The sequence below is a fragment of the Cyprinus carpio genome, chromosome B10 (genome assembly GCF_018340385.1).
Source record: "Cyprinus carpio isolate SPL01 chromosome B10, ASM1834038v1, whole genome shotgun sequence".
NCBI lineage: Eukaryota > Metazoa > Chordata > Actinopteri > Cypriniformes > Cyprinidae > Cyprinus > Cyprinus carpio.
In genome coordinates this window covers 6,187,727-6,248,674 of record NC_056606.1, presented here as the reverse complement: position 1 = coordinate 6,248,674, position 60,948 = coordinate 6,187,727, and the positions used below count along the sequence as shown (strand labels likewise).

Sequence of the window (60,948 nt, the reverse complement as noted above, 5' to 3'; positions counted from 1 at the left end):
GTTCCTAATTTTTGCCATTTTTATGTAATGATCTGTTTAAAAAGTACTAGTATCTAAGGAATAAATACTAATATCTAATAAATAAGCACTAGTAGTTAATGAATAAGTACTAGTACTTAATGGAAAAGATACTAGTATCTAAAAACTAAGTACAGTAACATTAAATTAGATACTATTGTGGTTTATAGATTAAATGTTAAAACGGCTTGCCATAGATATGCATATGTGGTGAGCTGTCTGTGGTCTATCACAGGTTCAGAAGCCTAGTATGGTGAAATCTCCAGTGTGCCCCGAGGTAGCAGTCCAGGAGCTCAAGAAAACACTTGATCGGCTGGATTCAGAGATTGCCTTGTTGGAAAAGGAGTAGGTAGTGAATGTGGAAAAAAGAGATACAGTATGCTGTTGTATGTATCATACTGACGATAGTATGGAATATTAGGTTCAGAATTATTTTCCTAGTTTAAGGTTGTTGGGAGATTCTTTAAAAAAAACTTGTTTAAAAACATGCACAGCAGAAAAAATGTACTGTGAAAAATGTGGGAGATGGTAAGTGATTCCATTAGAGTTGTTTTAGAACTCATATGCAACATTTTAAAAGTTTACCCATACATTTAAATTTGCCATTAATTACTCACCCTCATGTTGTTCCAAACCTGCATGATGTTCTTTTTTTCTTTTCTTTTTTGTGGCACACTGAATATGTTCTGAAGACCATCCTTCACTCTTTTTCATTTAGTGAAATTGAACTCAATTAAATGAAATAACGAAAGCAGCACCGTTAACCCCTTGATGCCTACTGAATCATATGGGATACAATCTTCTAAGGCCTCAAAATTATTAACATGGTTAAAATTGTTGTACACATTCTTTTTATAAAGAATAACTTAATAAGTTGTTAGTAATATTTCATGAACACTTACTGGACTGAAGCAACTTAGGTTTACTTGATTATCCATACATCTTTTTTTTTTCTTTTTTTTTTATCGTGTTAAACTGTATCAAATATGATCGATCAGTCTTTTAAGGAACTTTTATTTGTTCATCTCTCAATCATCATTGCATTACATTGCATTATATGTTTTGAAACTACAGAGCTTTTATCATAAAACTAAGCATTTAAATATCATCTTACAAAGACAGTATGTGAGATATAGAGTGCAATATGATATTTATATGCATTTTATGTAAGTAGTCAGTTATACTGTTATAAAGTTCTCATTGATTTACATTACAAGATATCAGAATTTCAGTTCACTTTTTGCCCATTTAAATATCAGCAACTAAAAGTTTGTGCCTCTGAATAAAATTGATGTTTTGTTCCTCCTTGAGAATGAGCAGCATATTCTCATAATATGAGCCATAAATATAGCTCAATTTATTTGTATACATACAAATGATGTTTGAGAGACACACACACACACACACACACATATATATATATATATATTAACTGTTGCATTTCAGAAATTTACATTTTTGTGGCAATTATTTCATATATGAGGCTATTTCTTTAATACAATACATAAAAATGAGTGATTTATTGTCATATTAAACTGAGCTTGTGTTTGTAGAGGATTTGTTGTAAAAGAGCTGGATCAACACATCGACCTGCTGCACGAATACAATGACATCAAAGACAATCGGACAAACTCTGCTGGGCAGATTAGGTAAGACCTGATAGACCTGATAGAACAATGATTAATAGTGAACGCAGTTGTGATTTATGTTGGTCTGATGCTCAACATATTTTACATTTCATACTGCGTTAACGGTTTATCTCCTCTCCATAAACACTTGTGGCCTACACACATCTCCCATCCCACTCATATAAGTGGGTTACAGCCTCTATAAGCTTGGCATTTCTGTCTAGTGTCAGGATTATGATAATGGCATCCTCTGGTATTATCGCTGCATTCTGTAATATAATGGACCCTTTCAGACTCCCAGCATGCTGAGTTTCTTGCCTGCTTCAGTCTTGCTGTGACTTCAGCTGGTCTGAGGGCCAGAGGGGGTCTGTTGCACGTCGTTGTCCCCCCCATGTGATCATTGACAAAGACAACTGTCTCTCTGTGTCTCTGTCAGCCAGCCTGCGTGGAGTGATCACACGAGACTTGTACAGTAACTTTGGCCTCGAGTTGGACGACTGATTGAGCTTCGTGAGAGGAGATGGAGTAACTGGAAGGCATCTTAATACTGTTAGTGTTATATCTTTGTATTTCTAGCAAATACACCAGGTTGTTTTCTTCATGCTGGTGTGGTGGATGAGAGAAATTGAGACATTTCAGTGAAATTAACATGCTTAAAGGAATAGTTCAGATAAAAATTATAATTTGCTGAAAATTAACTCACCCTCAGGACATCCAAGATGTAGATGAGTTTGTTTCTTCATTGGAAAAGATTTGGAGAAATGTAGCATCACATCACTTGTTCACCAGTGGATCCTCTGCAGTGAATGGGTGCCGTCAGAATGAGAGTCCAAACAGCTGATAGAAACATCACAATAATCCACAAGTGATTCACACCACTCCATCAGTTAATGTCTTGTGAAATTAAAAGCTGTATGTTTGTAAGAACCAAAATCGTCAGTGAGAGGTTTTTATCTTTGATTTGAACTTATATTGATTTCTCCAGTGAAAAAGTAATCTCTTCTGAATCACGAAAGAAATCTGCACAGATCAAGAACTGTTTACTTGCAAAAAACAGTTCTAAACAAATATGCTGCTGGTTTTTGATGTGAGAGGACAACAGAGGATGGACTTTTTCACTGGAGGAAGTGTTATTATGGATTATAGACCTATATTTTGGCCAGAAGCAAAGAATTAAAGTTAAAACATCTTATATATTTTTTTCATACAAACACACAGCTTTTCACTTCACAAGATGTTAATTGATGGACTGGAGTGGTGTGGATTATTGTGATGTTTTTATCAGCTGTTTGGACTCTCATTCTGACGGCACCCATTCACTGCAGAGGATCCATTGATGAGTAAGTGATGTAATGCTAAATTTTTGTAATGCTAAAGTCTGTTCCCATGAAGAAACAAACTCATCTATATCTTGGATAGCTTGAGGGTGAGTACATTTTAACCAATTTTTGGGGTGAACTATTCCTAAATCTGAGTCCATGATAGATCTAAACCTTCAAAGAAATGGAAAGGCTTCTGTCAACATTGTGAGAAGAAATGCCTCAGAGTTTATCTCAGCTCCTGCACTGAACACATTTTTCCTCACATTGTGTTTGTGCCAAAACAAGGTGTGTGGTTTTTTTGTTCTTCTTCATGAGAGATTGTGTATGAAAATCTGTCTACGCCCATAAACTTGTCATCCAAATCTGGTGAATTACAGGAATAGTTCACCTGAAAATTACATTTCTGTCAACGAATACTCACCTTCATGTTGTTTCAATTGATTTAACTGCATTATTGTTGGTTTCCAATTTCAGTTTGTTACTCTACATGGTAACACTTTAGAATAAGGCTCCATTAGTTAATGTTAGTTAACTACTTTAGTTAGCATGAACTAAGCAAGAACAATCCTTCTACAGCATTTATTAATATTAGTTAATGTTAATTTCAACATTTACTAATGTATTATTCAAATCAAAAGTTGTGCTTGTTATACATAAAACAAACAAATGTATTTATTTCCAAGTTTATTTGCAATATTTGTGTGATTGCACAAATGTACATTTGTTATAAAAACTGATCCAAATACTTGCTGTGACAGTAAGTTAAGATTTTTGGATAACATAGATAAAACCATCTGCTACACTGACAGCAAATTTGAAGACTTGCTGTGACACCTCGTTAAACTGACAGTTGTAAAATGTTATCAAACATGATATCCGAAGCGAAGTGGATTTACGAAATCAAAGCAAGAAATGTCTATTTTGCTTCTATTACCACATGCAAATTTTAATTGGACATGCCAAATATATATATATATATATATATATATATATATATATATATATATATATATAATTAGTTTCAGATCATATATACAGTGGTTGGAAAAAGTGTTGGCCCCCTTCCTGATTTTTTATTTTTTTGCATGTTTGTCACACTTTAATGTTTCAGATCATCAAACTAATTTAAATATTAGTCAAAGATAACACAAGTAAACACAACATGCAGTTTTTAAATGAAGGTTTTTATTATTAAGGGAAAACAAAATCCAAAACTACATTGCCCCGTGTGAAGAAGTGTTTGCCCCCCGTTAAAACTGTGGTTTATCACACCTGAGTTCAATTTCTCTAGCCACACCCAGACCTGATTACTGCCACACCTGTTCACAATCAAGAAGTCTCTTAAATAGGACCTGCCTGACAAAGGATCCTCAATAGGTGGCGGTAATGCACATATTTGTCTGCGATCCGCCGTTAAAAAGCAAGAAGAAGAAGAAGAAGAAGAAGAAGAAGAAGAAGAAGAAGAAGAAGAAGAAGAAGAAGAAGAAGAAGAAGAAGAAGAAGAAGGATGATCCTCAAAAGCTAGACATCATGCCGAAATCCAAAGAAATTCAGAAACAAATGAGAAAGAAAGTAATTGAGATCTATCAGTCTGGAAAAGGTTATAAAGAACATAAAGGCTCGTCTCAGTTTTGCAAGAAAACATCTTGATGATCCCCAAGACTTTTGGGAAAATACTCTGTGGACTGAAGAGACAAAAGTTGAACTTTTGGAAGGTGTGTGTCCCATTAAGTCTGGTGTAAAAGTAACACCGCACTTCAGAAACAGAACATCATACCAACAGTAAGATATGGTGGTGGTAGTGTGATGGTCTGGGGCTGTTTTGCTGCTTCAGGACCTGAAGACTTGCTGTGATAAATGGAACCATGAATTCTGCTGTTTACCAAAAAATCATCAATGTGGCTGAATTACAACAATTCTGCATAGATGAGTGGACCAACATTCCTCCACAGCGCTGTAACAGACTCAGTGCAAGTTATCGCAAACGCTTGATTGCAGTCGTTGCTGCTAAGGGTGGCCCAACCAGTTAGCTTCAGGGGGCAAACACTTCTTCACACAGGGCCATGTAGTTTTGGATTTTGTTTGTTTTCCCTTAATAATAAAAACCTTCATTTAAAAACTGCATGTTGTGTTTACTTGTGTTATCTTTGACTAATATTTAAATTTGTTTGATGATCTGAAACATCAAAATGTGACAAACATGCAAAAAAAAAAAAAAAAAAATCAGAAAGGGGGCCAACAATTCTTCAGGACCCACTGTATATATATTATATATATATATATACTATATATATATATATATATATGAATGAAGTAGAAAATAGTGTGATTTGTTATGAAAGAGCATGAACCGATTCGTTGAAAAGTAATTTGTTAGGCAAACCATGTCAACAAAATGTTCTCCGCAAGCCATTTTATAAGGGATTGAAAATAAGAGGCATTTGTGACGTCAGTCAAAAAAGTTGTTTAAGCGGCACAGCTGGTAATTTACATTTAGATGAAATATTATTAGGATTGATATGTTTTTATGCACAGTAATTGGTGCTGGTTGTGCAAAATAAAATCATAAACTCATATTAACAAAGAAAATATGGTCAAACTGATTTTGCAACTTTAATAATCCAGACTTTTTTTCCAAAGAGAAAGTAGATATGTACAATGATAAGAACGGTGTTATAACGTTTCCGGGAGACGGATTCGTGCATTTAAAAATAAAAATAAATCATCCTTGACTCCATATCATTTCAGGGCATTAATTTAAATTAAAAAGACCTCTCTCTTAACACGTTTGAATTGCCATATACGTTATATGTTTTTGCCTTTACAATGGTCAGCAGATGGGCAGATATCTGACAACAGCCCTCCTTCTCCTCCTCCATCGCGCCTCATGGTCGCGCGGAGCTGCTTCGCCACTACCGGGTGGAAACTGCCCTGATGATTCGCTCGCTGGGCCACATTTCCTCGACAGGACTTTAAGCCCCGCCTTTCCCGAGGCAGAGCTCCGAGAGCGAGAACGCAATTGGTTGAAAGAGCTGTCAATCAATGCACACACACAGCACCGGCGAATAGAGCGGAGGCGGGCGCGAGTAAGAAAATTATAAGGTCATTGGAATTACCAGCGCTACAAGCCATCGTTACAATGAAGCGATAACAGATAAGAATGAAAAAATGAAATAACCCGGATCAAAGTCTACCAAAGACGCCGCGGTTCTTAAGTAAAAGTCAGGCGTGTGGCCGCTACACAGCGGCGCGCGTGAATCCGCGCAGGTAGACGGCGGAGGTTTCGCTTAAGCCGATCAAGGTGGGATCGTACGGGACAGGTTCCCCTTCTGCCGTAAAACACACGTTATTGTGACCACGGACATCGAAACCGAGGTATTTCCCGGAGCACAGACACCTACATTTCAAATATTTTAACCATTGTCCATTTCCGGAGTCTCCTGTATCATTAATCGTCATGATCGGCATGCCAGTTAAAGATGCGTTTGTCGATTTTTACAGTAGCATCAGCATACAGTGTGTCTCGCTCATGTTGGCTAATGGATGCGGTACATATGGGACAGTTTAATTGGGGGGGGGGGGATATGATGCCAGATATCCGCACTGGGCTTTTCGATATAAAACACGGAGGGCAAATAACGCAGCGCAACCGAGCCTGATTATATAACGTTACAGTTTACGCTTGATCGTGTAAACACATGATATAATGTCATGCGTGAATTCCTTATTCTGTATCTTGTGATTTTAACAGTAGACTGAGCCTCAGTGTGCTGCAGTGCTGTAAGGATGTCCGATTCGTGAACGACTCGCTCTTTTGAATCGGATCTTTTCAACCGAGTCAATGAACGGACTGAGCGGTGCGCTGACGAATCGGTTCGAACGGTTCCGGAATCAACAACTGACCGACTCATTGAACTCACAATCGCCTTTTGAACATTTTTGACTTACAATCAGTACGTTTACACATACAGTTGAGCCTAAAACTGAAGACATTTCATAGCAGAAATACTACAGATAAGAGTATCTGATATATTTTGCCACTTAAACAACACAGCTTTATCAACACACATTCTTTATAGACAGTTATTTATTACATATTAAAATATTTTTAACTTGGAGATGAAAATCTTAGTATTGGTTACTGTAAATGCAAATTATATTTGTGTTCTAAGCACCGCGAGGTGGCGTAATGGCGTGAAAGAATCTTTGAATCGGTGTTTTGAATCCGTTCTTTGAAATGAACTACACAGTCAAGCTCGCTTAGATTTCCGGGCTCTGCGGTAACCCTCGCCTGATGATGATGATGATGATGATGATGATAGCTGTTCTGCATTGCTTTAATATCCATCCGCACCCACAGCACGTCTATCATTACGTTTGAAGGACTGAACAGACATTCTCTCCAGCATCCCTCACTCAGGATCAGGATCAGGATAGACAGCCGCACATCGTAGGATTTCCCTGCTGCGGCGGAAACGTGCGACGATGATGACGATCTGTAACCATCATTTCTGTCAGTCATAAGACTGAGAATGTGTGAAATGGCGTATAATCTATAGGTGCATCAGACCGGGGCTAGTTGTCACACTGCATAATAATTCAGAATAAATCAATATTCATTATATGTGACGCTGGACCACAAAACCAGTCATAAGGGTAAATTTTTTTAAATTGATATTTATACATCATCTGAAAGCTGAATAAAAAAGCTTTTCATTGTTGTATGGTTTGTTAGTATCTAAATATATACAAAATCTGGATTCTGAGGGTGCCAAAAAATCTAAATATTGAGAAAATTGGCTTTAAAGTTGTTCAAATGAAGTTCTTAGCCATGCATATTATTAATCAAAAATTAAGGTTTGATATAGTTACGGTAGGAAATGTACAAAATATCTTAATGGAACATGATCTTTACTTAATCTTCTAATGAGTTTTGGTATAAAAGAAAAATCTATCATTTTTACTTGCACAATATATTTTTTGGCTATTGCTACAAATATACCCCAGAGACTTAACACTGGTTTTGTGGTCCAGGGTCACATATAGTTTAAACTCATTCCGGAATGTATGAAAATGTTCTGAGATGTTCTGAGATGTTCTGTGATGTTTAAAACAAAAACAAAAAAAAAAACACACATCTGACTTATAATCAATCTACTTAAAAAAAATATAATAACTAATAAAAAAACCCTTACAGACAGCCACCCCCTCCCTACATATAGACGCGTGCTCCGGGATCATGTGATACTTCTCTGTTGGAAAGGATAGTTCAGATCAAATAGCTCTGTTGCCTTCCGTCACTGACACTCAACCCACCCTAGTTACTTTACAGCTGTTTTTAGTGCCAAAGAAACCTAGAAACGCTTCAGTGCGTTTTAATGTAAAGGAGCATTTTAATAATTAACATTTTCAGTTCTTGTCAGTGTTTGATCATCTGTATCCATCTACAGAGATACAAAAACACATTCACAGTCAATCAGGGTTATCCTCCGTTCGTATATCTAACGATAACCTTCATACGTATATAATATATAAAAAATGAAAAAATTAAAAGCAGCATTAAACTAAATATTCCAATTTTTAAAAAAAATAAAACAAACACATTTTGGAAGTTCCAGCGTCTGAGTGACTTTTCTTCCAGATGATAAAAGCCATCTGGACTGCTGTACCTTTAACATACATTCACAAGGTCAGAGATCTGTGTTCTTCAACAGCTGTCTTGATATGATTAAGAGACTTGTCTTGTGTTCATCTCGGAGTTTTGCATATCAGCCCTTGTGATTAGCAGGTTTATAATGATTATATTATAACTTTTATCAATGAACAACATCTTTTTTATATCACACAGGCCAACTGAAATGTAAATGCAATAGTCCAGTGTGAATGATGGTGTTGTTTGTGTGTGTTAGGATGTTGCGGTTGGCGTGCTCCACGGCTCTTCTCTTCACGCTCAGGCTGTTCGTCGGCCTGTCCTGGTTCCAGGTTCTGCCGTCCATTTTTATTTTCTTCCTGGGTTCTGGTGGATGGAAGTCCTTACATGTGTTTTCAAAGACCATATACCGCGATTTGCAGTAAGTTTAAATGCTACAATATCCCTTTTAGTCTTTTTATACTTTATAGTGTATATATATGCACAGTATATACTTTTTATGTACTTCTCTACATTCTCTAGAAGTCATCAAAACCTTTAAAAAATACAGAAACACAATATGAGAATAAGGAACACCGTAGTTCTGCAGGGAGCTGTATATATCATTTCTGTTCGCCTTCAGCGTTCTTAAGTGCTTTTATAATACATTCGTAAGACAGACGTAAATGTCGTTATGTATTGAAGCTTTGGAAACAAAACCAACGTTTCAAAAACATAAATATCTAAAAGTGAAGAGAGTAATGTTATGCATTTTGCTAATAATATTAATGCAGTCCAGCGGGGGAGCAATCGAACTCGGGTTCGGACCAGGCACGCGAACCAAGTGTGAAAGCACCCTTAGATTTTTTGGGGAATTTAATTCTACTTTAAAATGGACACTTGGGTTTCCTTTACTATCGAGTCCAACTCATTTATTATAAAACTGTAAAGAAATTTGTATGTAGGTACTTCATATTTTTGTCTACTTTACATCAAAACACACAAAAAAAATTTAATAACTGATGTAACAACTTTCCACAGCTATAGAAAGCTATAGAAATGGCAAATTAAGTAAATGCATTAAAGTAAAATATTAAATATTTAGTAGTTTTTTTTAAATATATGCAATATGTAATTTTGCTCAGTAATGTATTAATTGACAGTCCTCGTGCACTGATAAAGAAGTGATCTGATTTATGTCTATAGATGTGGTTTTGTGAATAAAGAGCACGTAATACATTAACCTGGGCTCTTTCAGTCAGGCTGAACAGTTCCTCAGCGAACACACCCGCATATTTCTGTATTACGAGCTGAGTGTCTGTTGAAATGGGTTTCTGGGCTGTTCCTGGCAGGTGCAGCTCGTTTCTGGTTTTGAAATGTGAATTGAGTAATCTGAAGCATGATTGCTAAGCGTCTTAAGACTTCTCTGTTTGCTGTTGCAAAGCAAAAAGGCAAAACCTCAGCTAGCAATCAGAGTTTTGTCACTGGTGGAGATTCAGTGTCCAGGTCCTGGAGGTGTGGGTTTATCGTATCAGCCGCACAGATGACTCCGTAAGAGCCTGGATTGGAGGACGGAGGCTTTTAGGGTAGCTGTTAATGGATGTAAGGACGCAGGGGTCAGGGATCAGTGCTTTTAGCAGAGTGACAGTGTTTGTGTTTGCTCAAACACCATATTAACTACTTCCTGCCACTTACATTACCATTCAACAGGTGATTATACACAATAACCTTACACCACCGTCAAAAGTTTGAAATAATCAAGATTCCTTTACTTTTTTTTTTACTTTTTTTTTTAAAGGAGTCTCCTTTGCTAACCAGTCTGCATTTATTTGATTAAAATACATTAAAAACTGTAATAATGTAAAATATTATTACATAAAAATATGTAATTTAATAATGTAAAAATTTGAATATATAATGCAATTTATGATTCAAAGCTGAGTTGTCAGCATCATTACTCCAGTCTTCAGTGTCACACAGTCCTTCAGAAGACATTCTAATATGCTGATTTGCAGCTCAAGAAACATTTCTGATTATTATCAGTGCATAAAATTGGAAACCATCATACTTGCCGCAAGATTGTAAGAATGTAAGATGAGTTTTATTCAGCAAGGACACAACAAATTGATTAATAATTGATGTGATATTGATTTCTGTTTTAAATAAATGCTGTTTTTTTTACTTTCTATTCATCAGAGAATCCTGAAAAAGCTTCCACAAAAATATTAAGTTTTAGTTTTCAACATTAATTATTATATGAACCATTATTAATAATTGAGCACTAATAATAATAACTGATGATTGATCAAATCAGCATATTTGAATGATTTCTGAAGGATCATGTGACTGGAATAATGGTGCTGAAAATTAAAATAAATTACATTTTACAACATATTCAAATGGAAAACTGTTATTTTAAATAGTAATAATATTTCACAATATTCCCAATATAGCAGCATTGGTGAGCCGAACAGACTTCTTTCAAAAACATTGTAAAAACATCAGAATTATTCCAAACATTTGACCGGTAGAGTATTTATTTGAAATGAAAAGATGTTTTAAAGATTTTGCCCGGAATAAACCATCATAATCATAATGTTGAATCATAATGTGTTCTTTTGCAGTGCAGCCAGTGTGTTGCTGAGGGTGAAACTCAATGTCAAAAAGCACCTCCGTGAGCGCAACACCGTTCCCAAACTTTTTGCCAAGTCTGTCAAGAAATACGGTGACAAGACTGCTCTGATTTTTGAAGGAACGGGTGAGAAATGGAGCTTCAAGGAGCTTGACGAGTACTCCAACCGCGTGGCTAACCTTCTGCTTCAGAGGGGCTTCAAGGAAGGCGACGTGATCGCTCTGTTCATAGAAAACCGCTCTCAGTACGTGGGGCTCTGGCTGGGCATGGCAAAGATCGGAGTGGAGGCAGCTCTCATCAACTTCAACCTGAGACTGGAGGCCCTGGTGCACTGTGTCAACATCTCCAGCGCCAAAGCCGTGGTGTTCGGCAGTGAGCTGACAGATGGTGAGAAGAGATGTGACAGTCATCAGTGATGAGGAAGCTACTATGAAACTGTGGCTTCCCGAGCACAGTCATACCATGCTTTTGAAGAAGTATTTATCTATGCTACAAGTTACTAACGGACCTTACCTAACTATTTTTAGGCTCTTTACAGGGGAGTATATTTTTTAGATGTTTAACTTTCAGTTCAATGGACTTACACAAACAAATTCACTAAAATCAAACTTCCCTTATGAAAATTAACCACGGCTTTAGTACAAATAAAACCAAAAATCCATGGTTACCATAGTTAAATTAACCATAGCTTAACCATGGTATTTGTAGTAAAACTGTGGTTATACCAATGGAAATTAATACGCCAAAAAAACATGGTAACTACATTTTTACTATAATAAAACTATGGTTAATTTTCATAAGGGTTGGTCTGCATTGCTAATTGTTGGGAAAATTAAGTTATTTCTTCAATATATTCCCTGAAAAATGAATGTGTAAAATATCTGGAAATGAATCTTTTTTAAACCATCCAAGTAAACTGATTCACTAAAATGAATCAAACCTCTCAGTGCTACCTCAAGTAACATTTTGTCATTCTGCATTGCTGTTTGTTGGGAAAATTAAGTAATTTCTTTTTTTTTGAACCATCCAAACAAACTGAATCACTGAAATGAATCAAAATACCTGAGCAACATTTTAGAATTGTGCAAGTAACAATGTAGCAATTTCTCATTCTTCATTGCTATTTGTTTTGAAAATTACGTAATATCCAGAATGTAGTTTTTCACAAAATATTTCCTCAAAAATTTATTTTTAGTTTTCTGCACTTGGAAGGAATGGAAGAATCAGTCAAAGTAAACTGATTCTGTAAAATAAATCAAACATCTCATTGCAACCTCAACATTTTGTAATTCTGCATCACTACTTTTTTAAGTAATTTCTCAAAAATAATTCCAAAATTATTTCCTGAAAATGAAGATGTAAAATGTCTGCACTGGGAATGAATTTGACTCCTTTTTTTGAACTATCCAAACAAACTGATTCACTAAAATAAATCAAAATACAATATCTGCGCAACATTTTAAAAATGCGCAAGTAATGTAGCAATTTGGCATTCTACATTGCTATTTGTTGGGAAAATTAAGTAATATCTAGAAAATATTATTTCCTCAAAAATTTAATTTGCATTTTCTGTATTCTTTTCTCTCTTTCTTTCTTTTTTACCATCCAAGTAAACTGCTTCATTAAAATGAATCAGGCTACCCAACTCTACAGCTTTGCTTGTTGGGAATAGTAGATTGTTTTTTAAGAAAAAATAAATAAAACAAAACTAGTTATGTTAGTATCAATCATAATCAATTTGCAAAAATCATGTAAAAGAAGGGAAATTTCTGGATCCGTGAAATACATTTTTTTTTTCAGGATTCAGGAATATATTTTAAGTAAAATGTAATAATATATATATATATATATATATATATATATATATATATATATATATATATATATATATATATATATATATTTTTTTTTTTTTTTTTTTTTTTTTTTTAGTGCAATGGTGCACCTTGCACCATAAAACCAGAATGTGTGATAGGAGGGTAAATAGTGTGAGTTTTCATTTCATGTTAATTTTAGACAAGGCTTTATATTTTTTAAACTGTTGGCTCAATATAGTATCGGTTAAGGCAGCAGTTCAGAAGTGTTGCAATGACACACTACAGAAAGCAAATAAGGAAGTGGCACTTGGACAAAGATGAGAGTGTGTACTCTAGAGAAAGGAATGAATGAGTAGCGCAGAGTTCAGATTTATTATGGGCAGAGGTGACTGTGTGTAACTCTTAGCGAAATAACCTCACTGCACCAAAGAGGATTCATAGCAGAGGTCACGAACGACAGCGAAATCCTAATGAAATCGAGTTCGCTAGTCGTCTCTTAAGTAATTGGAAACTGACTCATAAAGCATGCCATGTTGAGTCAGCTTCGTTTCTTATTGATTTCACATTTCCGGCCGTTTGTTTGTCCTGTGCTTTCTCTGAGGAGTCTTCTAGACTCATTTTGTCACATTATTTGTCTCTGTGATGATTACTTCATCTATTTCTCCCGCTCTTTCACTGTCTCAGCAATGTGTGAGGTGCACAGCTCTATGGGAAAGACTGTTGAGCTCCTCTGCTCTGGAGAATGGGACCCCAAACGGGTTCCTGAAGGGACGGAGCATCTCGAGCCGCTGCTGGAGGCGACCTCTACAAACCAGCCCAGCCAACCAGATCGCAGCTTCACAGGCAAGACAGTCAGACACGGAGTTATTTGACCATTTAAAGCCGAAATACAAATACAAAAAAAATTTAAATATAAAATTATATGTCACTATGAACTCATTCTAGTCATTTTATGTGATGAAATATTATATTACAACTATCCGGTTTTTTTTAAAGCTTTCTTTTTTTTTTCTTTATGCTGAATGTCTATTATTATTATTATGACATTTTTAAAAAGATATTCAAACCTTTTTCAAGGAATTTTGAAAATCTGGCATTGAACTGAGCCTGAATATTTCCTGTAAGGGTTATTATAGTTAACTAAAACCAAAACCATAAAAAAAGCAGAGGGCAGTATTTCTCATTTTCATTTAGTTTGTCCAAAACCAAAATTTAAATGAAAATTAATACAAATTCTAGAGAAATATTTTTAAAACTAAAAAAGTTACTAAAACTTACATACAACTTAAAATGAAAGGAAAATCTAAAAATAAAGTTTTTTTTATTATTAATCATAGACAGAGAGAGGCAGTAAGGCAACAATAAAATATTAATAAAAACTATAATGGTAGCTCAATGATACTAAAATTTTTTACTTAAAAAAGGAAGTTAAAAATCACATTAAAGGGATACTCCACCCCAAAATGAAAATGTTGTCATTAATCACTTACCCCCATGTCGTTCCAAACCCGTAAAAGTTTTGTTCGTTATTTTGGATGAAAACCGGGAGGCTTGTGACTGTCCCATAGACTGCCAAATAAATAACACTGTCAGGGTCCAGAAAAGTATGAAAAACATCGTCAGAATACTCCATCTGCCATCAGTGATTCAACCGTAAGGTTATGAAGCGACAGGAACACTTTTTGTAAGCGAAGAAAACAAAAATAACGACTTTATTCAACAATTCCTTTGTCAACGGTCTCCTCTGTGTCTCTCCACATCACTCAAACTGCCTATTTTCATTTTGGGGTGGAGTATCCCTTTAACAATTAGATTCTTGATAGTTTTTCTTCTTCTTTGCCTCCAGATCGCCTCTTTTACATTTACACGTCGGGAACCACTGGAATGCCCAAAGCTGCTATAGTTGTACACAGTCGGTAAGTGTGTGACAATGTTCATTTCTCCATTTCTCACAGTCTCTCCTTCCCTGCTTTCTCCTTCAGTTTTGTCTCTCGATGAATCAAGCTCCCTGTTTTTCACCCCGTCTTTCCTGCGTTCCTCCCTCAGGTATTACCGCATGGCCGCCCTGGTGTACTATGGTTTCAGAATGAAGTCTGAGGATGTGCTTTATGACTGTTTACCACTTTACCACTCAGCAGGTACATCACTGAACACAGGCTTCTCTACACCTTCTTCATATGTGCATTTCCTGTCACAGAGTTTGGTTTAGGCTACTTCCTGTGTGACAGTTTTGTGGTTTGTTTCGATGGATGTCTACATAAGGTCCTTTGCTCTTGTCCAGTGCTCTTTTAAGACAAACAGCTTAGTTTGTTTTATGTTTTCTTATTTAAGGATATGTTGTCGTGTGTGAGTGTTTAATCTGAAAGTAATCGATAGGTTTGTTCTGAGGTCAGAGTTGTTCTCTCTGGCAGGTAACATCGTGGGAGTTGGCCAGTGTCTGATCCATGGAATGACTGTAGTGATCAGGAAGAAGTTCAGCGCATCAAAGTTCTGGGATGACTGTATCAAATACAACTGCACAGTGAGTTATGGATTTTATGTTATTATAGAATATATGGAATATATTCAGTTTGCCTATATAGTTCTTCAGTTTGAAGAATATGCACAATTGTTTTTTACATTGATAACAATCAGAAATGTTTCTTGAGCAGCAAATCAGCATATTAGAAGGATTTCTGAAGGATCATGTGACACTGAAGACTGATGCTGAAAATTCAGCTTTAGCATCATAGGAGTAAATTACATTTTAAAATATTCAAATAGAAATATTAAATTGTAATATTTAACAATATTACTGTTTTACTGAATTTGTGTCAAGTAAATGTGGGGGAAGTCGTGGCCTAGTGGTTAGAGAGTTTGACTCCTAACCCTAAGGTTGTGGGTTTGGGTTTGTGGCCGGCAATACCACGACTGAGGTGCCCTTGAGCAAGGCACCGAACCCCAAACTGCTCCCCGGGCGCCGCAGCATAAATGGGTGTGTGTGTTCACTGCTGTGTGTGTGCACTTTGGATGGGTTAAATGCAGAGCACCAATTCTGAGTATGGGTCACCATACTTGGCTGTATGTCACGTCACTGTCACTTTAAATGCTTAGTAAGTCTTAGAAAGCATAAGAGCACTTTTTTCAAAAACATTTAAAAATCATATCAACTTGAAACTTGAACAATAATGTGTATGATTGTGTATATTTATTTAAAATGACATCTATATATATGTATATGTGTGTGATATATAGCACATGTCAAAAGTTTGGAATATATATATATATATATATAGCACAGGTCAAAAGTTTGGAAACATTACTATTTTTAATGTTTTTGAAAGAAGTCTTCTTCTGCTCATCAAGCCTGCATTTATTTGATCAAAAATACAGAAAAAAACAGTAATATTGTGAAATATTATTACAACTTAAAATAATAGTTTTCTATTTGAATATACTTTAAAAAAAATAAATTTATTCCTGCGATGCAAAGCTGAATTTTCAGCATCATTACTCCAGCCTTCAGTGTCACATGTAACATCCAGTCTATCACATGATCATTTAGAAATCATTCTAATATTCTGATTTATTATGATGAGTGTTGGAAACAGTTCTGCTGTCTAATATTTGATGAATAAAAGGTTAAAAAGAACTGCATTTATTCAAAATAAAAAAAATCTAATAATATATATTCTAATATTATATTTTCTTTTACTATCACTTTTTATCAATTTAACACATCCTTGCTGAATAAAAGTATTCATTTTATTTAAAAAAAAAATTACTGACCCCAAATTACTGACCAGTAGTGTATATTGTTATTACAAAATATTTATATTTTAAAAACATAGCTTCTTTTTTTTTTTTTTTACTTTTTATTCATCAAAGTATCCTAAAAAAGTCTCACATGTTCTGAAAAAATATTAAGCAGCAGAACTGTTTCCAACTTGATAATGAATCATCATATTAGAATGATTTCTAAAGGATCATGTGATAATGATCCTAAAAATTCAGCTTTGCATCACAGAAATAAATGATAATTTAAAAGTATAATACATTTAAAAACAATTATTTTTTAAATTGTAATAATATATCACAATATTACTGTTTTTTTCTGAGCAGAAGAAACTTCTTTCAAAAACATTAAAAGAGCAGAAGAAACTTCTTTCAAAAACATTAAAAATAGTAATGTTTCAAAACTATATACATGTACACAATATAAATAAATAAACAAAAATATGTATGTATGTATGTATGTAAACAAATAACTGACTCAGACAGTTCAAAAGAACAGATTCACTGAAATGAACAGAACTCTATCTATCTATTTTTGTCACTGAGTTTTGCTCATACTCATGAGTCATAACATAAGTTGTTGACTTGAAATCCACCTTTTGACATGGTCTTTCAAGGCTAAATAGAGCAGATCATTAAAATCGTTGCAATTTGGCATAATTTTTTTTTATGGCAAACAAAACCATAGTCAATATATTGTGCGTTCAGTAAATATCCCCAGGACTTTCAGGCCTCTGCTTTGATGTTATAGTTGTGCGATTGCAAATTATGTTATTAATATAAATGTTCTGCATGGAAAGGGAGTTTTGAAAACTGATATTTGATTTTTTTGTCTCAGATCGTGCAGTACATTGGGGAGATCTGCCGCTATCTGCTGAATCAGCCGAAGAAGGACACAGAGCACCAACACAAGGTCCGCATGGCCCTCGGTAACGGCCTCCGTCAGTCCATCTGGGAGGAATTCACCACCCGCTTCAACGTCCCACAGATCGCAGAGTTCTACGGCGCCACCGAGTGCAACTGTAGCCTGGGCAACTTCGATAACAAGGTCTGCCCTGACAAAAGCACACTTAAGATGGAGTGTCTGTAAACAGCCTTTATGAGTTACACAGTTGTAAACCTCTACAATAGTGGATAATGCATATGGAAAAAGGATACATAAGCTGCAATCTGATTGTGTGTTACCATAAATTTTATGAGGCCATCTACAAGATGTTCAGTAATCAAGCACAGGTGGTTAATGGCCTGTTTAAGGTGCTGATGGAAATGCTGTGACTGGTTTAATTTGCTCAGTAGTATTCAGTTTTGAGTGGAGGAGTGGTTGTAACATGTTGTTTTGACTGCAGACGGGTGCCTGTGGATTCAATAGCCGGATCCTGCCATTCTTTTACCCCATCCGCTTAGTCAAGGTGAACGAGGAGACCATGGAGCTCATCAGAGGACCTGATGGAGTCTGTATCCCGTGTGGTCCAGGTACAGTACTCCCTCACACTCATGCCAAGCACTAAGGCTTGAATTGATGAATAACTCATATAAGGGGTGGGCAGTATACCGGTAGACATGATTAGCCAGTAGAAATCACGGTTACAGGCTCATTGTTGTGCTACGTGGTCATGAAAACACAAGTTTTTAAGCATTGCGGTTTTAAAAACAAAGGATTTTTATCCAAATGAAAACAAATCATCACCAAAAGACAAATAACTATCCCATACATACACACTCATTAAAGACCGTTTTCAAAACTCATAACTACACATTTAATTTGTAAAATGCCCAACTGAGTTATTTTTGCCACTTTATAGGCCTTAAATGGTTAACTACACATTGTATGTGTCAAAATGCCCGTCTTTGCAAGTATCCTCGTAAATGCAGTAATTTAGGTCTTTAGTGAAAGCAAACCGCTGAGAAAGAAAACAGGTGTAACAGTACATTGCCAGCTCTTAAAGTGACAGCAGTCTAATGTTCCTGCTGTCTGTCATTCATATTAATCAAACAGCAAAAAAGAAAATCTCTCAATGCTCTTGACTAGATCACTTTTGTAACTTTAATAAGAAGAAATATAGATTTAATTTACACAGTGAAGAATGTGCAGTGTTTTATACATTTGATTACTTTACACAATGTATGCATTTCTTATTTATTCTACTGTACTTTTTTGTCCTATTGCTTGCGGTTAGTTACTTATTCTTATTTAATCGCTGACTGCTTACTTGTCTTTTTTTTCTTTTTAATTTAGGCTAGTATCATTAAGATCTTATTTAAAGCAAAAATAGCTATATTGTGATCTATATCGTTACCATGAAATAAAATTAAACATATTGTGATATAAGGTTTTTGTTGAATTGGCCAAATCATATTAAAGAACAAATGAATAAATAATAATGAATTATAAAACAACAACAATCCAATAAAGCCTAAACAACATAAATACAATACATACAGTATACTCTTGTATAGCAAAACTCAACTGCCTGATTATGTAATTGAAAAATTATTGATTATATCATCAACAAATTTCAAATCTCAACTGCTTAACTTCTTATATCTTTGGAAAATGTTAATTACAGTATCGCTCAGCTCTAACATGCTAAATGCGACTATAAGGCATGAAGATATTAAGATAAACATTAACATAAAGATTTTTTGTAAATCTGCTTTGAAACAATGTGTATTGTGAAAAGTGCTATATAAATAAATTTGAAGAATTTTTACAGGCAAGAATATAGATAATTAGTGGTAGACCAATAGAGATTTTTCGTTGGCGAATGCTGATTTCTTAGAGAGCAAGCATGCAGATACTAAGACAATATATGACATTATTTTAAAATAAATGATAATACTTGCTGCAATGAAATTTTTAAATGACTTTGCTTGAAATAGTTTGGAAATTAATACCTTGAACTTGATAACAAATAAACCTGTAAAGTAAACAGACTTCTGCAACTTCTTAATCTAAACAAAACTGTCATAAAAATATAACAAACAAAACAAATATGTAAGTCACTGGGAAACCTGTTTTCTCAAATCATACAATTTTTCCATACAGTACATATAATTTATTAAACAGAACTGTGAAATAAAAACAGTAAACTAATGAATTAGAGCTCCTGTACTTAAAGTCTGCATGAAATCAAAATTGACTATTTACTTTATTAGTGCACATTTCTAGTCTTGATGTGAACAATTAATCCGTGCAAGTTAAAGTCTTCTCAAGATGACGTCAGTTTGACGGCTTGGGCAGAATATCCTTAAACACACCCCTCCAACCGTTAAGTTGCTATGAGTGAGAGACAGAGAAGAGGAGCGGAGAAATAAAACCGTGCCCTCTATTTAATATTCTGCTTCAGCTGGAAATACGTCACTACACTGAAATAAAGTCAGCAGCAAATTCCGGTTCACGCAGACTTTAAGCATTCAGGCACTGACTTTCTTAGTGCTTTCATAATAAAAGTCCTGTTTCTGCCAAACAAAAAATCTCATCAGGCAATGCAAATAACTAAAAATTATATATTGGCCTTAATTATTTAAATCTGTTGATCACTGCAGAAAGTGCAAAAATCTTATTTAAAATCCACTTCCTTATTTGGTTTCTCAGGAGAACCTGGTCAGTTGGTTGGCCGAATCATTCAAAACGACCCTCTCAGACGATTTGACGGCTACGTCAATCAATCAGCCACTAATAAAAAGGTTGCTCACGATGTCTTCAAAAAAGGAGATAGTGCCTATCTCTCAGGTATCGTACTTTAAAATGCTCTACACAAGCGCACACTTACTTGCATGCGCTCAGCTGGATAACAGCAGTGGTTGGCTTCTCCTCTCTCAGGGGATGTGCTGGTGATGGACGACTACGGCTACATGTATTTCAAAGACCGCACGGGAGACACGTTCCGCTGGAAAGGAGAGAACGTGTCCACCACTGAGGTGGAGGGAACTCTGAGCCGCCTGCTGGACATGAAAGATGTGGTGGTGAACTTACTAACAATTAACAAGCAAAAAAACACCAGTATTATGAAGTCACAATACCAAGTTAATGTATTAATTTTCCCACCAATCACATTTTGTCCCGTATAAGAAAATCTCATCAGGGACTATATTTTCGTTTTGTCAATAACGAGAATTAACTCTCTTATAATAAATGGTGACCGTCCGTCTCTATATTTATTCTCCCACCAATCACATTTTGTCCCGTATAAGAAAATCTCATCAGGGACTATATTTTCAAGTGGAAGGAAAATAAACCTCAGCAGTGGTTTTGTGCTGAATTTTGATGATTATCTTGCTTATTACATTTGCTAATTGACAAACAAAAATTGAACAACAACTAAGTTGAAAATGTGACAGTAAAGAGTATGCAGAGTTTGTTTTTTTTGGTGGTAAACTGTTCCTTTAAGTGTTCTGACTGTCATGACGTAGTATCATGAATCGTCGGGTGCCCAGCCAGTGTGTGGAGAGGAGAATAATTAGTTTAATCAAAGCTGACTGCAGCAGCTCCTGAAGGATTCTGGGAATGCACAGCCAAACAAATTCCTCCCTTGGCCTGGCCCTCGTTTTGCTTACACTAGATCTTTAAAGGAATGGCAGCAGAGTGCTGAATATAGCTCGGTACATTTGAGACTGCTGGCTGAAAAATACACTCTCACCTTCAGAACAATGTGATCAGCAGATCTGGAACATATAGATATGTGTGAACCTCATTCGCTGATAACCATCAAAATGTTTTAAGGGTCTACATGCAAATCGATAAACCTACAACACAAGAAAACTGTTTATGTGAGATTTTGAAATCATTAGGGTTTTCTATAGCCTTGACGTAAGCATAAACAGACATCAAAGAACTCAAAGAGAAAAAGAACTGCAGAGGATTTTACTCAGATGGCTGCTATAGCGCCTCTTGTGGCAATACTGAGAATGCAATGAAGCGGCAAGGCAAAACACAACTCCTTTTATAATAATAAAAACCTTTTCTTTGGAGTAACAGTGCAGTAATGTAAAACATCACTGTTTCTCTTCCTGTATGCAGTAGTTCATAGATCTCTGTCCTTGGAGAAGTGACATATGACCTGGCAAGGCACCGATCTCCTTAGTTTATTTTAATTCATGGTGACTCAGTAGTGTCTCTTTATGCTTATAGGTTTGGATTATGCCATCTATCTCTGTTGTGTGATGCATGTGGATGTTTTTCCGCAGGTGCTGAAGGCAAGGCAGGGATGGCAGCCATAGCAGACCCGGACCACACCACTGACCTTGGCGCGACCCGGACCACACCACTGTTTTAAGTTTACCGGGACAAAATCGATAAACGCTACAACTCAAGAAACTGTTTTCTTGACGATTTAGGCATAGCAGATGAACCGGACCACACCACTGACCTGGCCAAGTTTAGCCGGGACCTGGAGAAGGCCCTGCCGCCCTATGCCCGGCCTGTCTTTCTGCGCTTCTTACCAGAAGTGAACAAAACGGGTGAGTTATCGCATGCTAAACTTAGACGGGCAAAGTCACAGTAACACCCCCATCCTATTTTAGAACGGAGCCCAAAACATCAACGTCAAAAAAAAATCCCTGAATGAATTATTTTTATATTCACCCTTGAACTACAGATAATTGAGCCAAAACGTGTGCAGTAAACCAATGCATAGAATAAAATATAAATTTGCTGTTTTGTTTTTGTTTTTTTCAGGGACTTTCAAATTCCAGAAGACAGACATGCGACGGGAGGGATTCGATCCCAGCGTCGTCTCTGACAAACTCTACTTCCTGGACTGCACTAAGGGACAGTATGTGGAGCTGAATGTAGAGCTCCATCGCAGCATCGTCTCAGGAAAGCAGAAATTATGAGACTACTGCCAATCTCCACCCGTTCCCTCACCACCCCACCTTCAGCAGCCCTCAAACCCCGCCCCCTCATCACTCCGCCCTTCATTACCTCAGCAAACACAGTGAGGGGCCGCAGGAACCCATTCTGGTTGTGTATTCAAATCCCCGTCGATTCATTCTCACAGACCACCTCTCTTACGACCGAGACGGGACTGAGGTGGCATTCTTCTTGAAAACAAAAAAAATACACAAAAAAATGAAGCAATTTAGCAAACAAGAATACAAAAAACAAACAGCAAGGAAAGGCACAAGGACCAAACACAGGTCTGTCAAATGGTAACGCTTTCCCTTTGCCTCAGCTGCACAATGCTCGCCTGCCTACAGGATTCGGGACTGACTGACGGGTCTGACGAGTGACTGCCCTCATGAATGCACCCTCAAGCCCTGACCAAAACCACGAGGATCGACATGCAATACAAACACAGCACTGGCTGTGCACTTGCCAGCTGCCATGCTGTTTATTTAACATGCACCAAATATATTTAAGTTGTAGAATAGCTCATCATCTATATACAAGTCATGCTGCGTTGAAGACGTCCATTATTGCACTGCTACTGTGTCCATTGTACCTCTCCAGACGTTTAGTGTGCAGCGTCAGCATGGAAGCAGATTTTAACGATCAGCCCGGTGCGACATTGTGCAGACTGGGCTTCATGGGTTTGCTTTGTTTTGCTAGACGTGAAGACCATTAAGTTCCCAGCAAGGAATCTCTACAGGACACTATAGCGGAGTCTGCATGGAGGCGAATGAAAGTAGTGTAATTCTCTGGTGCTAAAGCACGGACATCCTATCTGTCTGCAGAGTGGCGCCAGACCTTAAAGCGAAGAGAGCGGAAGCAGAGGAGAAGCAAGGGAAAGCGATATAGGCTATTTGTCATCAGAGATCTAGTTTTTCTTTCAGCAGCATGAATGATTGACGCAAACAGAGCACTGTGCCTTACTGTCAGGTCACCAGATAGTGTTATTGCCCTCGTCCTGCATCATTACACTAACTGACCCTAGACGTCTCTTCTATGTCTCTAAGACAGCTAGCTTATTTTCTAGACCTTGCTTGTACTCCCTTCCCATCATGCAAAGTGTCCAGCACTACATCTATGGGCATCCTTTCCGTTCCATGTGTATTTTGCTCGATCTCCTTTTGCGAACCTTCCTGTTCTTCCTCGTCCACTGACAGCTGATTATTTATTTATATATCGTAGCAAGTATTGAAGTGTATGTGACGGGACGATTTTGTGTGACAGCACTTGAATTTCTCCAAGTCACTGTTTTGGCCACTATATATTAATGTAGAGCACAGATGTGGAAAAATACAACTCTTTTGACCTTATTTGGGTGAATCCCTTCAGAAACATGTCTGGGTCATGCATAAACACATTTATAGCCTAGAAAATAATGAAGCCAATATTTTGTATTCTTATTACCGTAATGACAAAAAAAAATCTAATTCTCATTACCGTAATGACAAAAAAAAATCTAATTTACATTATCGTAATAAGAAAAATTTAATTCTCTGTACCATAATGAAAAAAAAACTCATTTTCGTTACCATAATGATAATAAAAGCCTCATTCTCATTACAATAATGGCAATAAAATCCTAATTTTCACTACTGTAATAACAAATTTAATTTGTATTACTATAATGACAATAAAATCTCATTTTCATTACCATAATGATAAAAAATCAAGTTCACATTACTGTAATGATGATAAAATCCTCTTTCTCATTACCGTAACAACAACAAAAAAATCATTGTTCTAATCACCGTAATGGGAAAAAATCTATAAAATAACGAAAAAAAAAAATCTCATCCTCATTAACAAAAAAAAAAAAAAAAATTATCTGCAGTAATGAGGAAAAAAAACACTTTTTATTCATTAGAATTAGCATAAATTAAATTCAGTAAAACAATAAAATAAGGAATTAATTTATTCATTCAAAATGTATACATTGTTCTTTTTTTTCATTTGGGATGAAGTGAGATTTACTCAAATAGCTGTACATGTGATTTAGACTTCAACTGATACTTAAAGGGATAGTTCACCCAAAAATGAAAATTCTGTCATTAATTACTCACCCTCATGTCGTTCCAAACCCATAAGACCTTCGTTCATCTTCGAAACACAAATTAAGGTATTTTTGATGGAATCTGCGAGCTCTCTGACCTTCCCATAGACAGCAAATGGTAATTTAATCATGTGACATCAGGGGGTTCAATCGTAATTTTACGAAGCTCCAGAAACGTAAGGAAAAAAAAAAAGACTTGGTAAAATTTGGAAGTCCATGTAACATCAACATATGGGGATTCGTTTACAATCGTAAACAACGTAGAAAACGATCCATGTGCTACACAGAACTGCATACTTTTTGTACTCTCCAAAAAAAAAGGGAGGAGGCGAATTGTTTGAAAAAAAAGTCTTGACTTTTTTTTTCTTTGCACAGGCATCAGAGAGCTCTCAGAATGCATCAAAAATATCTTCATTTTAGTTATGTCCTTAGTTTCTGGACCTTGATCGTGTTAATCACATTGCTGTCTATAGGGGGCATCAGAGAGCTCTCAGAATGCATCAAAAATATCTTCATTTTAGTTCCGAAGATGAACGAAGGTCTTACGGTTTAAGAACAACATAATTTATACTAATTAATGACATAACCATCATATATTAGTGAAAAACACCCATAAAGCCAAGGGTGCAGTAGTGATGTCATTGGTTAGTCAGCCAATCAGATGCAGTTGTCTCCAACAAAACCTGTTCCTGTTTTTATTTTATTGTTTGCCCTTTCCTTTATCACTTGCATTTTTTTTCTTACTTTGTAAAAGAATGATATGTAAGGTTGAGCTTTATTTCTCCGTTAAACTTGTTTGTTTGTTTGGTTCTTTGGTTTTGTTCTGGGTGTGTGAAAGAGAGGGAAAGCACATCTTATGCGCTGAGTTATATGTTAGACACAATATGACGTCTGAAATCTGCTCTACAAATATTTCTTTCTCTCGTGATAGTGTGTGTTAGAGTTTGTGTCCAATGACAGCAAGAATCCTCACCGCGAGGCTTTTGCTGAGGCCTCTCTTGATTAACTCTCCCAGTTCAAGACATAGTTCAACCCAAAATGAATCCCCTCATGTCTTTCCAAACCTGAATGCTGATCAGTTTAGTGGAACATAACAACTATCAGATTCTGAAATGGACAAAAAAAAAAACATCCAAGGGACTTTTTTCAAGTCCTCAGAAGCCATATGACACTTTTATGTGAGAAGAAGAACAGAATTTATTGTTTGTATTCCTGTTACTGCAGCTTTTAAATGTCCTTCTCTATTTCACATATTTAAAAAAGCAGTGTCACATTGACAACAGACCTGGTGTAATAAAAGCATTTCAAAAGGCGAGGAAGATCATCAGTAAATTTCAAATTGAAAACTTAAATTTCAGTCTGTTTTATGGTGATTTTTTTTTTAGTTTTTTCCTTTTTAGAATTTTTATGAAGATTCTTCTCTGTTCCAAAAAAATAAAATAAAATAAAAATCACACAGGTTTGGAAAAACATAAAAGTAAGTAATGATGACAAAGGTTTCATTTTTGGCTTAAACAATATTTTTAAAGTCACACACTTTGCAGACACACACAAACAACCTTCAGTTTCAGTAATGTGTTTTGACAGAGATTTCTGCGTTTTAATTTAATGTCTTTCTTCATATATTGTAAAGGCGTTAGCGATGTGAAATGCAAAACCAGTGCTGTGAACAATTTTTGTATTTATTTATTTTTTCCACTGTATCATAAAAAACTGTCCGTTATCTGTTTTAGTCCCAACTTCAAAGTTTCAAAGGATCGGTGTGTGTGCAAGTGTGTGTCTGGTTTGTTATTTTAATTTCTCTTTCTAAATGATGTGACACTCCCGTTAGCAGCGTTGTTGTTCTCATGTCTGTCCACTAGATGGCGCTCATTCAGGAGATGAACGTTCCCTCCTCATGCATAGAGCTGCCATCCAAAATTGTGTTAATGTTTTCACCTATAATTATTTTATGAGGGATATCTAATGTTTTATATTTAGCTAATTATTTACTGTGGATTTTTTTTTCTTTTGCTTTGTCAATATAGCTTTAAAGCTACAAAGGACAATTTTCAAGTAACATAACTTGTGTTTTTTATCTTGTTTTATTGAGCACCAAAGCCAATGTATTTTGTTAGTTAAGGAGGAAAACTGACTTTTTTTTTTTTCCTCAGTTTTGTCTATAAATTGTACCGGTTTGTCACCCTTCTGAAAAGACTGATCATAAATGCACTTTTATTTTGTCTATTTCTGTTCAGTACTCAGGAACAACATGCAGACGCAGATGAGAGAAGGGAAACGTGTGTGTGTGTGTGTGTGTGTGTGTGTGTGTGTGTGTGTGTGTGTGTGTGTGTGTGTTGATGTAGAGGTGTGTGAGGTGTGCTGCGTCACACTGAAGTCCTCTTGTCTTAAAGACTGGCTGTAAATCATGCTTTTTCGAAACAATGGCATCCAAGAATCAATATTAATAAAAAATATATATTAATTCTCTGTAGTTGCTCCTTTACTTTATTGTGTCTAAAATATGGAAACATTTATGTTTTTCTGGGATGGAAGTTGTAATATTTGTAAGTTTCAAACATGGTACCTTCAATGAATGGTCTCTCTGTTAGTTGTGTGTTCTTGTGGCATGTGATTGGCTGGATTGGTGAGGGGGAGGAGCTAATGTGGCTGGCAGACCCTGAACAGTCCACAATCCCTGGCTGAGTCCCTACAACGTCACCATGAAGAACATCGCCTTGGAGAGCATCTTTTTGTTGATGCTTCTGACTGACATCCACGCCAGCGTCCAACCGCAGAAAAACTTTGACCTTCAAAGGGTGAGAACTTGTGCTTTAGCTGATGTTTTAAACACTGAAGCTTCATGAAATGATTTCAGGTGCCTTTTTTTCTGTAGGACTGTACAGTAGCATTTTCCGTTACGCTGGTTTTGGACTAGCAGCAATTTCCAAACAGCAGTTTGAAAAGTAGGTCTTCTTTGTTGAATTCAGGCTGGTGTTGTGTGATATTTAAACAGCTGAATAATGTTTGTTTAGGGATGGTTTTCTTGCCTAGGGCTGAAATACTGACATGTTGATTGGGGTAATGCTCTACAGGGCTGTTTGAGGGGACAGCGATTGCATTAACGGTAGAGACAGTGCAGACAAAAACAGCTCAGGGCAAAGGTCACCGCTCAGTGTTGCAACAAGGACCGAGTGATTTCTGCCAAGTTCTCAAGGCATCTTCATGGGATTTTATAAAAAAAAAAAAAAAAGATTTTTTTTTTTTTTTTTAATGGAAGACACAAAATATCAGTTCTGTTATCTGATACTGATTGGACATTAGAATCAGGCTAAATATTTTTGGCTGGATTCTCTGTTGTTTTTCCAAGACGTCCTTGTCTAATTATGTTTATTTTGTTAAGATGGGATATTTGTGTGCTGTGAGCTGGATGTGTTTGTTCAGTTTGCAGGGAGGTGGTATCGGGTCGCTCTGGCCTATGATTCTCCAGGTTTTGTGCGGTACAGAAGCAGACTCACCATCTCTATGGGCACAGTGGAGCCGAAGGAGAACGGGAACGTCAACATGACCATGTGGAGTGTAAGGTGAAGGACACCCTTTTTCATCTATGATTGTCTTCAGAGGAAAAATATTTGTCTACAATACAGTAAAACTTCATATAATATCATATAATACTATTGCACAAGCTCTTTTACATACAACAAGTGGAGAATTGTATATATAATTAGAACAACAGCATTTTGAACTCTCTGTTAATACTGAGAAACATTTCAGAAAATTATTTTGTTTTGATTTAATTCATATGCATGTATATATTTTGGAAAAATATGTTATGTTTGTATATTAAATATATTATATATTATATTATATTATATTATATTATATTATATTATATTATATTATATTATATTATATTATATTATATTATATTATATTATATTATATTATATTATATTCACACAAAGTGTGATGATTCTTGTCCATTGTTTTCCGTTAACATAGTTAAGAATAGTTTCTAAAATAGCTTGATTATGATATTGTATTATATTATATTTAGTGCTGTCAAACGATTAATCGCATCTAAAAAGTTTTTGTTTACATAATATATGAGTGTGTACTGTGTATATGTATTATGTCTATATAAATACACACACATGCATGTATATATTTTGGAAAAATATGTTATGTTTGTATATTAAATATATTTATATTTAATATAAATTATATGAATATAAATATATACATGTACATATTTTCAAAATATATACTGTATGTGGGTATATTTATATAGACATAATTAATATACACAGTACACATTACACATTATTATGTAAACAAAAACTTTTATTTTAGATGCGATTAATCATGATTAATCGTTTGACAGCAGTAATATATGACGTTATATTCACTCGTCTCCTGTGTCCTGTGATCATATGCAGTTCTTCTGGCTGTTATTCTAAGGTCTACATTTATAAGAAGACTTCTGTGCCCGGCGTCTTCACCTACTACAGCACTCGTGAGTCAACATATAAGACCTACTGTATATGACTGATCAGAGTCTGAGAAAATGATACTACCATTACGTTTTTTATTGTAATTTAAAGGTCACAGAAGGGTGAAGGATGTTACTGTGGTGGATACGAACTACACAGAGTACGCCCTGGTCCTCAAACACAAGAAGTTTAACAAGGATTTCACACAAGTGGCCCTTTATGGTGAGTCTGCAATAAACAACCGTTATCAACTCAAGCTTTTTGGAAGGGCGTTCTTGTTCCTCTGACTTTGTAAATTGTTCTCAGTGCCTGTAATTTTCCTGTAGGTCGTACTAAGAAGTTGAGGGCGGATGTGATGGAGAAGTTCAGAGCGTATGCCACAGCTCAAGGATTCCCTAAAGACTCCATACTGACTCCACCAGCTGCTGGTAAACCTCTCAAATCACTTACACACAACGTCATCTGGACAATAAAGGGGCATTTCACCCCAAAATGAAAACGTGTCATCACTGACCTGTATGAGTTTCTCTCTTCTGTTGAACATAAAAGAAGATATTTTGCAGAACGTTGGTAACCAAACAGTTGACGGTAGCCATTGACTTCAATAGTGTGAAAAAAAAAATACTATGGGGATTAATATCAATTGGTGCTGTCAGCTACTCGATTACTCACATTCTTTACATGATCTTCTTTTGTGTTCAGTAGAAGAAAAAGAAACTCATGCATAGGGCTGTAAATATCAATTAACACCAAAACAAAAGTATTTTATTTAATATTTATATGTACACTTAAAAAAAAAATAAAACATATACATGTATATTTAAGAAATATATGTAATATATTATTATATTTATATGTACATGTAAATATACACTCACACATATACATGTATATTTAAGAAATATATGTAATATATTAATATACAATATGAATCAAATGTTTTGGAAGCGATTAATTGCGATTAATCGATTTTACAGCCCTACTCATGCAGGTCTGTAACAACACGAGGGTGAGTACATGATGACAGATATTTCATTTTTGGCTGAACCTCAAACTGAATGAATGTGTGAAAGGCTCTTTAGGGTTTGAATGATAAAGCAATGCTGTTCAAATTGACGAGAGTTATGTTGTTGTCAAATACGAATGACTCATGTTTATAGATGAAGTGATTGTTGGTTACTCTGATAGGACATCATCATTTGATATGTTTGGTTTGATATCTAACTCAATCAGTGCATCCGAAATCACTAAATTATGGCCTCATGGGATAATAAAGTGTCCATCGAATGCACACTTCAGAATCCAGGCAGAAGTAGGAAGTCATCTCGATACTTTTAATCTGATTACTTTTTACTGTTTTTCAAATTCTCTGAATTCAGACATACTGCTCTGTTGAAGTATTGTTTTCAGCATTCTTGTATAGAACAGGGAAGTATTCCATTCGGATGCAGTCAATGACATTCAGTCATATTTTTAAGTGTGGCTGAAGTACTTTTTTTTTTAAGATTATACATGGTTGGACACAAATAACTGCTTAAGAATTAACTTTTATTCACACTCAATTTTAAATGTGTATTTATTGTCTAAAATAGATGTATTGTCTGCAAAATTCTCACAAAATTTCTCATTTTTGTTTAGACTTTTTAGAAAACTGTCCTCCATCAGGAAGTTAGGTAAGCGAGAGCTTCATATCTAGTTTGTCAATCCCTATTCATACAGTTTGACAGCTTGTTTTTGTCTCTCTTTCTGTTTAGAGCTGGAGGAAACACATCATTAATGTGCCAAAATGATGTATGTTTGTGACAGTTTGTAATATTGTAACTTGATGTCATTGTCGTTTGCTGTGCTTAGTTGTTATATTTATAATAAAACACTGAATCTAGGTATTTATCATCATCACATCTCTGATGAGCTTTGCTGGCAAAAATAAAACTTTTTATCTGTTCATATTGCGTGTGTTATTTGGCATGAGAAATGAAAGTTAATGTGCAATTGAGTATACAGTAAACATCTCTTCTCTTGACTCACAGATTGTGTTAACAGGAAAAATATGAACTGGTTATTGTGAGTTTATGAATGAAAAATCAGGCTCGCTGGATGCCTTTTTTTGTGACAGATGTTTGGTAATTGTACATAAAAATCTAATTCTAAGGGTGTGGTATTTGTTGCAGAGCAAATCTGTTTTGTTTTTGTTTTATAAACTCAAAACATTTATTATATAATGTCACTCAGCAAAAAAAAAACTGAAGATGAAACTCTTCTTTCCTTACATGCTGAAAATATTATTGGAATATTTCATAGAATCATGCTAATATTGATGTTGCATAATGTTGTATTTGTCAGAGTTTCAGCCAAAGCAAACAAGAACACAAGGCACAAATAGTTTGGAGTCAACAGGCAGATAAGCAGACCTTTGTTCTGTTTGTTTTGCTGGACTGGTTTTGGGGGGTGTTGCACACATGAACAGCAGGTCGATGTCCTGTGGACGGAGAGACAGTCCTGGTTCTTCACAACTTCATTTGGATCACAGACAGTCAGAATGAAGCGTGTTGTTGTGATTCTGCTGCCGCTCCTGGGCCTGTTGCATGCTGGGCCGCTGCCCGATGAGCCCGTCCTCCAGCCCCAGGAGAACTTTGATGTGAACAGGGTAAGTTATGCCTTTTGGATGTTTAAGAAACTGATTGTGAATAGACTAGTTGTCACACTTATTACACTTGTAGAATGTTTCTATATAGTCAGTTTCCATATAGACACAAACATCTCAAAAATGCCATGAATGCAAAAAATTTTTTTTTAATTAATAATAATAATAATAAACTATACATTATTTCCACTGTTATTGCCAAGGAAAAAGAAGGCATAGTTAATTTATCACTTATTGATCTTTTGTGACAACATGCCCCAGTGGTCAAACTAAATGTGGGATGTTGTCACAATGGGAACCTGTTTAAATACATTAAATACATTGAAAATTTTAAGGTAAAAAGACAATATATATATATATATATATATATATATATATATATATATATATATATATATATATATATATATATATGCGTTTAAAGCATTTTACAGGCTATTTATTTGCATTTTGTCAATATGTTATATTTTAATAAAAATAAACTATAGTTAAACTTTTTTTTTTTTACTTTTTTAACATGAAATAAAAATTGTATAAATATTAATAATATAACAAATTAAGTCAATAATAAATACTTAAATCAATTCATGAAATAGCAAGAAATAGGTGAAGAAAAATCACCTCTATTTAAAAGGGTTTAATAGGCTATTTATAGTTTTTTTTTTTATCTTTTTTGGTGTTTTTTATATTGTAATTAATCTAAAATGTTTTATGAGAAAGTAAGCTATATAAAACAAAAATTACATACAATATATACAACGTGAAATAAACTAAAAATTCATAAAAGTAAAATTAAGTATTAATTGTATAATAATAACTTAATAACAATTATAACTTCTGTAATTATAGCATTATGCAAATTATTCAACTGTTATATATAGGCCTTAATAGAGAGAGAGAGAGAGAGAGAGAGAGCCCCTAAAATAAATAAATAAAAAAAATAATAATAATAAATTGTAATGTTAGTTTGTAGGTCTTCCCTAGTGAATTTGATTTGTACACATTTCAGTAGACATTTGCATTAAAAAAAATTCACTGGCTGTTATACAAAAATAATTTTGCAATGCAGTGCATTATTGCCATGAACATTATTATAATCTGGCCAGTGATGTGATGCTTCTAACGCGTCCACATCCACCTGCATCTGAACCTCTCATTGACTTATTTCTCCCAATCTGACCTCGTCGGGAATTCATGGGCAAATGGTATGATATTGCGGTTGCGTCCACGTGCCCGTGGATGAAGCGTCACAAGACAGACGCAGCCATCGGCTCTATGGAGCTGCAGTCCAGCGGCTCGAGCCAGACCATCAGCATGACCCGGATCAGCCGCAGGTACAGCACACAGTTACATCACAACACCTCAAAACAGAGCCCGTGTGACAGGCCTCGTGTGTTTCTTCTGCAGACACGGCAGCTGTAAGTCCATCAGTGGAGAATATCAGCTGAGCAAAACCCCCGGAAGATTTCATTACCACAGCACCAGTGAGTTCAGTGCCACAGCTGTCGAGCACAGAGCGACCTGGTGTCATTTCACTGCTGTTATGTGTCTTTCCTCATGTAGAGTGGAATGCTGATGTGGACATCTACGTGCTTCACACAAACTACGACGAGTACGCTCTGGTGGTGATGTATAAACAAAAACCAGGCGGGGAAAAAACCACATCTGTCAAACTCTACGGTAAAACATCTGCTTTCTTCTTGGACAACGATTAGTATTGGCACTTTCTGTTTCACAAAAGGTTCCTCAGATTATAAAAAGGCAAGAAAGAGATGGTTGTTTAAAGAACCTTTGGCTGAATGGTTCTTTGTGGAACCAGAAATGGCTCTTCTATTGCATCACTTTGAAGAATCTTTATTTTTAAGAGTGCATATTTGAAAAATGTCAAGGGGTATAGAGTAACACTACAGTATCAGAGCTGGGTAGTAACTGAGTACATGTAATCTGGATTATGCAATCAGATTAAAAAAATTGTAAGATTAGATTAAATTACATTTTAAAATGCTTGTAATCAGACTACAGTTACTCTTTAATTGATTACATGATTGCATGTTATTCACATTCAAATTATTTATAATTTATTGATTACCCATAATTCCTCTTTTTCATCTTTTAAATGTTCCTTTCTAAAATAGCCTCCCGCTTATATTCACTCAGAAAGTCTTCCAGTTCTGTGGACATTCATTAGTCCGGTGGATACACTGCATCATTTCAGGTTTAAGAAGTGTTTTAACATTGCATCAACTACTGATGAACACATTCATTTTTATTTGAATTATCACTCAGTTGGTTATTTAACAATGCATTGCTTTGTCTCTCACGCACATAAAATGCACAATTTCACACTATTTCTTATTTACATATAATGCAGAAGTACACCTCAGATTTTAAAATAAATATGTGACCCTGGAGCACAAAACCAGTCTTTAGTCACTGGGGTATATTTGTATACATTGTATGGGTCAAAATTATCGATTTTTCTTTTATGCCAAAAAAATCATTAGGACATTAAATAAAGATCATGTTCCATGAAGATATTTTGTACATTTCCTACCGTAAATATATTAAAACTTCATTTTTGATTAGTAATATGCATTGCTAAGGACTTCATTTGGACAACTATAAAGGCTATTTTGATTTTTTTCAAAATTTTGTTCTATCCTAACAAACCATACATCAATGGAAATCTCATTTATTCAGCTTTCATATGATGTATAAATCTCAATTTAAAAAAATTTACCCTTGTGACTGCTTTTGTCGTCCAGGGTCACATATTGTCATAATTATTTAGTTCTCTGTTCACATGACATGCAGGTAAACAAATAAGATATTAACTTTTTCACTGTTTTATTTTGATTTATGTTGTTTTAAAATCATTTATTTTAATTTGACTTTTTTATGATTTCATTAATTATCAGCTTTGCATTAAATCTCCTGCAGTTTATTCATGAACCCCAGTTATTTTAATAATTATCAATATGGCACAAGATGAACAACAACAAATCAAATATATAATTAGATAGGTCAAATCAATATGGCACAAGATTATCCTGTTTAAATCGATGTGATAAATGAGTTAGGTCAAAAGTAATCAAAAAGTAGCCTGATTATATTACCTAAAATGTGTGATGTAATGGATTACATTACTAAATACTAATTAAGTTTTTGTCACATCATTTGGAATCGGTAACGTATTACAATTTGTGAGTTATCTGCCCAGCTCCGTTTACACATTTTTTATCCTTTCAATTGTTTTAAATGTTACTACTTATTTCAAAATGTTCAGAGAGCATTCAAAAGTAACATTCTCATAATGGTTTGGAAATTATAAAATGGAATGTTCCCTTAATGTTTGAAACATTTTGAACATACAGAGAGCATTCAGCAATGATATTTGTAGGTCTGTGTTTGTTGTGTAGGACGCGCTATGCAGCTGCGGCCCACTCTCATCGAAGACTTCAAGACTCTGGTGGCTGAGCAGGGAATGAGTGAAGACACTATAGTAATCAAAAAGAACAAAGGTACCCTCACGACACAAACCAATGCAAAACACGCTTTTAATCAGACCAGATGTCATTATTTTGGGCTCTGTGTCGTCAGGTGAATGTGTTCCAGGTGAGCAGGTCACACCAGAGCCACAGATCCAGGTGAAGACCTCAGCACACACACCATAAACTAAAACACTTACATTTGAGATAAAAGCTAATAGTTACTTAGCTGGGATTGTTCAACCAAAAATGACAACTTTGTCATCAGTTACTCGTCCTGATGTCGTTCCAAACCTGTGTTTTGTGGACCATAAAAACTGAATGTTTAATTCATTTGAAGTCTGCTGAATCCATAAAAACACACAAACAACACTTGAGGGTGAATTAATAACTGTCACATTAATCTGATGGAATTGTTTATGTGACTGATAGAAGCGTGATTAATCATCCTGTCATGTGATTGGATCTCAACAGAGGGCGAGGAGGAATGTGGTCCTGCAGGCCCCTGAGGAGGGATCGGGGGACGAAACACACATGATCAGAGGACCTGGTGAGCAATAGTGCCACTTATGTGCTTTCATACACACACACACACACACACACACATATATATATATATATATACATATATATAAACATAAAAATACATATATATATATATATATATGTGTGTGTGTAAACGAATATCATATGTGATAGACAGAAAGCATAAGTGTTTATTTACTGGGTGTTTTTGTAGATTTTGTGACTGATTGGTAAACATTAAATTTAATAATTATTTTTATTTGTTTGTTTGTTTGTTTGTTTAGTCCTGTGGTGTGACAAATGTTTTAAATGTGCAAATATGTCACAGATTGGTTATCCACACAGCTAGTTTTTATTTAATTTTGCAAGAAAAAAAAAAGAAAACAATGTGTTTTTATTTGATATATATAATTAAAAAATGTCTTAATATAAAGATTTTAAATATAATATATATTTATATATATAATTAAAAAATGTCTTAATATAAAGATTTTAAATATACATTACTATTAAAAATTTGAGTTCAGTAAGATTTTTTTGATTTTTTAAAGGTTACATTTATTTGATCAAAAATACTGTAATAACCCAATATTGTAAAATATTATTTTAATTTCAGCTGAACATTACTATTTCAGTGTACATCGACTTGGTGCTCAATAATTATTATTATTATCAATGTTGAAAACAGTTTTGTTGCTTAATATTTTTGTGGAAACCATGGTACTTTTTTAGAGGATTCCTTGATGAATAGAACATGTAAAATAACTGCATTTATGTGAAATAGAATTCTAAAAGTAACATTTTAAATGTTTTTACTATCACTACTGACCAGTCCAATGCATCCTTACTGAAAATCTTTTTAATTTCTTTAAAGAAATAAAAAATTAAACGGTAGTGTGCAGAAAGAGTGCAGACAGAGTATGGACTGATAAATCTTTAGGGGAAAAAAGATTATTGCTTTGATATTATAGAAGATTTATAATTAATTATAATATGTAATATATACTATAATTTAAAAATGATTATAATTAAATAATTGCATTGATATTATAGTTAAATGACCCATGTGTGTGTGTGTGTGTGTAGAAGTGTGTAAGTCCCAGCCAGACTCAGGTCCGTGTTTTGGGAGTCTGCAGCGCTACCATTACAACTCGTCCATCATGGCCTGTCAGATGTTCAACTATGGAGGCTGCATGGGGAACCAGAACAACTTTGTGACTGAAAAGGAGTGTCTGCAGAGCTGCCGCACTGACGGTGAGTGTGTGTGTGTGTGTGTGTGTGTGGGTAGTGACCTGCTCTCAATGCATCTGTCCGTGGCATGGTTTTATTACACACACTGTATTTGGTCTCTCAGCTGCCTGCAGGCTGCCCGTAGACGCTGGTCCCTGTAAAGTGTTCTCAGACCTGTGGGCCTTCGACTCGGCCTCGGGGAAGTGTGTGGCCTTCAAATATGGAGGCTGCAAGGGCAACGGCAATAAATTCTACAGTAAGAAGGAGTGTGAGGAGTACTGCAGCGTTATGATGAAAAATGGTGGGTCACACACATTACACCAGAAGATTTGCAGATTTTTGATAGCAGATAATGCAAAAATCGTAGTAATTATTGTTGTGCAGTGTGAGAAAAGTTATGCTATATTGATGTGCGCATGCTAGTAGTTTTTGCTGTATGCTATCTAGCCTTAATCATGAGAAGATGATGACTGCATCAAAGCTCCAAAACAAAAGGCTAGTAAAGTATGTATATAAAGAACATAAAAATATGACAAAGATTTTTGGTCCACATAATCTTTAAGTTGTCTAGTACGGAAGAGGATCAGGATCAAACAACAATAAAAAAATAAAACCATCTCGAAATTAAAGTTGTTACATTTCAAGAAAAATGTCGAAATAAAATGTTGAGATTAAACACATTAAATTTCGAGAATAAAAGTCATAATTGAAAGGTTACTAATGACACATCATCTGGATATTTTCATATCTGGAAAAAATGTGGGATTAAACGGGTTAATGTCATCAATATTATCATCAAAATTGTGAGGAGAATTGTGACGCTTGTTATGTTTTGTTAAGGATTTGCAGGAGATGAGGAGCTTCTCACTGTGAAATGAGAATGCTGTGAATGAAAATGGAGCGTTGCAACACGGATCAGTTTTCAACAGGCATTAACTTCAGCATTAACACAATAAATAAAGACCTGTCTAATGTACTGGTTGTGCCCTTCATTTTTAATACATTTTAAGATACCATGTTATTTTTAATTTTATTATCTTAATATTATTCTTATTTTTATTTAATTTAAAAATATTTTATTTTATTATTTAGTTATTAGTTATTATTTAGTTTCCTTTAGCTTTCTTTAAGAATAAAAATCTGTAAAAATTAAAACACATTTTATTTTCTTGACCAGTGAATAAAATTACTTTATTTTATTTTGCGTTCTTTAAAGATAAAATTTGGTAAAAATAAAATAACTTATTTGATTATTTTAGTTTACAGTATTGTATTTTTGTTTTCTTTTGCTTTCTTTAAAAATAAATTTCAGTAAAAATAAAACACATTTTATTTTTTTTTTCCAGTGAATATATTTTATTTAATTTTTTTTACATTTTATTCACTTTCATTTTATTTTGCAGTAAAAAAAAATTATATACATTTTATTTTTGTTCCAGTGAATATATTTTATTTTGTTAAAAATATTTTTTATTTTTTACATTTTATTCACTTTAATTTTATTATTTACATTTTTTCAGTAAAAAAAAAATTATATACATTTAATTTTTATGTTACTTAATTTTATTATTATTATTATGAAGTTTTTTCTGGGATGTCGTTTTTTTCTTTTCACTGGACAGTTTCTTACTGTTGCCAGGAGAGGTCAGGGTTGTCCACTGAAGTAGATCTTACCAGCTCTAGTCTCTGTATATGTGTGAAACTGCCTGCTCATTTGATTTCCCTGCTGATCTGTGACCAGTTTTATCGCTCTTCTTATAATACTAAAGCAATACGTCCAGGCTCGTGAAGCTGATCCTGCATACAGGCAAAAAAAAGTCCATTCTGAGCAAAGTCCCCAGCAGCCCAGCCAGGCTTCCTCCCCCCCGCTTCTCATAATAAACCACTGCTGGAGATGTTGCTGGGAGAATGTTGGGAATATCCGGAGAGGAAAAAGGAACTGACGGCTTTCAGTGACCTTCCGGTCAGGGCCACATCACCTGCTCACACCAGCGCTCTCATGCAAACACTATCTGGACACTTAATGCCTGCCTACAATGTCTAAATGTCATTGCATTAGTTAGTCAAATATTACTCAAGCTTTTCTCAGAAATTATTTCACTGTTTTTGCTCTTACTTTTAGGTGTTTTTACTGGATGTATGAAGTCAGTTGCCTCACGTTCATGCAGGTGTCCGAACAGAGGAACCAAAGGTGTGGTTACACTAACGTTTCACAACTACAAAAGTGTCTATAGTATTAATAAAATTAAACCGCACAAAAGACGTGTACTCGAACACACACAAACATCCGCAAGCACATGCTGACGCAGCAAACACAAGCCCACAAAACTACATCACACTTTTCAGTTTCACACAACCACACAAACAATGCAAAATCTCAACTTCCTCAGACATCACACTCATTTGTTACACAGGCAAGAAACACCGTGTGAAAATGCTAAATTACATGTGAGCGGTTAGACCTAGAATATCATCACTACCGGTTTATTTCAAACCCGCATCCATCTGCTATAGAGAAAGATTATTAATTATTTATTTTAAGACAGTCGCTCATACTTGTAGGGGAAAAAAGTTATGCACTTTTTGTACAATAGACATGAAAAACACCTCAAATCCTGCAGCTTGTTGTGAAGAGATGTGCTGTTACTTGTATCACCCAGGGGCCACTTGCATAACGACTAGTCTTAAAAAGGTAATCATTTAATTTGTTTTCTTCAAGACTGGTCATAACTTAGTCAGCAACAAAACGTTAGATTGGCCCAATTTAAATCAGAAAAGTAAGACTGATTACTCTGATATCTAAACTTCTACTAACTTCTTAAAGGCTCACACCACGTCCCAATTCGCCTACTCCTTCTATGCCTAAAAAGTATGTACTCTTTTTGTGAAGAAAAAGCATACTTTTGAGTATGTAGCAGAAGAGTAGACGAGTTTTGGGACTTTGTCATAATTGCATCTTTAACTGACCGCTCTGTTGCTGTCACTATTTAAACTGCCCTGTCAATCATCTTTTCACAGTTAACATTCTTCACATTTCAATTCATTTAATTTTCTACCATGTTGGAGAGAAATGAGAAGGCACACTGATCTGCCAGTCTCTCCTCATTATAAGTTAATGACCAAACGTATCTTTCACAGTTCCACTGCAAATAAAAAACAACATCTAAACCTTTGGGTTCAAATTTCCACTGGAAATAGTAAACCTTCTGGGTACCTTTGGGATACTCATTTCAACATTCTACGATTTGGGACATACTAATCCTAACTTTGATAACCACTATGATAAAACAGATTCTGCGACCCAATTCGCATACTATCTGTCCTAAAGAGTAATGTTTACGCAACTGGCACATTAACACCTTAGCAACTGTATAGCAACACCCTGGAAACCACCCAGAACAACTTAAAGGTGCTGTAAGATTTTGACTCTGCTAAAGCATAAAAATATCATAATATGTTTGCAGATATTTAAGAAACATGGTAAGTTAACATGCTTGTTTATCTGAAAATCAATGCTACGGTAAGTTATTCTCCTTTGAAAATGTGTGTTCCGGGCCGGAATGTCTATAGTTGTTTTGGTTTGTGAAATCCGCCCACTGCCAGTTTATCCAATTGTATTTCAGCACCCCGGGTTGCCAGTTGGAGGAAAACACAGCGTATTTCATTTCATTCATCGTCAAGTGCACTCATTCCTGTTTGTGTCGTCAATCTGGCAACCTGCATGAGCCTGAAGAGAAGGGGGTGGGAGAAACAACTCTGTCCAATATTTTGAATTTGATTGAAGTACCCTTTTCAACCACTAGTTTTACTATTACTAGGCCTATAACAACTGCACACAGCAGCATCCTAAATACCATTCAGAACACTTTAGCAGCTGCATAGCAATGCACTTGAAACCACAGGGAACAACTCAGCATCATGCTGGAGAGTTTTACAAAGGCAAGCACCACTCACATTTTCCTCAGAAAATGTATAAATCTATTTTATATTGTATGTGTCATTGGTAAAATGCTCTAGCACAGCTGAAAGGTGTTACACATAATTGAGTCTTCTTACTATATACATGTTGAGTCATGAACTCAGATGAGTCTAGCAGCTGTAGAATTCATGCAAACCTTTGATCTGCATGATTCCCACAGTGCTCTGGCTAAATGAAGGATACATAAGGCATCTTGTGTGTGTGTGTGTGTGTGTGAGAGAGAGAGAGAGAGAGAGAGAGAGAGAGAGAGACTGGGGCCAGTTAGTGGTGTGTCTTTGCTGTGGGAAGACTGCTGGTGTGTAAATATAAAAAGAGTGTGTGAGCGTCTGTGTGTACATGTGTCATGTCTGTTGGCAACTCAGGAAAACAGTTTCAGACCGCTGAACAGGATCAAAGTGAGTCAGCTTAGACACAAGGGTTCACTTCTCCTTCTAGACTCACATGGTCACACAGATATACATTTTCACACACACACATTCAATCACACCCAGACTTTCCCACAGAGGCTCACGTCGAATGCACAGCTATGAACTGCAAAGCACACACACACACACACCCTTAAAGGTATAGTTCACATGAAAAACGAAAACTCTGTCATCATTCACTCAACCTCATGTCGTGCTAAACCTGTGTGACTTTCTTTCTTTCTTTCTTTCTTGAGGCCTCAAGGCAAAATTGTACCATATGGAATCGCTTGAGGCCATGCAGGCATACTCGGCTGTAATGCAAGTATATGATATTTGTAATGAAAATAGTTAGAATTATCTAAATGTATTTGCATTTTGCATAATTTTGTAATGCATTTGTAAGAATAGTAATTCAGATGCAATATATACATTTACATCACATTTACATTTAGTCATTTAGCAGACGCTTTTATCCAAAGCGACTTACAAATAGGGCTGAAACAATTAGTCAACATTATCAACAACGTTGACAATAAAAAATTGTTGAACATTTTTTTTGTTGTCGAGTAGTCGTTTGATCTCATATGACCTAATGTATGGGCCTGCAATAACGCGGTTTGTTGCTCTCCTGATGCAATTCAAGAGAAGAAGACAGCGCTTCAAACGCAGGCTGCTGAGCAGCGTTTGGATGAATATGTAGCGCTTTTCTCTCAATAACAAAATAAACACATCCAAAACGGACAGCGGTGAAAAAAAAACAGCAGTTTAAAACGCATCTGGTTACAGCAATGTTTGCAAAAGCTCTGCAGTTCAGCACTTCAGTCAAGTCACATTTATTTATATAGTACTTTATGCAATAGATAGCCTTAAAGGGGTCATATGATGCAATTTCAAGTTTTCCTTTCTCTTTAGAGTGTTACAAGCTCTTGGTGCATAAAGAAGATCTGTAAAGTTGCAAAGACTAAAGTCTTAAATCCAAAGAGATATTCTTTATCAAAGTTATCAAAGCCACGCCCCCCTAAAATGGCTCATTCTAACACACCCCACATCTCTACATCACGATGTGGAAATATTTGCGTATTATATAAATATTTTTATTAGTGGGGGAAAAAAAAACGTTTCATTAAAGTTATAGTTTGGTTTGCAGAGATCAAAGCTTGATCTAGCTCAGGACTGTTTTGATTATCATAACCCTATAAGGTATTTTAAGAGAGTTTATGTTTATGTGAATAAAATAGTTTATCCAAAAATAAAATGTCTTATCACTTAACCTTTATTTTGTTTCTTATCCATATGACTTACAAAAAGAGATTTTAGGCAGAATGATGTCATTCTTACTAATTAAATGGTGAAAAAGAGTTTCTCTGCCATCTCATTTTGTTTGCCAAATATATTTTATTTGTTTAATTTAATTGTATAATTGTAATTATATAATATGACTTTCAAAAGCTGAAGTGATTACCTTAATTCATTTGTTAGAATAAGTATAACTCAATATTTTATCTAATTGCAAAAGCTGAATAATCAATAAATGTCTACTGATAAACCAGCTAAATAATCTATGATTAGTCGATTAATCGTTTTAATAATCGTTAGATTCATCGATTATCAAAATAATCATTTGTTGCAGTTCTACTTACAAATGAGGACAATGGAAGCAATCAAAATCAACAAAAGAGCAATGATATGCAAGTGCTATAACAAGTCTCAGTTAGCTTAACATTGCAAGGTTTTTTTTAATTATATAATAAATAAAAAGACAGATAGAATGGAAAAAGAATAGAGCAAGCTAGTGTTAGAGGCCTTTTTTGCTTTTGTTAATTGTATAATAAATAAAAAGAATAGAATAAGAATAGAGAGTGCTAGAGTTAGAGGGTCAAATAAAGATGGAAGAGATGTGTTTTAAGCCGATTCTTGAAGCTGGCTAAGGACTCAGCTGCTCGGATTAAGTTGGGCAGGTCATCCACCAGGAGGGAACATTTATTTTAAAAGTCCATAAAAGTGATTTTGTGCCACTTTGGGATGGCACAATAAAGTGACGTAAGTCTGAAGTAATGCATTTATGTAAAGGGGTGCAGAGCCAGTGGTGGTTTTGTAAACAAACATTAATGCCTTGAATTTTATGCGAGCAGCTATTGGTAGCCAGTCCAAACTGATAAACAGAGGTGTGACGTGTATTCTTTTCGGCTCATTAAAAATTTATCTTGCTGCCACGTTCTGGATTAATTGTAAAGGTTTGATAGAACTGGCTGGAAGACCTGCGAAGAGAGCACTGCAATAGTCCAGCCTGGACAGAACAAGAGCTTGAACAAAGAGTTGTGAAGCATGTTCCGAAAGAAAGGGCCTGATCTCCTTAATGTTGAATAAAGCAAATCTGCAGGAACGGACAGTTTTAGCAATGTGGTCTGAGAAAGTTAGCTGATCATCAATCATAACTCCAAGGTTTCTGGCTGTTTTTGAAGGAGTTATGGTTGATGTGCCTAACTGGATGGTGAAAAAAGTGATGGGTTTGTTGAAACCACAAGCAGTTCTGTCTTGGCGAGGTTGAGTTGAAGGTGATGGTCCTTCATCCAGCAAGAAATGTCTGTTAGACAAGATGAGATGTGAGCAGCTATCGTCGGATCATCAGGATGGAATGAGAGGTAGAGCTGAGTGTCATCAGCATAGCAGTGATATAAAAAGCCATGTTTCTAAATGACAGAACCTAGTGATGTCATGTAGACAGAGAAGAGAAGTGGTCCAAGAACTGAGCCCTGAGGCACCCCAGTATTTAGATATTGCAACTTGGACACCTCACCTCTCCAAGATACATTGAAGGATCTATCTGAAAGGTAAGACTCAAACCACTGGAGTGTGCTTCCTGAGATGCCCTTTGCCAATAGGATTAACAGGAGGATCTGGTGGTTAACCATCTCAAAAGCAGCGTACAGATCCAGCAAGATAAGTACTGAAGATTTGGAATCTGCTCTTGCCAGTCTTAGGGCTTCAACAACTGAGAACAAGGCAGTCTCGGTTGAAGGTCCACTTCTGAAACCACACTGGTTGCTGTCGAAGAGGTTGTTCTGTCTAAGAAAGAGACTTGGTTGAACACAGCTTGTTTAAGAGTTTTTGCAATTAAAGAATGAAGGGAAACCAGTCTGTAGTTCTCTAAAAGAGATGGGTTAAGGGTGGGTTTCTTCAAATATCTGCACATATTATGATTTTTCTGTTGAGAGGAATTGCTTTCTCATCTTTCACAAGCAGTGAGGTGTCATTAGTGAGGAAGGAGAGTTTATGTGTATGTGCTTGTGCATGCTTGTGAGGATAAGGTGAATATTAGGTTAAAGTTATGATTTTTAATTTTTTACCTTGAAACAACACTGATTGTAATGTTTTGATATGATAACTGTTATGATGGTTTGGTTATACTTGCAATCCACAATGGTACAATGTTGCCTGAGAGCAACAGCTGGATATGAAATGTTACTTTTATTAAATATGAGATATGCAATACATTAAAAACTATATAAAACTGTCTGTTCAAGTGTTTGGTTAAATAAATTGTTGTTAACAATATATATATATTTATATATATATATATAATATATATATATATATATATATATATATATATATATATATATATATATATACACATATATATATATACACATATATATATATACACATATATATACATATATATATATACATATATATATATATATATATATATATAAATATATATATATTTTGTTTTTCTGCATGAAAATGTAAAATGTTTAAATTTGTCTGTTGTTGTACAATGTTGCCTTGAGGCAACAAACGGTAAATAAATAAATATATAAATATATATATAAATAATGAAAATGTTTATTAATATTGTTATAGTGTCAAATTTTAAGCAGGAAGAACATCACAAATAATTTTGTCCTCATTGACATCATATTGCGTATCATAGAGTGATAAAACAAGGAGGTGAATTAGTAAACCGTCCTGATGTATTAGTAAGTCACAGGAATAAAACTTGTGGCCAAGTTATAAATATTTTTCCCACATCATATGTGGGGCTCCATAGTATCCAGTGTTGTTTTGGACTTTTATAGTATAGACAAAAACAATTAAAATATTCAAAATATCTTCTTTTTGTCCCACAGAAGAAATAAGACATGCGGGTTTGGAATGAAATGAGGTTGAGGTTTTTTGGATGAACTGTTCCTTTGTCTCCTTCCAGTTCCCATATCTCGTAATTGCACGGAAAAAGTGTTCAGAATTTCTTGTGTTCCACAGAAGAAACAAAGTCATGCGGGTTTGGAATAACATGAGGGTGATTAAAGATGAAAGAATTTCATTTTAGAGTGAGCTAATCTTTAAGCGAGTTTAACTATGTCAGTACACGCATCACCACAATCACCACAGGCTCCACTCATGCACATTTGTCAGCTGGGTTGTGTACATAATAAAGCCCTTAGCAGGTTAGAATTAACTTTGTCAAACACTTCCCTCGCATATGATCAAAGCTGTGCCCTCTTTCCTGCCTTCATGTGTAGATTTGACCTTCCTTTCATTTGTGACTGCTTCTTTTATTAAACATTAAGTATTTTTTCTGTGTTTATATAGCCTATGTCAGGTTGATCTGTAGTTGACCTAAAAGAGAAAACTGATGATAGATGCAGACATTTTACTCTAATGCCCTTTGTGACATGCATACTTGTGTTATGAATGGCATCTTGACATGTTTTGTAACACAATAACGTGTGAAATCAAGCTTGCATAGTTAGGAGCATCTGTGTTCACATACTTGTGTAAAGTATATTTCAAGACTTAAAGGATAGTTCTCCCAAAAATGAAAAATGTCAACATTCATTCACCCTCAAGTCATTCCATAACCCATATGACTTTAATAGATATTTGAAATACAAATGAAGCTATTTTTAATTAAATCTGAAAGCATTCTGTCCCTCCATTGAAACTCTAATCGGCCAAAACTTTGACTTTGTGTGAACTATCCTTTTTACATTTTATTTATAACTTGAGACAAACAACCGACTTCTTTAGAGTAGAAAATAAAGCTATATAAATCGAGGCTGTCACTATGTCTGTAGGACAGAAAGAAATCTTAAAGACATTTGTTTCTAACAAGGTAAAGGTGAAACAAAAAAGGTCCTAGGACATATACTGGGGTACACCTATCACCATCCATTAATACCACATACTTTCAGCAACAACCAAAGTAAAGAATGAACCCTAAATAAGTAAAACAGCCCATGTAGAGGCTGTTTTTACTCCTCTCTGTCCCCATTCGGTCTACCCTTGTTGATCCCAACCCCCACTCCTCTCTCCCACCCAGACATCTCTCTCCCTCTCTCTCCCTCTGTCTTGGGCTGTATGGGGCAGCAGAGAGAAGGGGAGATGACAATGGAGAGAAAAGAGGGTTGCAGTTTGGGGGTCTTCTGAATAGTCCCATTCAGCCTGCCCAGTCAAACAGAAACGCATCTCCCCACTCACTTACAACCCATAGTTTCACTGCAAACAACCAGGGCTTTATTCCCCACAATCACTCGCCAGCGCACACACTCACACTTGTGTAGCCCAAAAGGAGTGACGGCATGGCCAGACATACGTACATACACGCACTCACACACAATCAATAGGAGGAGCACTGGGGTGACATACATACCGTGTACTTGGCTACAATGTGGAGCAGAAGTGGAATTGGTGAGCGAGATCTAAAGTGCTCTCCTGCACTTTAGTGCTGTGTCGACAAGTACACAGTCACATGGAATAATCAAAGAATCAATAGCAGACATGAGAGTGTTGATGTGGTGGTCAAGAGGTTTGTGGTGAGCTGTTGTTTTCAAATGCAGTCGATGCTTCCAAAACCAAAGATCTAGAATGGTTGTCAGCAACAAAAGAAAACAGAAAAAAAAACTTTTGCTGATAGGATTCCACTGTTGGCTGCAAGTTGCTTGAAGTCAGCATGAAATGGAAACACACGCACTGTATTTTCTAAATGCATGTTATTGATCTTTCTGTGAATGCTTTATCCATGTATGTTTCTCATTTATTTATTTATTTATTTATTTGTTTTGAACGTAATTTCTGATTAAAATATCCGGATCTTCCAGTGAAACTCTCTAATGCTGGACTTCTCCAATTATTTAAACCACTTCACCCCTTTCTTACAATCGACTACAAGCTTGCATTCAGAGTTGCCTCCATCCAATTACCAACCAATGGATTGAACCAAGTCCCTGCCCTACATTTTATCTCTTCCGATAATCTGTCTCTACTTACATAGCAATTTTAAGGATACACTTTGGCATGTTTTCTGAAATCCAGAAGTTGATGCAACATATATTTTGCATTTATATCAGTTCATTCACAAGGGATGCTTTCTACAATGTGGTGGATTTTTCCTCATTTATTCATTCGCCAGGTGAAAGAATCACGTGATTTGAGGTATTATTCATGTTACAGCTTGTCAAGACAGACAAACTGCTTCTTTACATTATAAAATAAAAGCTATTCAAATTGAGGCTGTCACAACACTTTTGTTGTGAAACAAAAAAGGTCCTAGGACATAGCCTATACCTGGGGTACATCTGTCACCTTCCTTAATGCACATTAGCCTATGGGTGGTGGATTTTTCCTCATTTTATCATTTGCCAGGTGAATGCTGCAATTTGTGTTGCTTAGAAAAGAAAAACCACAGCTCTAAAGAGTTAACCTTCAGTGAAATCTGATTTCTGAAATCTAAAGTTTTCCTTACAAAGACAAACCAGACATTGACAGCAGTCACATCAGAGCGTCCAGCTGGGTAAGGTCAGTGCCCTTTGGTTACAGAGACCTGAACATGTGTAGAGAGGAGAAAGTCTGACCCCACTGCTCGCACCCGGCTCCTTAACCTCAGCTCTATGTGTGTGTGTGTGTGTGTGTGTGTGCAGGGGAGCGACCTGCCCTTGAAGCCTGTTGCACAAATGCGTCGCTGACCAGACATGCCCTCCTAAACACACACTCACACACCCTCCCTCTTTATGGTCTGTTCAGGAATGAGGCAAACAGCAGCGAATGAGACGCACAATAGCAGAACAAAAGGTGCAGGCAGCAGGAGGGTACAGCGATGTGACAGGGCGAGGGCTGTATGTACGTATGCGTGTGCACGCGAGTGTTAATGCGCGTATGCTCCATATGGGCACTCCCTCGTGCAAAAAGGCAGATGTCACATGGGTGGCCCCGCCCTGCAGGCCATTGGGTCACGCCGCTCGGGGACACGTCTAAATAGCTGAGCAGGAGCGAGGAGGATGGGGCCTCTCCCCAGCTGCCCGCTCCATATACACATAACCATATTCATGCACTCTCTCCCATGCACCAAAGCCCCCGTGTTCCCCTCCTGTTTTGTTAGTCCTCTTTTTTTTTTACGTGTTTGTTTACTTCACACTGATTTCTGCCCGAAAGTCCATGCTTACTGTGCACACACTTCTCTCTTTTTCATGCATGGTATGGACATCACACTACATTTTTGTGCAGTTTATTTGAAGTTTGTGGTAGTTGAAATTGTTTATTGTCATTCCAGTTACATAAAAGTACAGTAAAACAATGCAGTAAAACAGTGAAATTTTGTTATATTGCACTACTAAAAAATAACATTTCCAAAAGGGGGGTTTTGCAGGAATGCCATCATTTTCAGTTCCCCAAAGAAACTTTCAGTGAACAGTTCTTAGAAGAAGCATGTTTTTCTTTCTGTGAAGGACATTTTAATAATCTAAAGGGCTTTTTTTCCACTATAAAGAACCTTTTGATCAATGGAAAGACAATGGATGTTAAAGGTTCTTCTTGGAAACGTAAATGCCATTGATGGAACTACGGTCCAAATTTATTTTTAAGAGTGTATAAAGCAAAATGTTGTTTGACCAGAGCGGCTTTGCAAATTCTGCGTACACAAAAAAATCACTACAAACAATAAAAACATTAAACAAACATTATAAACAATAGATAAACGTGAATTTTCATTCAGTTTCATTTTCACAGTTGACATAATTCTGAAAGCAACACTATTAAGGCTTTAAACCAAAATCAGTGCATAATTATAAGTAGCTTATGGCTTGTTTTTTCACCCTAAAGTCACTTATAAATATAGACAACTGTAGGTTTTTTGGAATTATTTACACCATACAGTCACAAATTTGTTCTTGTTGGTATAACAAAAAGTTTGGCCACTTCATTGTTATTTAGTGGACTGATGTTTCTCACAGATGCAAGTCATTTGTTTTAGGCTTGTTTTGTCAGGCCAGTTTGATTATTTTTATATAGGAAGATCTGCTGTCACTGATAAAGATGCACTTTTTATACAGATTTTAGTCTGTCTGCAACATTCTGCAGTTTGTAGTACTTAAAAGTGAGTTTAATTGAGCATATGCTCATTTTCATGCACTTCAGAGCCCTGCACATAGTTATAGTTAAGGAACAGTAGTGGATAATTAACTGCCGTTTCTAGCCAGAATCAATATGTGGCTTGGAAGATATTCAGGGCTTGGATTGGGAAATCCAGTTTAAGTAGTTACAGCAAAAGGAGAGACGCTACATAAAAACCGAAGGCCAACACAAGTGTTAAGTTAACCTTTGCCTGAAGAAGGACAGGAATACTGTTACTGTTCTCATTCTTTACAATTTTATATGGTTGTTTAGAGATATTTCTCAACTCTTCCACCACTGTTTGTTATGAAGACAGAGTCATCCTGATGATTCCCTGTCATTTCCCCATCTCTCTATTCCTGAGGTTCATTAGCATAGCAGCTGCTGAGTGCAGGGTGTGTGAGGTGGCGACGGCTGGTGTGTGTGTGTGTGTGAGTATGTTTTGGAGGGGGTGAGTGTAGGGGGGCTCTAATCAATGGTGGTCCGTCTGGGAGCTGAATAGCGATGAAGCAGAATCCAGCAGGCTGGACAAAACAAAAAAAAAAAAAAAAGAGGAGAGCGTAGAATAGAGTGAGAGATTGAATGCACTTGTCACTGTGTGCTTGAAAAAAGCACAGAGCGGAGCGAAAGAATGAAAGAGAGTTCAAACAGGAGAGGAGGGTAAGGAAGAACAGGCCTAGCCACCTGTCTCATTCTCTCTATATCTTTCCTTTCACTTTTCACTATGAGAGAACTCTGTTTTACATGTTTAACAACATGCATTATAATGTGGGTTTCTCATATTGAACAAAAGTGAGCAGTTTGCATTTGCGTTGACAGTGTTCGAGATCACTTATGCTTTAAATAAAGATTTCTGTGTATATCGCCTGTTTTGGACAGTCATTGCACTTATAAAATTTTGACAGAGAGTACTTCCATCTATAAGCATGTATCTAAAAGAAAAAAAAATATATTGATATTTCATTGCAAATAAGAGAGAAAATGGGTCTGCACTCTATATATAATTTAGAATTAATTGTGATCTATTATATAATATTGACTGATTGATCAAAAAAGTCACTTTCATTTTTTATGTAATAATTATTCTTTATTATAATTAATATTTATATTGTTTACATATAACTTAGAATTAATATTTTAATTGTAATATTTAAATGTATATAATATTAATAGCTATTAATCAAGTGTTTATTATTTTTAAAAAGTTAGTTTATCTCATTGTAGGTGTCATGTAAATTCATTTAAATTATTTACTTTTATATAATAATTAATATTTATATATTATTGATATATAATTTAGAATGAATGTTAATTGTAATATATTTAAATGTATATTTATACACACACATATATATATGTATATGTATGTATATACTGTATGTATACATATATATATATATATATATTCATATATATATATACACACACATTTATATGAAGGTTAATAGCAATTAATCAAGTGTTCATTAATTTTTAAAAATAATTATCTTATTGTACGATTCATGTTAATTCATTTTAATTATTTTATGTCATAATTGTTCATTATTATATTGCTAATTGTTATATGTCAAACTGACATATAACAATGCTCAACAAAAATAAACACTAAACTCATCACATCTTGAACACTACAGTTCATTTGCCAGCAGCAGATGAGTGCATTTATTGGATTATACTGTGTTTGAAAGGAACTTTTCCTGGTAAGAGCTGTGGTCATGACTAAGCCATTACAACAATAATTCATCTTCATTCCCTTCTTATATATAATGTTCCTCTCCTTCTGAGAATCTGCAACAATTTTCATGGCTGCAAACGCATTTTTCTCTGCATGTGTTTACTTGCACCAGGGCGAGCAATGTTGTGGGGCCTTTTTGGAACTACATGCGCACGTATGCAAAACTGCTGACAAGAATCTGTCCGTGCAAAGAGGTCGTTTTTGATCTCTGGTATACTGAAGGTATGGGAAAACAAACATTCCAGTGCACCGAACTACAAACAAAAGAGGACAAACCTCCAAGCCTCCACTTCACATTCTCAGAGCTAGAAGAGGAGCGGGTTTCCTTCTCGATCTCAAGTACATTCACAAAATTCTTTTTCACATTGTTGGGTTTTACGCGTCCCTCCCTCTCTAGCAGGCGGTGGGGGAAGGTTAGCGCGCAGAGCAATGGGACTCTGTTAAAATCATTTCCAAATTCCTGCAATGATGTGTGTCGGGACTGAGGCACATGAAGAATCTATTAGGGGGCCTCTCTATTGCACTCTGGGAAGGTGGCCAACTCAGCCGCCGGACAATGGAAATCCAGCTCAACAATAACATCCTGCCCGGGGGATGGAGGGGGGTGGAAACAGAGAAGGATGCCATTGAGGTCACAGTCTTCTAGTGAGGTTTGTCTTCAAAAGCATGCCGTAAACTCTTGTCTACCTGCAGAAAACAACAAGCACTTGCTTGGTTCGGATTACGGTTGCAATAAAGGTGGCCTCTGGACAATGTCGGACAAAGTTTTTGGCTCATTTGTGAAATTTAAGAACGAACACTCTGGACATTCCACCAATAAATCAGAGCAGGAACTGAAATGCAGTACCGAATTTTCACCGAGGTACTCTTGTTTCTTGTTTCATGAACTCTTGTTTCATGAAAGCAAATGTGACTTGATTTCTCATGTATATCTGCCAATGTTTCAGAGCTGGCATCCAATAGAAACTGAGGTGGAATGGAATGAGAAGATGAGGAATAAAGTGCTCGGATGTGTTTTTTTAAATGAAGAAATGCTTCGAGTCTCCCTCAGAACAGAAGGGCAGAGAGCTGCTCCATGCACAGAGTTGTAACATAAAACCCACACAAACACACAGGGAGGGGATCTGTCTTTAAAACAAAATTACCCACAACCCCCTGCACTCCTTTATCCAGCATATGAAAGGACTAGGCCAAATGAATGACAAAAAGGAGAGAATGGAAACTGGGGTCAGGTTGGCCCAGAGAGGAGGCCCAAATTCTTCCTCTGGGATAGAAAGAAACGTTCACAGCCACACATTGAAGGTTTAATTATTTCTTTACTGGCTTGAACACACACACATACATAAAAATATTACAGCACTCATATTCTCACCACACATGAATCACAGTGTTACAAATGTTCAAAAAATTACAAACAAAATAAAACGCACACACAAACACAAAAAAAGAAAAAGAAAAGCTGAAGTCAACACAAAAGAACATTCGCATCACTCGCTGGAGACACAAGATGAAAAATAACTTGGTCCACAAAAACAAAAGAAAAGAAAAAAAATACAACAGCACTTTTACTCATTCATATACACCTATCCAGTCATTTAACCCCCATGTCATAAATGTTATGACAAATGGTGGGGTAAAACAACTATACATCGTGCAATTTATTTTTGTTACAATGATCTTACCATCACAAGTATTATTCCCCTTTATTAACATCAGGAGGAGAGCACTTCAAATAAGAAAGTGCTCTGAGATATCAGAGTCTATATATCCATATATATATACTATATATGTATACACATACACCCGATCACAGAGATACAAACATCTTTGCAAACGTAATGTTATACAATGTAACGCACAAACAGAGACAATATAACCTGGAGCTTTTTTTTTTTATACAATAGTATTATGTTGTGTTCCTTTTTTCTATTTAGAAAAAATAAAATGTTGACCTGAAGCCAACGAATTAACAACAGTCATCAGTGCAATATTTTCAACAAGAGTAAAAATATCAAGTTTAAGACAAGCGATGCATATTTGTTCTGCCTATACCAATCGAATAGATGATCGTGAGAATCACATCGGTTGCATCTCCAGGTACGAGGAGTTCCCAGTTGGTTAACCAGGTTGAGCGACGGGGGGCTGGAAACATCAGCAACGCCACTGGACTGTGGCAAGACACGAGTGCAATCACACACGCTCACACAACTGCATGGGGCTTCTTGCAAAAACAACGACAAAAAAAATTATATATCTAACTGATACTTGTCCTCATTCACTCACTGTTGGCCATTGTATCAAGAAAAAAAAATTACATAAAAGCAGCATTGAAACAAACATCAGGTGCCATGACTCTTAAAGGTGGCAGGCAGTCTTTTTTGAACAAATCTGTCGATGTTTCCTGCAACAGAAGTCATAGTCTTCTTCTCAATGTTCATGTAGTCCTGCTCAGTAGTAACTATTGGTAAGCCTCAGCTCCTGCAGTTACCCGACCAGGCACTAGGGGGCGTAAAAGGCTCCACATTTATGTGCAACAAAACTCCCTGCATTTTAATAGTCATGCAATGCATTTCACTTTTTGTAACTACAACAGAAACCAAAAATGACAATGCAAAAATGAAGCAATCGGCTGAAATAAAACCTACATATATAATGTCTCAACCACGCTTGGCGAAAGAAAAAAAAAATGTTTTTTTTTTGAATAACCAATGGATCTTAATTTTGGTTCAAGGAGATAAATTGTCCCGAGTGAAGATTGTAAAACAAAAAACGAGGATGACAGTAAGAAAACATCAAGTAAAACGACCCGGACAGAGCCTACTGATTCTGTTGACCAGAAAACGAGCACTAGTGGGTAACTGAGCACAGTTAAGGAGAAGGCTTGAGAAAGAGAGCACATGATATTCGAATACTTTCAAGTCGAGGTAGCTGATGCAGAGAACCAGGATAAAAAGTAGAAGGGGATGCATTTTTCCCGGGAAAAAAAGGTGTGCACGTGGGGGGCCGTGGCGCGGAATCTCCACACGGGACAGTTTAGCCTGTAACGAGTCCGAAGCAGCTTTAGGTCACCCTACATACTTTTACACTTAGGCTATAGTCTTAAAAATAACCACAACATAATTTAAATGCATTATCTCAATGTACCTTCATAAATAAAAAGACAAACCCAGCCTGTATTCACAGTGATGACCAGGGTGTTAATTCAAAATACTGAAAGAAGATTATAAAGTGTGTCCCAAAGGCGACTTTCCTGATGTTTTGATACAAAAAAGGCGAAAGCAGCGGTTTTTAGTAACATGTTAACCATAGACATGGGTTGCACTGGCCTGAAAGCTGTGTGGAAGCCGTCTGCTAGGTGAAGGCAGAGCGCAATAGACTACTTGTACAGAGAAAAAACACAGTAAAGCTATGTGTACAGTACTTAGGAATGAGTCACTTGTTATTTCGAGGACATATTTCAGCACTGGTCACCAATGCCACACGATTTGATTGATGAAACGACTTATGGTTCGTGTTAAAAGAGTGTTTAGCCAAAACAGAGGATGGCCTTCACACACCTCTTGCAACTATTCCAGCATTCAGCCACAGCATCAAGTGCTATCTCGATTTCTCCAGGCGGACAGGTCAACAGGTCAAGCCCTGGTAAAGCCACACAGTCCAGATCTGATGACTTACACATTCGATAAAAAGCTATAGTACCAACGCACATCCCCAACAGCATGCGTTTCAGTTCCTCTCATCGCCAGATCTGACACGGGAAAGAAAAAGGCTACAGCCCTCATTTGGTTTTAAGGTACAAGGGAACTCGAGCTTGGCAGATCACAACGCTAGAATGAAACGCGTGCTTCTAGCGGATCACCGCGCGCCGGAGGAGTACTTGGCCTTGGTGATGAGGTATAACACGATGTCTTGGTGTCCTCCGAAAGCGGCGATGTGCAACGCGCTCCAGCCCTCCCGGTTCGCCAGCCGTATATCGGCTCCGAACTTCACCAGCAGTTTAACGAGCTCCAGATTCCCGTCGATCACCGACTGATGCAGCGCTGTCTGTCCCTCGGGGCCAAACGAATTAACGTTAAACTCGCAGTTGGTCATATTCTGCAGCAGCGAATGGAGCTCCTTCGTGTTGCCTTTCTTCACCGCCTCCTGGAAGACTCTCTGCGGCGCCGAGCACGTCGATATATCCGCCTGGCTCATGATGCTCTCCGCAGCCTTTATAGTACTGGGATAGTCGCGGCTTGACTGGACTAAAACCAGCTTAGACGAGTGAGACTAGAAATAAAACGAGCGTATATCCCAAAAAGGACAAGTAAACGACACACTTGGTGTGCAAATGCAGTCGGTGGCTATATATCCAAAGACCTAGCGAGAAAGTACAATCATCCACAAAAGTGTAATTCTCCGTGTGTGTGAGTGTCTCTCAGTAGCAGCACCAGGTTATGGCAGAATATGGAGTTATTAAGTGTGGGAAAGCAGGCGTGTATCTCCGATTAAGCGCATCGAGGGCCGTTAGCTTTTAGAGACGTCTGAGGTAACGCTAGTTTACCTCAGGAAATGTGTCTCTCGCGTCCCGCGGTGCTTTATGTGGCAAGGGGTAACTGAAAAAACAGAGAAACTGTTAAATCCACTATTTCACGCTGTCGAGTAGCGGCTTCTTAACGTTAACGGGTGAAGATGTACTTACTCTTGACGTTTGGACGGGAAGAAGTGACTCAAAAACTGCCGCTTGGCCGCTGTTGTTTGTCCGTCGCGCGGTCCCGGTGATTCTCTGCCCAGAGCTGCGTTGCCAGGGGGATATTTTAGACGAACTAGTTTGCATAACAATACGTCTGCATAGAACCAAGTATTGTGGAATGGGAGGACTGGGCGACGCTGATTGGCTGCAGAGTCGGCTTGGGGGCGTGTCCAAGCGTTGGGGGGGGGGGTATGGCGTGGCCCAGTGGCTAAACATCCCACAGTAATAAACCGACTGCGTTATGATGTTAATATGCTCTTCGGCGAACCAAATGGAATAAATTCGAGGAAAAAATTATATAAACAAAAACATGAAAGATGGACATAAGATAATGCTTGGGTTGGGTTTTTATTTAGAACCTGATCAACATTTTGTTACACATAAATCTGATATATAAGAATAAATAAGGAATCTGGAATCTGAGGGTGCCAAAAAAATAAATAAATATAGAAATATTGAGAAAATCGCATTTAAAGTTGTTCAAACGAAGTTCTAGCAATGCACATTACTATTCAACAATGAAGTTTGAATATATTTACGGTAGGACATTTACAAAATATCTTCATGGAACATGATCTTTACATATCCTAATGATTTTTGGCTAAAATATCGACAATTTTGACCCATACAATGTATTGTTGGCTGTTGCTACAAATTTATAACTGGTTTTGTGGTCCAGGGTCACAAATATACTTGCTATTTTGCCATCATAAACGAATCAGCAAGCAGTTTGGGATCTTATCTCTAAGTCCAGTTCCCACTGTAGAGGAAAATATCTGTTAATAATATATTTTTATTATTATTTCTTTTTTATTCATTTATTTGCAGATTGTCCAATGAATGTCACAGTTCGATTTCCTACCTGTCTACACCAAATGGCAATGACTTCTTTATTGACGTTGCGAAAAGTTACACGAAACACCTTTCTCTGAACCACTATACACTTTAGGACTTGTGAAGCAGCCATTCCAGCTGTTTTAAGGCAATAACAAAGCCTGTGCGACTTCCTGAGCGCGTCAACAGAGCCGTGCGTCGCGCCAGGCGTCAATCAGTCAAAGCTGGCTCTGCGCATGCGCGAGGCAGGAAGCGGAGTGACACGCATAGCAGCTGCACCGTGGGAACCGGACGAATGCAATTTCTGCGCAGCGCACTCGCCTTTCCTCACACGCCGCAGTTTGGCGTGGAAAGCCACACACACACGCTGTATACTGTACAGACGCCTCAAACATTTGATCTTCCAAACTGTTTTTTTTCTCACTTTATACTAGCAATAACCGCTTCGCACGTTATAAACTGCACGTACTTTTTTGGGGCAGTGAAGTGACTTTTGCATATGGCCCCGGACGCGTTGAAAAGCTCTTAAAACTGATTCTGGAATCAGAATACACTATTTAAAATATAATTTGGCATTTAAATTGACAAATACCTGAGACTAGAGCCATTTATCCTATTCACCACATTCAACAGCAACCAATTTTTCGTTTGTTATATCATTGTCATCATTTTATTTCCGCAGTATTTTAGACAGTCCGATCTAAACAGGTTTCTGAGTGAAATGATACATTCACAACTACCTGTATTATTGTATTATTCTACATATTAAACGATGAAATATCTCTGCTTAACTGGTTTGGTTAACCTCTGGCAAAAGTACTCAGAATTACTTTGACACTTCAGATAATCACTTGCTGTCAAATTAAATGTAATAAATAAAATTGTGTCAGGATATATAGCCCAAGGGTCTGCAAGAACTATGAATGTAAAATTGTGTGAAATCAAAATTACAATGTTAACTTCAAACAAAGATGTTCACCTATTTCATTGCCCTTTCCACAATAAATATATGTAAAATTAAGAAAGTAAAATTAATGTGCCTATGTATCACAATGCAGGTAAACACATCTATTTTGTTCTGGCTTTAAATGCAACACTCAGTTTTATACAAGAGGCTATATATTAGGGTCCCTGCTCTGTTGAGGGGATATTGCTCTTTTTCCAAAAATTAAAAACGGAGGGTAAAATATCACCTCTGCTTTGGAGAAGTTCACTAACCCTTGGTTGTGTGTCGGCTGTCAAGTTCTCATGTTAACATTCTTTTTGTACATGAAACTCAAAACTCTGGGTTAACATGTGGAAGTAATAACTTGTGCACATTATTAATTATTTGTAGTACCTTATCCTAACATGTCTTTTCTCTTCTAACATATATCCTTCTTTATTATCTCCTGCGGGGCATGTGTGAATACTGAATTTCAGGCAATCTGTTTTGAGACAGACCTGATTTCAGTTCGCTCACAAATTATATTTCAACTGGCTAAAGCATAAAGCTGTTTTCTTTCCCGTGCAAAACGTTCCCATCATTTAAAAGAATGAAGCAATGTGCACTTGTGAGGTATTTGACCATGTGTCTTTAAGACCTGCCAGGGTAGAGCTAAAATATCTCAGCACATCTGTTGGCTAATCAGAAAGATGTGTCCGTGTGCTGGCCTTTGGGAAAATATTTGTTGAGAAAACGGAGGGCCTCTCCCAGTGGCTGGTTATCACTGAACACGGGAATTTGCACAATTTCTGGTACTTAGATTTGTCTGCATGGCCCCACAAAGTTAACACTTAAAAGGGATAGTTCACCCATATATGAACATTTTTTGTTTTATAGGTGTGTGGCTTTTTTTTTCTGCCTGAACACAAAAGATATTTTGAAGAATGTTAGTTTTGGTTCCCATTGACTTCCATTGTCTGGACAAAAAATACAATGGAAGTCAAAGGGAACCGAAACGTTTTGGTTACTAACATTCTCCAGAATATCTTTTGTGTTCCGCAGAAAAATGGCATCTATGAGGGAGTAAAAAAAAATGCTTGTGCCATCTTTAAAAGCCAAAAAGGTACAAAAAAAACAACAAAAAAAGTATTGCTCTTTTTTTTTTATTTTAGATGATAAATCAGTAGATACTGGTCAAAATGAAGACAAAAAGTCCTGTGCCACTTTTGGTTGTCAAACATTAGAGGACCATGTTCATATTATTTTGATAAACTACTCCTGTGGTTAGTCTGATGGGACGCCTGTGCGAACTTGATGAGAACTGATTTCATAAAAATCACCACAACACCAGTTCATAAACGTCACTGCAAAACCAAGTCTCAAAAGTTTCTGAGAAAAGCTGTTGCAACATTTGAGAACAGATGACACTTTATATCTAATGCAATAATTCAGTTTTTTTAAATGAAGTGTTTTGGGCACGTGTGTGTGTGCATGTGGGGGGGTTCACAGGGTTTCTGCAGGTTTTTTTAAAGGTAAATCTAAGACATTTAAAGACCTTTTTAAAACCGAGTAAGAAACATTAAAGTAATAAATTGAATGGAACAAAATGTGTCTATTTTCTCTAAATGTACATTTTTCAAAGTTTGAATAACACTGCTTCAAACCACTAAAATATGGAAATAACTTTGATTCGTCTGGTCACACTGCAAAAGAAGTGTTCAAGTTATAAGTGAAAATGCGTAAAGATCCTAAAATCAAGATGCATTTACCTGAGAACCAAAATGAAAAGTTGGTGGAAATGTATCAAAAAGATGTGAGTTTATAATCAAAACAAGAACAAATATCTGCCAACAAGCTCAGAAAAATCTACTTAATTCAATGGAATTTTAATTTCCCAATAACAGATGTTTGTTCTTGTTTTAAGCGTAACTCATTTCATTTCGTTCCAATTCTCAGAAAACAAGACATCATACAATCATTCTGCATCTCAAGTAAACGCTTCTTGACTTAAGGATGTTTAGATATTTGTATTGGAAGAAAAAAAATACATTTTTGCATCATTTAATGCCATGACTATGAATTTAAAACTTTATATGTTGTGATTTAAGACCTTTTTTGGCCTTAATTTAGGGCAAATTAAGACTTTCTAAAGGTCTTTTCAAGTCCACCAGAAACCCTGCTTCAGAGATTCAATAAATATTTTTAAAAGTATTTTATTCCTTTATCATTTTTAAACACATAGCCAACACATTTAAACCAAGCCTAAATGGTAATTTAAAGTATCACAGTTCACAGTCAACATCAGACGCCGACGCGGAGAATATCCTGCGAGCCATTTCAGATGTACAGTACTTAACAGGAAGTGTCCCATTTTCCACCTGGGCCTGGGTCACATTCATCAGAAACCCAAGCCGGCGAGAGCGAGCCAGCTAAAAACTCCTCCCGATGTCATTAAAGATTAATACGTGTCATAAAAGCTCTGTGGCATCTAAACCTCCGAATGCAAATTCAGTGAAATTATTTGGTGTTTGGTATCTGCACAGAGGCATTTGGCCTGAAGCGAGGCACGAAGGGGGAGCTGTTCATAGATCAGCCAGCCTGCCCCGTGCCTGAGCCAGACAGCGCAGAGGTGGGGGAGAGAGGCCCCTGAGTCACTGGCCGGGGATTCTGCGGGACTAGCATGACGTCTCAATAGAGGGAGGGCCTTCAGAGTCCAATTCAGCCCCAGTACCACGTGTTCAAGGAGCGTGGGAAAGAGGCGAGCTTTTCTTCCCAGCAAAGAAAGAGCTAGTATCGAATAACAGAAGCGCAGAACAGGGCTAG

At 36.2% G+C, this 60,948-nt stretch overlaps 4 protein-coding genes and 1 pseudogene across 4 annotated transcripts; 4 read left to right on the top strand and 1 right to left on the bottom strand.

Annotated features, from left to right (window-relative positions):
* The first annotated feature begins 232 nt into the window (after positions 1–232).
* Positions 233–2,345, top strand: LOC109080210 (annotated as a pseudogene).
* Positions 2,346–5,988: 3,643 nt separating this feature from the next.
* Positions 5,989–23,500, top strand: LOC109064464 (long-chain fatty acid transport protein 4-like). The gene is made up of 15 exons (XM_042732246.1): positions 5,989–6,343; positions 8,878–9,039; positions 11,222–11,616; positions 13,731–13,889; positions 14,893–14,962; positions 15,093–15,184; positions 15,458–15,567; positions 17,659–17,868; positions 18,167–18,293; positions 20,416–20,553; positions 20,644–20,786; positions 20,825–20,846; positions 22,008–22,069; positions 22,199–22,280; positions 22,498–23,500. Exons 2-15 carry the CDS (start codon positions 8,879–8,881, stop codon positions 22,653–22,655), a joined length of 1,929 nt encoding a protein of 642 aa, XP_042588180.1. The 5' UTR covers positions 5,989–6,343; position 8,878; the 3' UTR covers positions 22,656–23,500.
* A 3,899-nt stretch (positions 23,501–27,399) lies between these two features.
* On the top strand, positions 27,400–31,179 carry LOC109097728 (prostaglandin-H2 D-isomerase-like). Its single transcript, XM_019111340.1, has 7 exons — positions 27,400–27,558; positions 28,184–28,323; positions 29,179–29,255; positions 29,344–29,454; positions 29,559–29,660; positions 30,871–30,905; positions 30,987–31,179. The coding sequence occupies exons 1-6, from the start codon at positions 27,463–27,465 to the stop codon at positions 30,903–30,905; spliced, it is 561 nt and encodes a 186-aa protein (XP_018966885.1). The 5' UTR covers positions 27,400–27,462; the 3' UTR covers positions 30,987–31,179.
* Positions 31,180–31,695: 516 nt separating this feature from the next.
* LOC109097725 (protein AMBP-like) lies at positions 31,696–38,095 on the top strand. The gene is made up of 10 exons (XM_042732245.1): positions 31,696–31,879; positions 33,068–33,210; positions 33,284–33,360; positions 33,440–33,556; positions 35,296–35,397; positions 35,477–35,523; positions 35,839–35,914; positions 36,976–37,143; positions 37,244–37,420; positions 37,960–38,095. The coding sequence occupies exons 1-10, from the start codon at positions 31,772–31,774 to the stop codon at positions 37,995–37,997; spliced, it is 1,053 nt and encodes a 350-aa protein (XP_042588179.1). The 5' UTR covers positions 31,696–31,771; the 3' UTR covers positions 37,998–38,095.
* Positions 38,096–52,930: 14,835 nt separating this feature from the next.
* On the bottom strand, positions 52,931–56,476 carry nrarpa (NOTCH regulated ankyrin repeat protein a). Its single transcript, XM_042732244.1, has 2 exons — positions 56,316–56,476; positions 52,931–56,229 (listed from the first exon to the last, which is right to left on the bottom strand). The coding sequence occupies exon 2, from the start codon at positions 55,826–55,828 to the stop codon at positions 55,490–55,492; it is 339 nt and encodes a 112-aa protein (XP_042588178.1). The 5' UTR covers positions 55,829–56,229; positions 56,316–56,476; the 3' UTR covers positions 52,931–55,489.
* Between the last annotated feature and the right edge of the window lie 4,472 nt (positions 56,477–60,948).

Bases quoted from the DNA above. Each gene is read 5' to 3' on its own strand.
- LOC109064464 (XM_042732246.1), top strand. From the start codon at position 8,879: ATGTTGCGGTTGGCGTGCTCCACGGCTCTTCTCTTCACGCTCAGGCTG. The intron at 14,963-15,092 runs GTAAGTGTGTGA...TTCCTCCCTCAG, and splicing joins GCTATAGTTGTACACAGTCG to GTATTACCGCATGGCCGCCC. The intron at 17,869-18,166 runs GTCTGCCCTGAC...TTTTGACTGCAG, and splicing joins TGGGCAACTTCGATAACAAG to ACGGGTGCCTGTGGATTCAA.
- LOC109097728 (XM_019111340.1), top strand. From the start codon at position 27,463: ATGAAGAACATCGCCTTGGAGAGCATCTTTTTGTTGATGCTTCTGACT. The intron at 28,324-29,178 runs GTGAAGGACACC...GATCATATGCAG, and splicing joins ATGACCATGTGGAGTGTAAG to TTCTTCTGGCTGTTATTCTA. The intron at 29,256-29,343 runs GTGAGTCAACAT...TGTAATTTAAAG, and splicing joins CTTCACCTACTACAGCACTC to GTCACAGAAGGGTGAAGGAT.
- LOC109097725 (XM_042732245.1), top strand. From the start codon at position 31,772: ATGAAGCGTGTTGTTGTGATTCTGCTGCCGCTCCTGGGCCTGTTGCAT. The intron at 33,211-33,283 runs GTACAGCACACA...TTTCTTCTGCAG, and splicing joins ATGACCCGGATCAGCCGCAG to ACACGGCAGCTGTAAGTCCA. The intron at 37,421-37,959 runs GTGGGTCACACA...TGTTTTGTTAAG, and splicing joins CAGCGTTATGATGAAAAATG to GATTTGCAGGAGATGAGGAG.
- nrarpa (XM_042732244.1), bottom strand. From the start codon at position 55,828: ATGAGCCAGGCGGATATATCGACGTGCTCGGCGCCGCAGAGAGTCTTC.